General features: G+C 49.8%; 1 protein-coding gene and 1 long non-coding RNA gene across 3 annotated transcripts; both read right to left on the bottom strand.

Moving 5' to 3' along the window:
- Positions 1-34,219: 34,219 nt before the first annotated feature.
- LOC116939532 (uncharacterized) lies at positions 34,220-42,063 on the bottom strand. Its single transcript, XR_004402423.2, has 3 exons — positions 41,807-42,063; positions 37,713-37,873; positions 34,220-34,557 (listed from the first exon to the last, which is right to left on the bottom strand). It is a non-coding gene; the product is annotated as an uncharacterized LOC116939532 (long non-coding RNA).
- A 5,577-nt stretch (positions 42,064-47,640) lies between these two features.
- Positions 47,641-54,819, bottom strand: SIX3 (SIX homeobox 3). 2 transcript variants are annotated; one of them, XM_032948046.2, is made up of 2 exons: positions 53,903-54,819; positions 47,641-50,471 (listed from the first exon to the last, which is right to left on the bottom strand). In XM_032948046.2, the coding sequence occupies exons 1-2, from the start codon at positions 54,472-54,474 to the stop codon at positions 50,258-50,260; spliced, it is 786 nt and encodes a 261-aa protein (XP_032803937.1). In that variant the 5' UTR covers positions 54,475-54,819; the 3' UTR covers positions 47,641-50,257. The 2 variants fall into 2 exon arrangements, with proteins under 2 accessions (XP_032803937.1, XP_075921143.1); XM_076065028.1 differs by having other exon boundaries at positions 50,350-50,464.
- Positions 54,820-72,089: the final 17,270 nt, after the last annotated feature.

Below are 72,089 nucleotides of genomic sequence, written 5' to 3'. Positions count from 1 at the left end.
TTTCACTTTTCCGCGGCGCTTTTCAGGAATGCATCATACGCGTTAAACCAGGATTTACAGTATATCTATATATTCCATTTGGGGCCATAGTGTTTGACGAATGTGTTCTTTTTTTTGTTATATCTGCTTGTGAACCGCTGCAAACTCAGTGTGACAAAAGCGTGTCTTTATTGTGAATGAAAGTTGATCATTCGGGATGAATGTGATTTAAAGTTAATTCGGCCGCTGCGAGCGCACCTACGATCAACGCGTGCTCACTCTTCCAACAACGCCCACGTCCATCACTCAGTCTGATAATCCAATCGCTGTCAGCAACTTGAAACCATATTTTTAATTGTGACATACACACTGAAAATGATACACCGCTATTAGCCTGCGCTGGCTTTTAGTTGTGTTTAAGGAGTGCAACATTTTCCACTGAGCCCAGTGGGCGTTGATCTGAAAATTATTAGGAAAGGAATTGAAACTGCAATTTGTAATAAAAAAAATTGATGGATACAAACAGCCTGTCGATATTTGCTTATCGCCAAGAGCTTAAACGTTCTACAAACATCGAAAGCACCAATACAGAAACGACAAGCCAAAACCAGTGACGTTTAGTAACGTTTTGTATGGAAGGTTATTCCATTTTGTATGTATCTGGTGATGCTTTTGGCACTTTCGTGAGAGATGGTGGTGGCTTTTGGAGGCCTTCATCCAGCAGTTGGCAGATCATGGCTGATAACTGACGCTTTGGGAATTGAGTAGATACCTACGTTAAATGTATCCTGTACAATGTATGGTCCTAGGTTTAAAAATATAGAATTCAGCACAAAGACAAAGATCCCCTGTATAACCTTTGTAGACTGCGAGGGCAAGTGCTGTTAGCGAGCACCTATGAACACCAGCACGGTACACGAGAGAGTGGGTGGTCAACACCACGCCCGGCCGCCTTTGTCTCCCCAGTAGCGACGTTTATACAACACACCAGGTACTAATTTGAGGCTGAGTCGACTTAGGGGAGGCCCAGGACCGGTTCAGATAATCGTCGCCGGTGATGGCCGTGAGCGAGAATCGAACTCAGGTCGCTGGGTTTTGTTGCGCAGCACGCTAAACACCACACTACCGCTCCCCAACACACACACGCACACGCTCTCACTGCGTGTCTCTCTCAACTGATATTCCCACCACTCTGAGCGAGCAATGCAATGCTGTCGGTGGGTTTGAACTGCCCCGACCCACAAACGAGAGGCCCTCTCCACACCTCCCCCACCCACCCTCATACCTCACCTCCCTCTCCTCTCCTCCTCTTAACCCCCTCAGCATCCACCTCCATCCATGTGTACACTGCATTGTAAGAATGAGCTAATTGGGGGGTGAGGAGGGGAGGGACGGAGGGAGGGAGGGGAAGAAAAGCAATCATCTATCAATTTGAATAAGTACAGGTGTGCACACAACTAATGTACCGGCCATCCATTTACAAGCTTTCCCACCTCGTGGTGACAAATGACAGTGTTCAACTGTGACATGAGCAGCGTGGATGGCTGGCAGGAGTAACAAAAATAACCCCCACGAACATTAAACCGAGATGCTTCTCTCTCTCTCTCACTCTCAATCAGGTTGTGACCATTCGCCTTGTGGCCCTGTCCCCAACACCCAGCTGATCGTCATCAGCGAACGCCGGCGAGCTGATGTTTGCACATTGTACAGCACGTTTGTCAAATCAACCGCGATTTGTTCTTTTTGCATGGAGAGTTCGTTGAGCAGTAGCTGCGAGGTTTGTGACTCCAGCTGCTGGTTGGCTGCGGAGCAACAACAACAACAACAACAAAACCCCCCCCGCGAGTGTTAACCCCAGTTGCGTCCTCGGCAGAACGCTCCAAGTGGACACGAGCTCACGTTAAATGATGCAACCTGATCCTCACGATGAGTTCTGATTTTAGCGTCATTCGTGCGAATTCCTTCTCGCAGTCGCCGAGGAAGCACAGATCAAGCTGCAGTTCCCGAAACATGAAGATGGTTTCGGCAGATCAGTGAGTTTAGGATTTGTGTTTTGTGCGTTGTCCTTCCCGCGCATCTCCGATTAGCACGGTTGGCTAAGTACGGCACGAAATAAGTGCAACGTACATACATACATGTGGGAGGAAGCCACAGCAGCCTGAGAAACCCACGCATGCAAAGGGGCAACACTCTATCCCCGTCATACAGAAGGGACAGATGATGGTATCAGCCCACACTTTTGCTGACTGAATTCTGCTGGCAAGCCAGCGGCATCGATGCCCACGGGAAGGGAGTCTCATAACATTGTCATTGTGTGATCCAACAATCCTCGTTGCCTCGACGATGATGGATTACAGGCAACCACGTGCATTGCCTCCACCATCCCAGCTCGGTGTTTTTTTTTTTCCGCACCGCAGTCGAGTGTGACCAGTTCTCAGGGCTGGAAATGGGAAGAAACGACCTGGGGTACCTCATGATTCACCCCCCACTATATCCGGACCGTACACTAGATCTGAGGAGGATGAGGAGGGCAGAGCTTCGCTCCCGTGTGTCGGTCTCTGTGCGCGTCTGTGGGTATCCGTGCGTGTCTGTGGGTCTCTGAGCGCGTCTGTGGGTATCCGTGCGTGTCTGTGGGTCTCTGAGCGTGCCTGTGGGTTTCTGTGCGTGTCTGTGGATCTCTCGGCCAGTCCAAGGGTCTATCTGTGAGTCAAGTAAAGAAACAAACGAATCCTCCCATTCCTTCCGGAGCGCAGTCGTAGGGTTCACATTTCCACTGCGACCACGGCGTTCCGGGGCGTTCCGGCCAATTTCCACCACTGGCGAGAATCTTTGAATTTCCACGGAGGATAGAGAATCCGTCGCTCTGCAACGGAGAATAAGAGACAGCTGTTGTCTTCATCCTCTTCTCACAGTCCGCCTTTTTACGTAATCAAATGCCGAGGTGATGTGTCTCGTGAGGGGTTTTTGGCTGGCACTTCTCTAGGATTGAAAGAATATTCTGGAGAAATAATGACATTGATTGGAGAGCAAATTAAAAAAAAGTTTGAGCGATTTTAAATGAAGCGTGTCAGTCTTCTGTATTTGTTACTACCACCTCTATGTTTCACTGGCGGAGCCAGTGGGAGGGGGGGTGGGTTGGTTGGGGGGTGGCACGTGCCCTCCCCAATGATCCGATCGAAATCCCTAATTTTGATCGGATCATTGGGGTTTATTAGTAATAAATCGGCATTCTGCGACCCCCACTGCCACTGTGTAGCAAATTATTATGTGTCAGTGACTCTATAAGATGATAGGACAATAGTCTGAGTCCATAATATGGCAATAAGTAACGGCGAAGCAGTTATAAGTGACTCAGAATTGTGCGCAGTTGCGTTCACAGTACACGACTTCCCTGAAGGCATCAACACCTTCAGCGAGCGCGATGCCGATCACACAACGCGGTTCGAATTCGGCCCTCGATCGATGGCTGCACCATCGCCGCACACGCGTTGAATAAAAAGCAATGGACAAGTCCTTACTTACTAATAACTCCTCTATCATTTTTCATTGCTGGAGGGGTTTCCCCCCCCACCCCTACTCTAAAATCCTGGCTCCGCCATTGTCTATGTCGGTGTCGCTATCCATTATTAAAAGTCTTCCGAACTTCTTCCGGAAAATCGCGTTTAGCCAGTTACCCAGCTAGCTTCGGTTCCTGTCATCCCATTTCTCAGTTCATTTTCCTCATTATTTTCCCTTTTTACTTCTTCTTTAATCCCTTTCCCGTTCCTTTAATTTCCTTTTCCATACATTATGTATGTTGAACTTCTTTCGCACCGTACCAAAGCCAACCGTGCGAATCGGAGGTGCAGGGGCAAGGACAACATACCCTATATAAGTTCAATCTTGATTTGAAGCTTTCGGTAAAGTCACGTGGTGTGTTATCGGTCAAAAAGATATGCGTAAAAGTTCCTTGGTAACTTTTTTTAAATCTGAAAATTACCTACAGCTTTGCAATGATTCCGCAAGTCCACAGACTGTGCTGTTGTTCCATACTGCGCTTCCAGCCTCGCTGTGATTCATTTGGCAGTTGACGACGTCCCGTACGGCGGGGGCTGTGCGCGTCCTACGAGCGTCAATCATCTGCGATTGTTCATCTCACACGCACAGACGCCCCCCCCCCCCCCCGAACTCACGCAAGTGCACAGAGGTGGTGCTGCTGTTGGCTCATAGATCGCACCCCACCCCCCACAGTACCTCCCCCGCTACGCAGAAATTATTTTAGAGCACTGCACCCCACTTTAAATTTGGAAACTCCTAGTTGAAATAACAATTGTAATAACTTATTTCTTTATTTCAATCCAGAAACGCCACACTGAGCTGCATGACTCTTTTACAGAAGGCCGCTACACTGGGGCGTTTTTAAAAAAATGTTTTCAGCCAATTCATTATGAGTGTTTATTATACATGCGGGAGGAAACCAGAGCACCCGGGGAGAAAACCCTTGCGCGCGAGGGGGCAACGCTCTATTCCCGTACATATTAAAACAGACGGCGATTAGTCCACTTGCCGTACTGCCTTCTTCTGGGGGAAGGGAGTTTCACAACATTTGTGCAGTAATTCACCAACCCTCACTGCCACCACAGTGCTGGATCACAGGCCACGTTCATAGCCACTAAATAACACAATATATAATAATTTGTAAGACGCGTTTAATCCAATGCAAATCATATGCAGATGAGAGATATAGACATACCAAAATGAGAAGATAAAGTATGTATTATGTTGAACTTCTTTCGCACCGCACGCAGCCATCCGTGCTAATCGGAGGTTACAAATACAGATGGAACAGATGTAGTGAAATTGGAGTGGTGATCAAGACGATAACAAAAAAAGGTGGAGTTAGATAAGGGACGGACAAGACAGCCAATGAGAGAAGTAAATTCGTTTGTTTACGTTTATTTGGATTTTAATTGTAGAGCTGGTACTTAGTAAACTTTCATTTTTCGTTCCATGAAGCTAGAGCCCCTTGAGCTGCTTGGGGCCCGACCGATTTGCTTCGTTTGCTTTGCCTAGCGCCTCCTCTGCGTGTGCAAGAAAAGGCTGCGAGCTATGGAACAAATTCCATTCGCCCCCCCCCCGTCCAAACACCTCATATTACTGCAGTAACTTCCCCGAGTCTCACCGGCACAAAGACAAAGATCCCCCGTATAGCCTGTAACAGACTGTTGGGGCAAGTGCTGTTAGTGAGCACCTATGAAGCCCGGCATGGCACACGAGGGGGTGGGGGGCCAGCCGCCTTTGTCTCCCCAATGTCGATATTTACACATCGCACCGGGTACGTATTTGAGTCTGAGCCGACCTAGGGGAGGCCCAGGACCGATTCAGATAATCTGTCCATAAGTCGCGTCGCTGGGTTCGTAGTGCACTGCACTACCCGTTGCACTGCCGCTCCCCATAACGCTCCCCACGCACGCAGGCCCTTTAAATGCACCGCACAATAAATCAACATTACATGGGTGAAATTAAATGTGGCCACCTAAAGCCTCACGGGGACACGGCAGCGAGACCAAACGCCGCTCGTTTAATTCAAAGAAAACATTTGTGAAAGGTGAACATGTTGCACCTTTGACTGCGGAGTCAAACCACGCATAACGTTTTTCTCGCTGTGGTGCTCCCTCCTCCCCGACTCGGACTCGGGGAGCGGGGGAAAAAAGAAAGCAAGAATCACTGCACTCATTGTGTTGCCACCGTTTCCCAATGCACGTCCCCGTCACATCCCCCCCCCCCCCATCACCACCCCCTGCCAAACGCCCACAACAACCCCAGCTGGGAATGAAGACGAAAATGGGCAAAAGTGCAACGTATCACATTACTGGGTTCACCGCGAGCGGTAACCCGAATCCAAAAAGGTGAACTTCTGTGATATTAGCTCTCTTCTTTTTTGGGGGGAGAGAAGCCTTTTAAAAGGATTATGCCCAGCCTATGCTGGAGCATCCATATTGGTCCATGTCACACGTTCACACAGTGCATCCAATGCATATCCAATGCGTTACTTTTCAGTAAATATCAGGTACGTTTGATGCTAATGGTGAACAGAATAAAAGCAAATACTGATTTAGTTGTTATTCACTTGTATTTTTATCACAATGCTGCACCGTGCACTATGTGAAAGGTCCATTGCTAGCAACGTCACCTTATTGTATTGTTGCATTATTAACGGTTTTAAAAGCATTGTGATGCTTTGAAACAATTATCAAACCCAGTCCTTATAAGCACACGGCAGTGCAATAAAACACGTTCATTTATCTAGCAAAATATGTGTGATACTGCACTGGCAGTGGTGCACAGGTACAAAGAATAATATATTAAGAAACTTCTTCCAGATTGGAGAAGGGTCATTGCCCAAAACGTCGCCCATGATATGTATTTTTCTTTGAAGAGAACGTGATTTCAGAGTGTTGTTGTTTTGATTTAAAGCTTTCGTGACTGCAGGGATTCATATTCTTGGTTCTTTCGGTAAAGTCACGTAGAAGGGAAACAATAAAATAATAAAGATATAAAACAATAAAATTATCACGACGTTTCGACTGCAACACAAGCAATCATCATCAGGTGTGAAAACCACAAATTTTTTGCTGTGGTTTTCACACCTGATGATGATTGCTTGTGTTGCAGTCGAAACGTCGTGAGAATTTTATTGTTTTATATTTGTATTATTTTATTGTTTCCCTACTACGTGACTTTACCGAAAGAACCAAGAATATATAGTGTTGTTGTTTGTGCATCACTGCCAACGCAGCATACCAAAAAACTTTAACATGACCAAAAGGACTCGTTTTATAATGTGCTCCAAGTTAATTCATTGTGATTCGTGAAATTATTGGCTTTGTTTTACTGTATTTTTTATCGGCGATTATTTTATTATCTGAACCACATTTGGTCCCAGAAACGATTAAGTCTGGGCACCAAATTGAGAATCTACCAGTGCTGTGCATTGTCAGTTTTATTGCATGGTTTCGGAGGCCTGGACATTCTTCGAGCCGATTTGGATCGGCTGCAGTCCTTCCTCATGCGATGCCAAAGGCGCCTTCTTGGCATCCGATGGCTCGACTTCGTCAGAAATGCCACCGTTGCATCTGCGACCGATTTCCGAGCGATGCCAGGGCCTAGGTTCCAGGGGGACGGCTGCCACTTCTTGGACACCATCGCCCCGGCTTGATGCGCAAACTCCAGCGGCAAAACTGCGCTCACTTCAAGTTGGCCCATTGACGTTTGGAGTGAGATCTGCGACCCTCTAAGGAATGGCGTCCCCCCCCCCCACCACCGTGGTCAGCCCCCGTGCTCTGTGGATCAAAACAAATCACTGGAGACGCCGGCGCACGGCAGCCAAGAGAGGGTTCATGCGAATGCCGTCGCACGAGGCCACACGGTGCTTCGCCGACAGCGCGCGATTAATGACTATTTGAATGAGCTCGACGATACTGCCAATGTGTTAGCGTGCAACGCAATGCACATCCACCCCCTCCCCCGCCCCCCCCCGTGTGTCCTCCCCACCACCTCGTGCGGTGCGTGTGATGTTGGCCGAACCACACCTCGCCACGTTGCTCGCTCAGTGCGCATATCGGTGAAGGCGGTACGAGCGTGGACGTGGGAGCAGAGATCCGAGTAACAGCGACTGACGACGAAGAGGGATTTTGGCAACGCTGCCACCTGCTGCCCGCATACCACGTAGCCCCAGCCCCAGCACCAGCAGCGGTCGTCTGTGACACGAAGTGTCAACTTGAGACGCAGCAGCGGTTACACCCTCTCGCATTCGAGTCCTGTGGTTGCGTGCAAGTCGAATCCAGACGGCGATTGTTGAGAAGGGGTTCCATACACCGCTCAATTCCCAGCCAGGAGGAAGAGTCTGGAACGCTGCTCCAGGGGAAATTGTTTTGGCACGTCTCGACTTACTCGGTGCTCAATGATACTGCGTGTAATATGCACGTGATATGAATCTGTTCCTACGACTATAGCAATATAGGACACACTAATATTAGGATAATTATGAACAGGTGGTAGTAGTAGTAGTAGTTTAGTACCTTATGGCACCGAGTATCCCCGTGACTACTCCGAAGCCAGCCTCGCAGCAGCGTTCCGGGAAGAAGGAAAACAAAATACATCACGTTTCTAAATGAATCCCCATCCATACGTAGTAGCCAGACACTGTACGGTGCGTATCAAATGGCAAGCAACTCATACCTTCAACGTAATCACATTAGAGGCCGAGAACACAACACTAAATACACACGGGGGCAGGGTGCTTTTAATAGCTAAGCTGCACGGCGACTCGTTTTGAATACGAGCAGCTTGGAATGCATCGCTGGGGCTGGCGCTCTTGAGCCCGGGATCAGCTTCAACAACCAAACAATCTGCCGCTGGCTTTCTTTTTTTTTCTCTCCCCGGTACGAAGCGAGATAAACTCACGCCATCGCAACGCTTTGGTGCGAGTGAGGAGGCCGACCCCCAATGCTCGCACAAGCCACCGCGCTTGGGCGCACGGCATCTTCGGAACTCACGGGCAGCTCACGAATGAAGTGTCGCGCTCAAAACACAAACAGCAGAGCGGCTAAATTCTTGGTTCTTTCGGTAAAGATCACGTAGAAGGGTAAACAATTAAATAATAATAATAATAAAAATGTATATGTAAAACAAAATACAATTATCACGACGTTTCGACTGCAACGCAAGCGATCGTCATCATCAGGTGTGCAAACCACAGCAAGAAAATTAAGCAGAGCAGCTGTTGGCAGGTGCATGATGGTGTTGTACACCGCAGTGTTCTTCACTAAAAAAAAATGTTTTAAGAGAGGGAGGGAGGGATAGGGGCACTTTCGCCGATAAGACATCATCAGTGCAGGGGCCGCAAACGCATTTTTGAATGTTTGACGGAAGCACGATGAGCGATGTTTTCACACGTGTTGTCTATTGTCGGAGGCCCGCGACAAAAGGCCGCCAGGGGCCAGCGGGCCTTGCAATGGAGAACACCACTGGCGGGTAATCGCAAATAAACAACAAACACGTTAAATTTTGATTTAAAGCTTTCGTGACTGCAGTAATTCATATTCTTAGTTTTTTCGGTAAAGTCACGTTGAAGGGAAACAACAAAATAATAAAATATATATAAAACAATAAAAAAATTCTCATGACGTTTCGACCATAACTCAAACGGTCGTCTTCAGGTGTGTTGGTGTGTTGGTTGCAAACCGACACACCTGAAGACGACCGTTTGAGTTATGGTCGAAACGTCGTGAGAATGTTTTTATTGTTTTATATATTTTATTATTTTTTTGTTTCCCTTCAACGTGACTTTACCGAAAAAACTAAGAAAACAAACACGTTAGTCAATTTAAAACTGCTAGAAAATGAAAATGTTTAATTAAGCACCATTTTGGGAAATTACTCTTCTTCATAGAAGATATCACTCTGCTCCATGTCTAGGAGGTGGTTTTATTTTATTTCTCAGAGCAGAGTACAGTAGTCTCAAGCACAGTTTGAGGGTCTCGGTATCGTTTATTGCCGTTGTTATTTCCCAGTTGATTGTTTCAGATTCCTCTGCTTTGTATTGGGAGCATCCAGATAAACCGACGACCCGCAGCATGCGATGCACGGTGAAATAAAAACAACTGGTGACGAAGACGACGACGATGATGGTTATGGTGTCGACAAGGCAAGACATGCGCTCTATGAACAGACGAGATAAACAGGGCACATCGCCGTCTAGAAATTACGAGCGCACGTGCATTGTATCCTGCAGTCTTAGATTTTAAAAAAATAGACCCCGTACAAACATTTACAGTCCCGATTACCTGCAACAGATTGCTCCGGCGTCGGAAGCATCGGTGGAAACAGGTGTGGCGAGATAAGAGAGATTAGGGTGCGTGTGTGTACGTCTGCTGGTGTTTTGAATTCACGACCTTAATGACCGTGATGGTAGTGGTAGTAGTAGTAATAATAAACCCGTGCCTTCTGCGGATCCAATAGAGTCGCGCCTGATGAGTACGGTGAACTCGCAATTGTATGCCGCACTAAGTTGTCGTACTTTTGTCAATTGGCTGGCAGGCGCATGAGTTGTAAGATTATTATTACGTTATCTGTTATTTGGGTTGACTGGTGGTGCAGGCTTCCTCTACACGTTACAACATCACCAGCGAGTGCCCACGTAAGTTGGCTAAAAGTGTCATGATCACGGGTAATTAGCGGTCTGTGACACATTTGTATATGCGCATATCAAAGTACGATACAGTCTTTACAATGTATTTAATTGTTGTCTATATCCAAGCAGAACTTTGCTGTGAATTATGGCTTTCTCTAACCCTTTCTGTGCCACGTCCTTTCTCAAAGACGTCGGTTCTCTTTTCAATTAGCTACGACCATGATATTACTCAAGAACGTTTCCTGGGATAGCGTCCAATTGTTCAAACTGCTCATGTTGCTTCGCTGGCTTCATTACAATTAATCCCAATTTAATGTTTTTTTGCTTTCATATCTTATACATAGTACTTTATGTATTTTGTATTTACATTCATTTTATAACTGCCTATATTGATCCTGCATAGTTTTATTTTGCGTTGATTAATACTGTAGGGTGCATGCTTGGCATTAGACTGGAAAACAAGAAGAGAAAAACATGGATTAGAAAAAATATGCAAGCGAGACATCACGTACATTGGCTGTATAGACACGTAGCCTTGGGCAGGACAAATCACTCGAGCAAGAATGGCGATGGCTCGTGATACAAGCGCCACATTCGGCACGTATTATATCTCCTTGAGTCACTTTCATGAACAATTCAAAGGTGAGCTGCGTAAAAAAAAAGAATCAAATATAGCCGCCGGCAAAAAAAAGGTGGCCATATGTTTCTTTTTTAATTTGGCGAACATTTTGTTTTCTGCAAATATGCACCGTTGCGAACACCATCGATTATTTTCTAACACTGTGGTGTGCGTGTGTACTTTACTGTATAGCCCCCTCTCAGTGGCATTAGCAACAACAATAAGAAAGCAGATTAGATAAAAACCACGGGATGCACAGCAAGATATGTTTCTACCCCCTTCCTCCTGTATGGAATAACAGCCCGCCTAGACCGAGTCAGGGAGGGTCCTCTGTTTGTAGGTTTGGCCAATTCCTTTTTATTATTACACGCTTTTTATTAACTCCTTCTGTCTGTCGTTGTATCCTCAAATCTTGTAACTCAATTTTAACTCACCTCCCAATGTGGTATCGACTGCAAACTTGGTAAACTTATTTCATAAAATTCATACTGATGACAATACTATATTCCATCATTAAAAATATAAATATATATTTTTTAAACATTATTTTGTATATGTTGTGTTTAGGCTTGGGTCTAAATGTCCACGGTCAACTGACGTTGGCTGCAAATCACCACGGCCCCCTTACGTTGTGGCAAGCTTCGGGGCCACTTCCTGGAGTCGTGGAGTTCTTCCATTACTAGTACGATACATCCCATTAAAGCGTGTGTTTTTTTATATTACTTATTTTAATAGAGTTTTGCGTTCATGAGGAAACTGGGGTACCTCGTGAAAATCTACTACGCATGGCAAGCGATGGCAATGTTCAAAGGTCCACACAGACAGGTTCACAAATTCACTCTTCATTCTGCCATCTAGCGGTCACCTCGAAGTCCAAATCTTCACGTGATCCTGCAACCCTTGTCTTTTCCAAATTTCTTAGGCGTGCACCACCCCCTTCCATAACTCTTCTCCCAAACCACCGTTCCTCCACTTTCCATTTGTTCATAAATGATACATATATTATGATGTCCTATATATAGGAAACTATCAAGACGCATGAGCTCTGGTAGAAATGCAGTTCCGCCAGGCGATCTAACTCCAATTTTTTTTATTTTGGATAAAATTTGTCTGCGAAAATACTAAGTGTTCAAATTATTTCACTCCTTAGCACGTGGAAATTAATGTCCCTGCAGCAGCTGCAAGCGCGTGGAGATTACAGTTACTGCGGAAGTTACACGCACGTGGAGCGAAGCGTCGGACAATCATCGCGACCAAGAAGAGCACACGGACACAAAGCTGAGATTGCTGCGACAAACTACGTGGTCGCACGTCAATTGCTGTATCTTGCTGCCATCATGTGGCTAGAATTGTCACTACATGAGCCGTGCGTGAAACGGGTCGCCATCCTTCTCACACAAGGGGGTCGGCCAACGTGCGCCGGGGCCTCTTTAAATACCGCGTCGTGACCAGTGCCGGATTAAGCTAGTGCGTGGCCCCCCAAATAAAACACATAAATATTAAAACAGAAATATTTTTTGACTTGCGTAGCGAAGTAATTTAACTTTTTTTTCATTTGCTATTACAGCCAGATAATACGCTAAATCGCTAACCTTAAACACCCAGTCGTTCGTAAAAGTTGAAGGCGGTATAGTACTATAGTAATAGAGCAAGCGCAGAATCACTGAACCGGAAATGATAGCTTGAAAGCATTTAGCGCGGGGCCCTTGAAAATGCGGGGCCCTTAGCTACATGTGTAGCTGCTACTTTTGCTCCTCGGAGAGTCCGGCACTGGTCATGACATTATTTATTTCTCATCACCGTCTCGTATTCACGTGCAGTGCGGCTCTGAAAATATTGAGGGGGGGGGGGGGGGGGGGTGGAGAGGGGTTTAGCGATTTTGAAAAAAATACTCTTGTTATCTTTGGTTGCCCAACCCCCTGGTCTAGCATTACATTTGCCTTATATAGAAACACTATGGATAATGCGTGCGTAATAATTTAAGGGGAAATTAATAATAACGGCAGCATACCTGAGACAACATTTGTTACACTATGTAACACGATTTTTGTCCCTGGGTAATAAGTGTTATATTTTTTATTGCTTATGCCTAAAAAGTATAGACAATGGCTATTGTTCCCCACAAACTTTGCTTTTGTGACCAGGCCTTTACGTGAAGGAACGACACAAATGCACAGAGCGTTTTCTCATTGAAAAGAGGTCAATTTCAAAACGTCAACTGTCCTGGTCACAAAAGCAAAGTTTGTGGGGAATAATAACCATTTTCTATACGTTTTAGGCATACGCAATTAGGTAATAACACTTACTACCAGGGAACAACTTTTTTTTTGTACACTGTTATCGTTCATGCGACGCCCTGGACGACTGTTTTCAAGAGCCACCGGGTGGATGAGTGGTTTCGGAACGTCGTCATAATTTTCATGGTCGCGGAGCAAAATGCCCCCGTTGTACAGTAGGTGCAAGCGTCCCCTGTTGCAGTTCTGAGCCAGAATCTTTATACTGCAGGAGGAATCCGATGAGCAACGAAGCTCTTTTTTGTTCACAGATGTTCCAGTCGTGGCGGGTCAGCAAGTAACACAAATTCCGTCGGACGATGCCACGTTTCCTATGCGGTGTTCTCGCATTTGTCCACGCTCCTGCGAATCGTTTCTGCTCTGGATGTGCCCATAATCCGTGATACGTCGTAAACATTTCTTCGTCAGCGAGAAGTTGCTAAAAATGAAATTGCTTTGTTCTTCAGACGAAGTGGCAGGAAAAATTGTGGGGTTATCGGCCTCTGGAGCAATTCAGTCAGGCGACGGATTGTGGGTGCCCTTTATCGAGCAGTGGATAGATCATGGACCACGATGATAATATTGACTCCAATTTGTTTGCAAAAGGAATATTCCATATATATACTGCATACCGGTATACGTAGACACAGTACTGTAGCGTATGCCTTGCCATGTCGCACGTCGGGAAAATGACTCACAAACATCAATGTTGTCCAGAAGGGGGCACAGCGGCTTCACGGGTTGTTCGATTTCCCTCGCCGAATTCCGAAGCGGACTGTCGCCGTACGCACGCTCACGTCCCGGCAACGTTGGCATTTGGTGGACGCCCGTCGGGCCAACGTAAAGCCCAGCGTTCTGTGTTTGCTACGTTTTCCAATCTTTATTTTGACATTCTAAAATTAGCTTCTTCGTTTTTTTTTTCTACAACAGCAGACAAACGAACAGAACCAGAGGCCACCGTGAATTGGACTGAGCGCTGGACAACGTGCAGAGAGAAGCAGTGTCCACCCCCCTCTAGAGGTGGCACCAGAGGGGCAGCAGCAGCAGCAGCGAGATATACGGGAGAGGGGGTGCGAGGTAGGAGAGAAGAGAGAGTGAAGAAAGGACACGAGGAAAGAGGGTGATGGAAAATACGAACGTCAAAGACGGAAGATTCCTCTCACAGCATTCGCCAATAATACTGTGGGCCGTAAAATAAAAAAAATATATAATGTACGACGTTTCAGGCAACGACACATCAATGTAGACGACAGCTTTACGGAGTGGATAATAAGAGTTGGAGACTGCACCTTGCACGACGGGGCCTGATGAGAATTAAATGTTTAGCCACGTTTCCTGATTATCAGTTTGCCTTGAGCGTATTGTTGTTGTGTGGAGTGTGCTTGTACATCACTGTCAACGCAGCAGCATCACCACCGATTAATTTGTTTAATTCGAAAGGCGGGGGACCGAAACTGCCAAGGTGGAGGGGCAGATCTTCTTAAACTCTGCAATGAGCTTCACGAGAGAGTTCCCGAGAGTTCCAGTTTGCTTTCATTTAAATCCCCACCTTCCCAAAGCCCCCACTGCTCCGTCTGTTAATATACAGCACTGCATCAACTACAAAGATCTCCCGTGTAGACAATCAGACTATTGGGGTAAGTGCTATTAGCGAGAATTTATGAACGTGGTTGCGGACAGCACCACGCCTGGTCTCCTTTGTCTCCCTAGTGCGAAATGCGTGTAGACCGCACCAGGTACTCATTCGAGGTTGAGGCGACCTAGGGGAGGCCCAGGATCGGTTCAGATATTCGTCACCGATGTTGGCTGTGAGCGGGAATCGAATTTCGGGATCGCCGGATTCGTAGCGCAGTGCGCGATCGCCACTGCACCACCGCTGCCCATCCTGGTGCACAGGAATATCGCATGGAGCTCTCTGTAACGGGTCCCAGTGCTTCGTTTAAGCCGGAACAGTCCCCAAAGGCTGTCACTCCTAATAATATCTATAAACATTCACACAGCATTCGAGCAATGTAAGGCACGATAATTGAAAGGCGTATCTTGTAGTAGTAGTAGTCATAGTGCCTACTCTGAGTCAACCTTTGCGACCGTTGCGGACATAATTGAGTGCTAAGTAACAATCCCTTGAAGATGTCCACAAGCGGCAGAACCTGCTGAAGCATTATGATGAGAGAGAGCGAGAAAGAAAAGAATGCCAAGTTGATTGCTGTAACTTAAAACATATCTACAATAAAAACAATGCTACAGTTTTTCAATTGCAGAAGACGGAGATGTGCGCTGCAGTAGTTTGTGGGCGTGAAGATGAATGTCATTCACGTGTTGCCATCAGTGACGCACAACGCAACGGTTCCATCCACGGGGACATTGAACGAGCACCCTGAGAGTGAGGGCTATCGTCGTTTACGCAGTAAGCGCGCGTGAAAAGCGTAGCACCGTATATATCCATCGCCTCCAAACACGCGTCCATACCTTGAATAATAATGATGATCAAAGTCAGCTCACGTACTCTTGGCTTATAACCGCATCACCTGGAAGGCCCCTGATCTCCGTCAGGAGCCTATAACTACCCCTTGCAAAAGCCTGCATCGTGCTTGGATGGGGTGCTGTCGCTATAGGCTACAGCACCCATCCACACGGAGCGGTCTCATTTGTTGTATTGTACTTCTATTATCCCGCAACTATTGATCCCCGACCGCAACACCCTCCCCCCTCTCCCCCCCACCGGACGGACTAAATTGGTGAAGTATGGTCAAATCACCCCCACGTACAGAGGTCATGTATGCATGTGCGGTACAAAGGGCCCTTTCATATGTTACATGAAATATCGGTGTCAATTTAACATTGATATATGTGAATTCTAGTTTATTTTAAATCATTATTTCGGTATTTTAGTAAAGTTCTCGTGCTATTGGTTACCGCGACGAGTGCTCGTTTTAAATAACGGCGCAGATAAACAAAAAATCAATCGCCCAATTCATCATTTAGAGCCGCGCTCACAAAAGTCTGATCTGACGCGTTGAATAATGCAACTTTTTACCTGGGAAATGTATTTGCGTTCAAGACTTAATCATTGAAGCTTCTTAACTTTTTTTTCTCTCAAAGGTGGATTGAGCAACTTCCATATTCAAATACACCTTTGAAGTGCGCTCCTTCCATCAGACGTTCAAAACGACGGGGAAATTTCGACGACAGGAAGCATTTATTTTCCCCAAAAAGCCATCAACGCGTGTCAACCAAGACGTGCAATTTTACAGAAATATAAATCAATGCCTGCGGATGAATATAAACACAGGCGCTGTCAAAGCGGCTCCGCGACGTTGCGTGAACGTTGCGTGGACGTTGCGTGTCTGTGTGTGCTGGGTCGGTCCGCAAACAGCGGCTGATTTCACTTGACGTATTGCTCGTCTTTCTCCCATAACCAGTTCATCAATTCTCATTTACCAATTACCGTTGTTTCTCCTCTCCGGGAAGGCAAACACGGCACCTTCACGCTCGTGGTGACGCGCGGAGTCAATCAAGTTGTACACATCTGGTCACAAAGATAAAGATTCCATGTACAGTATAGCCTCCATCAGACTGTTGGGGCAAGTGCTGTTAGCGAGTAAACAACAGCTCCTACGAAGGCCGAAACGGCGCACGAGTCCGGCCAGCGCCACGCCCGGCCGCCTTTGTCTCCCCAGTGGCGATGTTTAAACAATACACCAGGTATTAATTCGAGACTGAGTCGACCTGGGGGAGGCCCAGGGCCGCTTCCTATTAAAATCATCACCGCTGTTGTCCGCGAGCTGAAAATCAAACTCGCGTCGCCGGGTTTGTAACCACTCCCAAATCACACGCACGTGTCGGATTATAAGACGCGTCGGTAAGGAGGCTGTGGTGGGGTGTGGAGTGCGTCTTAAAATCCGAATAACAGCGCACACATGAGCAGACGTCTGTAATGTCCGCGTTATTGTGGTGCTGAGATAGCGTGTGACACCCAGGGCTACACGTATCGCGCTCGTGCGGTAAGAAGATCATCAGATGGTGATACAACTATGGGTATGACGAGGAGCGCCGAGTTGAGTGGGAGATCAAATTGATACGCGGGGCTTTCTCCGTCGAATATTTCACGAGCGAACAAAGACAGCACGCGCGTGTTTGACGGCAAACTCCAATTGGGGGCAGAACTTTGAATGCAAATTGGTTTTGTACGTTGCCATAATAGGCTGGCAGCCAGGAACATCGTATCTAACATCATGACCATGAGCCATCATCAATCCACTGCTGGATGAAATCATCCCCCCCCCCCTAGCCGGTTCCACCTCTCACGATCCTGCGATTGCTAGAATCCGCATGAATTGTGCGTGTGTGTGTGTATGGGTGTGTGTCTGTGTGTGTATGGGTGTGTGTATGGGTGTGTGTCTGTGTGTGTGTATTGGTGTGTGTCTGTGTGTGTGTATGGGTGTGTGTGTGTGTATGGGTGTGTGTGTATGGGTGTGTGTCTGTGTGTGTATGAGTGTGTGTGTAGGGGTGTGTGTGTGTATGGATGTGTGTCTGTGTGTGTATGGGTGTGTGTCTGTGTGCGTGTATGGGTGTGTGTCTGTGTGTGTGTATGGATGTGTGTCTGTGTGTGTATGGGTGTGTGTGTGTGTCTGTGTGTGTGTATGGGTGTGTGTCTGTGTGTGTGTATGGGTGTGTGTGTGTGTGTATGGGTGTGTGTCTGTGTGTGTGTATGGGTGTGTGTGTAGGGGTGTGTGTGTATGGGTGTGTGTCTGTGTGTATGGGTGTGTATCTGTATGTGTGTGTCTGTGTGTGTGTATGGGTGTGTATGCGTGTGTGTCCGGCAAAACAACCTCCTACCTCCTTGCGGTGCCGGACGGGCAACTCTGTCGTGGACAGTGCTGTGGGGGCGGGCCAATTCCGATTGGCTCCTCCCCTCATGGCGTCTGTGTCCACCACAGTGGCTAAACGGGGGCTCTGGACGGGTGCGAGGGGCTGGTAACCCCTCCACCTTCAATAAATTACCACTAAACCACGAGTTAAACTGAAATATGTAACTAATAAGCTTGTGCCGGGGCTCCTCCAGAAACAACGAAAAGCCACTACGGATGGCCATGTGGAATGTTCGAACACTCACTGCGGAGGAGAGGCTGCCACTCCTCTGTCGGGAGCTGGACCGGTACCGCCTGGATCTCTGTGGCATTCAGGAGGTCCGGTGGACCGGTTCTGGCTCCTGCCACCATGAGAGGTGGACAGTCCTCTACTCGGGGCAGCAGACTGCCAAACAACAGGGTGTGGCTCTTCTTTTGAACAAAATAATGAAGGGGGCGTGGGAGCGTGGCGGTGAGGTGTGGGAAGCTATAAGCCCCAGGCCACTTTGGGCTCGCCTTCCCATCAACCGGAGGCGAGGAGTGATGGTCGTGGTTACTTATGCCCCCACCGAAGACGAACATCCGTGGAGGGATGCAGGCAAAGCCAATGAGTCAGATGCCTTCTATGACCTCCTGTCACAGGTGCTGGCTAAAGTGGCACCTCGGGATAGAGTCATCATGTTGGGTGACTTCAATGCCCGAGTTGGTCATGATGCTGGCACCTGGTCTGGAGTGATTGGAGGGCATGGGCCAGATCAGCTCAATAACAACGGTAGGAGGCTGCTAGATTTTTGTGCAGCCCATGGGCTTGTAATTACCAACACGCTGTTCCGGCATCAGCGCATCCACACAACATCATGGATGCATGCCGGGTCCAAGCAAGAACATCTGCTGGACTACATAGTGACGGACCAGCAGATTCGAGCCCATGTCCTTGACACCAGGACCTACCGTGGAGCTGATCTGCCCTCTGACCATCGACTAGTCATCTGTAAGATGTGCCTGCCATTCCTCCACTCTGGTGGTGGGTGTACACCCAGGACCCCATTCCAACCTAAAGTGGCCTGGTCTCAGTTATCTGATGAAAGTTGCAGGCGAGTATTTCATCATCGCTTGTGGCTGGGATAGGCATCGTCCCCGACTCCTCCTGATGTCGAGGATAAATGGGCGAGGTTTAGGACTGTGACTCATGCAGCTGCAATGGCTGCTTTGGGTACGTGGTCCAGACCTCCCCAGAGACCCTGGCTGACAGAGGAGGTGTTCAGGATGGTTGAGAAAAAGCGACAGGCCCACTGTCATCGGCTACAGAATCCCACATCAGAGAATGAGGAGGCTTACCGCAGCCTTCGCTCGGAGGTTCGGAGAGCCGTGAGGCGCTGCAAGGATGGGTGGTGGTCGCGGGTTGCTGAGGAGATGGAGTCTGCCTCAGTGGCCCGCGATCACAAATCTCTATTTAACTCCATCAAAAAGTAACCTGCAGCGCCACACTTATTACCATCATTAGGGGAAAAAACGGCGATCCAAACTCCGACCCCCAGGAACAGGTTTGCAGATTTGCTGAGCATTTCTGTGAGGTCCTGGGGGAAGGAAAATCCCTCAGCCAGGAAAACATCGTGGCACAAAGTTAGGATGACCCTGCTGAGGCTGCGGTGCCTCAAATATTGGAAAAAGTCACCCCCTGTGAGTGGCTGGGTGAGGTGCCATCTGTTGAGGAAGTACTGAAGGCGATCCGGAGTCTGAGACCAGGAAAGGCAGCGGGCAGAGATGATCTCCCAAGCGAAATGCTGAGGGAGGGTGGCGTTTGTGCACAGACTGCCATATATGACATCATAACAACAGTCTGGACCACTGGACGGGTTCCGCAGGATTGGAAGGGTGCCCTGGTGGTCCCTCTCTTTAAGAAGGGGGACCGCACAGACTGTAACAACTACAGGGGCATCTCACTCCTCAGTGTGCCAGGAAAGGTCCTGGCAAGGATTATTCAATATCGCCTTGCCAGGCACGCTGAGGATAGGCTTGCGGAGCCCCAATGCGGTTTCAGGAAAGGGCGGTCCTGCACAGATGCCATATTTTCTGTCCGTCTACTACAGCAGAGGTGTAGGGAATTCCAGCAAGACCTACATCTCTGCTTTATTGACCTTGTCAAGGCCTATGATGCTAGCAGTAGGCCAGGGCTCTGGGTTGTTCTTCGTGCTTTTGGAGTACCTGACCCTCCGCTCACGATCATTAAGCACCTTCATGATGGTGAGCGGGCCCGGGTAAAACTACGTGGCCGGGAGTCAGAGCCATTCCCTGTACACCTTGGGGTGCGACAGGGATGTCCTCTGGCTCCCACATTATTTAACATCTATTTTGACCACGTAGTTCGTGAAGCCTTCAATAGCTGTATTGGGGGAATCTCCATTTGGTACAGATATTATGGGAGGCTGATCGATGCCCGGGTGCGGTCAAGGAATGGCTCCCTATTGCTCAACCACGTTATGTATGCCGATGATTTGGTAATAGCTGCTCATTCAGAGGAGGAGTTGGAGACGCTGCTGCTGAGACTGGAGCGTGCCACTAAGAGATGGGGCCTTACCATCAGCCCCACCAAAATTAAGCACCTGCCTGGGTATTTTGTACCATCGGACACTCCACCCTCACAACTCCCAATCGGTGATGGGGCAGTTGTGGAGAGAGTGGAGAGTTTCCCATACCTGGGCAGTGTGCTTATGACCGGCTCCAGTTTAACAGCAGAGGTCTCACTCTGAATCAGTCGAGCAGCAATATCTTTTCATCTGTTGCGTAATGCTGTGTGGAAGCTACCTGGTCTGTCGCTCCGCACTAAGCTTCAAGTCTTCTCGGCCACGGTCGTTCCGTCCCTTCTCTACGCTTGCGAAACGTGGACCCACTTAATGGAGCATCTTCGCCGGTTAGAAACTTTTAGACTGGCCTGCCTACGATCCATCCTGGGTTTAACCAGGCTGGATTGTGTGAGGAGCTCACAAATCCTTGAAAGATCTGGGCAAGGTCCCATCGGTGAGCTCCTCCGGCAGGCAAGGCTGCGTTGGCTGGGTCATGTAGCCCGCATGCCCAGCCACCGCATGCCGAAACAGCTTTTGTTCGGCCGGATCGAGGGGGCTAAACGGGCGCGGCACGGGCTAGAGAAGAGATGGAGTGATGTGGTATAGGAGGACGTGGAGCTGAGTGGACTTGCCGATGACTGGTACCAGCGGTGTCAAGATCGGCCTCTGTGGAGGAGGCTTGTGAAGGACGCTATTGGGCAGTTGGAGGCAGTCGCCCTCCAAGAACAACGGAGGGCGGAGGAGCGACGCTCACAACAACAAGCGGAGCGCCGGGTGGCTAAAGCACAGCAGATTGGCACAGTAGGGGGCACAGGTGGTGCACCAGCCAGTCATCTCAGTCAGTCGACCCGTGGCACCTGGGTCTGCCCCGTGACCTCCTGCCCGCGGGCGTTCGACACTTCACGTGGCCTCAAGGTGCACATGGCCTGGCACAAGCGTCGTGGTGACGTCACCGCCACTTAGTGGCGAATGGCGGTTGTTGTTGTATGGTTGTGTGTCGGTGTGTGTGTATGGGTGTGTATGCGTGTGTGTGTCTGTGTGTGTGTATGGGTGTGTGTCTGTGCGTGTTTATGGGTGTGTCTGTGTGTGTATGGGTGTGTGTCTGTGCGTGTTTATGGGTGTGTCTGTGTGTGTGTGTATGGGTGTGTGTCTGTGTGTGTGTATGGGTGTGTGTCTGTGTGAGTGTATGGGTGTGTGTCTGTGTGTGTGTATGGGTGTGTGTCTGTGTGTATGGGTGTGTGTCTGTGTGTGTCTGTGTGTGTGTGTATGGGTGTGTGTCTGTGTGTGTGTATGGGTGTGTGTCTGTGTGTGTCTGTGTGTGTATGGGTGTGTGTCTGTGTGTGTCTGTGTGTGTATGGGTGTGTGTCTGTGCGTGTTTATGGGTGTGTCTGTGTGTGTGTATGGGTGTGTGTCTGTGCGTGTTTATGGGTGTGTCTGTGTGTGTATGGGTGTGTGTCTGTGTGTGTGCATGGGTGTGTGTCTGTGTGTGTGTATGGGTGTGTGTATGTGTGTCTATGGGGAGCGGTAGTGTAGCGGTGAGCGCACTGCCCTACGAGCCTGGCGGCCAACACCAGTGACGATTATCTGAACCGGTCCTGGGCCTCCCCTAGGTCGACTCAGCCAAAAATGAGTAGATGGTACGGTGTGTAAACATCGCCACTAGGGAGACAAAGGCGGCCGGGCCTTTGTCTTCCCACCCCTTCGTGCGCCGTGCCGGTGCCCCGACAGTCTAAGGCTATACGGGGGATCTTTGTCTTTGTATGGTGCATATAATAAACCATACGCGCCCTCGACATTAGTACACGAAGCATCATCAACGTCAGCCATCATCATCAATCCACTGCTGGATGAAGATATCTCATCCAAGCTGTCGCCATCTCCCGCAGTCCTGCGATGATGCATCCATCCGTCCGGCTCCTGCACGTGAGTCCGTTTCGTCGCGGGGGATGTCCGCCTCTCGGGAACGTTTCCCCCTTTCGGTCACACCGCCGCCTCGTTCGTCTCCGTTCGCGACGTGTCCTGCCCAAGCCCACGTCTCGACACTCCACGTGTACACACCTCGTCGTGTGAACACTCATCTTGCTCGCTCGTATCGAGTACATCGACAGATCCGACGGAGTCGTCACAATTTCGGCTCGCGATACGAATGAAGAACCGACCCTATTTGTTCTGGATTTTTGTTTTTTTTTTGCTTTACCATCACCTTATTTTAATAATAAACCATCGTGTCTTCGCTCCGCCACCCCTACACAAAGTGTCAAAGATCGTTGTGCTGTTACCTGCCGCGACTCGTTCGTGATCGATGGACACGTGCGGACGACGTAACGACGGCTCCGTAACGCGACGTCACGAAACCCATCGGTAGCCACGCCTGGAGCCGGGACATGTGGCCGTGCACGATGCGTGTGAATGAGGAGACTTGGAATCATCGAACTCGGAGAATAGGCGGGGTTACGTCGCAGTGCGCTAACCACTGCACCACCGCTCCCCCACCACCCCACCTCCAACACACCCAATATTAACTGAGGTCAACGTCCTCCCCGGCGCTAAGCGCAGGTGACACTAGCAATCGGCCAGCACGCTGACCCCCTGAACCTCCCGCCTTGACGCCCTTTCGCCACTTTCTCTTCACATTAAACTCAAACTCGACTAGGAACCCATAAACACAATAAAAACTCCGCTTGTGGCGCACCACGGGAAACTCAAACTCGACTAGGAACCCATGAACACAATAAAAACTCCGCTTGTGGCGCACCACGGGAAACTCAAACTCGACTAGGAACCCATGAACACAATAAAAACTCCGCTTGTGGCGCACCACGGGAAACTCAAACTCGACTAGGAACCCATGAACACAATAAAAACTCCGCTTGTGGCGCTCCACGGGAAACTCAAACTCGACTAGGAACCCATGAACACAATAAAAACTCCGCTTGTGGCGCACCACGGGAAACTCAAACTCGACTAGGAACCCATGAACACAATAAAAACTCTGCTTGTGGCGCACCACGGGAAACTCAAACTCGACTAGGAACCCATGAACACAATAAAATCTCCGCTTGTGGCGCACCACGGGAAACTCAAACTCGACTAGGAACCCATGAACACAATAAAAACTCCGCTTGTGGCGCACCACGGGAAACTCAAACTCGACTAGGAACCCATGAACACAATAAAAACTCCGCTTGTGGCGCACCACGGGAAACTCAAACTCGACTAGGAACCCATGAACACAATAAAAACTCCGCTTGTGGCGCACCACGGGAAACTCAAACTCGACTAGGAACCCATGAACACAATAAAAACTCCGCTTGTGGCGCACCACGGGAAACTCAAACTCGACTAGGAACCCATGAACACAATAAAAACTCCGCTTGTGGCGCACCACGGGAAACTCAAACTCGACTAGGAACCCATGAACACAATAAAAACTCCGCTTGTGGCGCTCCACGGGAAACTCAAACTCGACTAGGAACCCATGAACACAATAAAAACTCCGCTTGTGGCGCACCACGGGAAACTCAAACTCGACTAGGAACCCATGAACACAATAAAATCTCCGCTTGTGGCGCACCACGGGAAACTCAAACTCGACTAGGAACCCATGAACACAATAAAAACTCCGCTTGTGGCGCACCACGGGAAACTCAAACTCGACTAGGAACCCATGAACACAATAAAAACTCCGCTTGTGGCGCACCACGGGAAACTCAAACTCGACTAGGAACCCATGAACACAATAAAAACTCCGCTTGTGGCGCACCACGGGCAGGGGGGGGGGAGGGATGCAACGCTCGGGTAAGGCCAGAGGAACGGGAAGGAAGGGATGTCGGAACGGAAGTCCACAAAGGTGGCCAAAGAGGTGAAGGGCACGGCTCGAGCAGGAGGAAAGACGGAGCGACGGACATGAAGCGGGGGAGGCAGAAGGAATGACCGGGCCAAGATGAGAGAGAAGAGAGGGAAGCTCCAAGCAGGAGTGAGCTGCACGGAGTAGCGTCTGTTTTCACAGGGGGCGGGTTGAGAGGAGAAATTCAGAGTGAGAGTGTCCACACAGAAGTCACGTGGTTTACGGAAGGCTGGAGCTGGTCTCTAGATGTACAGAATTATAGAAATGCTCGTTGCCTGTAAACATATGGCAGTTCTCCAGCATTGGGTGAAGCAAGCATGACTGTTGATAAGACAATAAACGTCGAAACCGGTCCAAGAATTTGCTTAAATTATTTAACCAAATGCCGCTGACAATATGACCTCCCAGAAACCTGTGCGTCCGATGGGTTTGTTAAAGAAAATGATATTATTATATTTTTGTTCAGGTGGAGAGAGACAAATACGGGAAGGAGTCGTTGTTTATTTTGCTATCCGTGCAGTCCTGGCACGGGTCGCGCCCGACCAAGCCTAGCAACTGTTAGCCAATCATCGAGCGTGCCAAGAGCAACGCATGCCATCATAGCGACGGTCCGGCCAATTATAACCACGGAATTGAAGTGTAGTTTGCATTTGGGAAGACACTTGTTGGCTTTGTAATTACTCTATTGGCAAGATACAAAATCCTGGAAGACCGTGATGTTCAGTCTCAGAAGGCCCGTGCCGCAAATGGGATGTATAAAAAATATAAATATACTCCTGATGTAAAGAGACAAGCGTAATGTCTGCCTATTGGTGTGGTTACTTGCATTCTCGACATCCACGCTCAATGATTGCTAATGCGGTAAATATTACTATGCGGTTTATATTATAATATTCATCCGGTCGATAAATTGACTGCCGCCGTTGCGGGAAGGTCAACAGCGGTTGTCCTATGGATGGATAGACTCGCCTCCGCCATAGTAATGTGGAATTTCCCACCGTCGTTTGAGTGCTGTAAACATCACATGAGTGTGGTCCCGATGCTCATTAGAGCAGGACATCGCTTTGCCTTCCTGCCCGTGCGAAAGTTAGTTCAACATTCGTCCGCAACATATTGGCGCTTGCTGGGTGGCTTTGGCCGTTCCGGGGTTGCTGCAAATGCCGTCGCTTGATGCACGTTTGAAACATCGCTTTCCTCTCTCCACTTGAGATGAGGCCAAGAGGTGAGTCCGCTCAAGGGCAGCTTTCACGCAACATTTGCTCGAGGACAGCTGTACGCCACAGATATGGGTCAGAGTCGAGGGGCGAGGCGGACGCACGCCTGCATTGCCTCGTCTCGGTGCGCCGTACGATGGGTGCGCGGAGGTGGGGGGGGGGGGGGGTCGAGTTGATGGAGGCTTTTCACGCGACGGTTATATATTGGCACGCATTTAATTTGTAAACGTGCATCCCGTCGTATGGTCGTGATATTTTAATATAGTGTCTGCTGTTCAAAAGTCGAATGTAGCGAGGCATATATTCGCACACATTTGTGTCATTTACGATGGCCTAGTTTCAGATGGAACTGTAACGGGGCTGAGCTCCAGAAAATATACCACCTCCCCCCCCCCCCCCGCTGCAAAATAAGCAATGACACATGAAGCCCTTCTATTTACGAACACGATGTAGACACGAATGCAACATGTAATATACACTGACCAACGTGCTTAATTGTTGTCGAACAACCCCCTTGGGGTACATGGTTGGAAGAGACGTTCATCCAGCAGTGGATTGGCAAAGGGCTGTAGATTGTTGTTTATTATCATTCATTACATTGTATTCCATCACACCTCGGCGAGTAGTCTCAGTGGTTTTCTCCTGCCGTATGAACCCAGCAAACCTGAGTTGGATGCCGGACCACGGCTAACGTCAGTGGCGAGTGGCATCTGACCCGGCACCTGGGCACTCTTCATCAAGCCGCGGGACACACATTGGTGAAGTATGGTCCAAAGGAACTCGCACGACCCATACGGCGTGAGGGAGGCCTTCATCCAGCAGTGGATTGACAATGGGCTGTAAATTAAAATGCGTTGCAGGTGGCACGCAGTTGAGACTATTGTTTGATTGACCAGCTCAATAAATGTATGTTGAATTTAATTTGCACCTTACGTAGCCAACCGTGATAATCGGAGGTTCGGGGAAAGGACAACAAATTAAATGCAAAAAGCTGTTTTAATGAAATTTGTTTTCAATTTGGATTTGAAAGTGCATCGCTCCAGTGGCTTCCTAATATCGGAAGGAAGAGCGTTCCAGACGGCCGCAGAAGCGCATCTGATGGCCAGCCAAAAGCAAAAAAGTGAGGTAGATCTACAACGCACTGTGCAAGTTTGTGTTTGATTGACTTGCTTCACATGAGTTCGAATCCGAGCCACGGCTGACATCAGCGGCGAGCGATATATGAATAGGTCCTGGGCCCCCTAATCACTATCCACTAATCCCGCACCAACAACTGCAGTCACGTATGGTCGGACATCGACTGGAGGCTTTCATCCAGCAGTGGATATGCGCAACGCCTGAACATCATTGTGTACCCTCGTGGTAAGGAGTCAGTGTTTTATTTGCATGTTTTGCTGTAAGAATTACCAGCTGAACAATTCACCAATCTAGTATATTTTTTGTAACTCGTCAAAACATATTTCAGGTTTTTATCTTTTTTTTTACATAAATACCCGTACACACATTGACTGTCATCGTGTGTACGTTAATGTGCACGCACATCTTATCACCACATTTAACGTTGACATTTCTGATGTTGGTGAATTACGTTCATATTTCGCTTTCGACACTCTTCCACCAAACACACGACGATCCGCGTGAACACAAAGACAAAGATCCCCCGCATAGCCTCAGCAGACTGTTGGGGCAAGTGCTGTTAGCGAACACCTATGAAGCCCGGCACGGTACTCGAGGAGGTGGGTGGCCAGCACCACGCCCGACCGCTTTTATCTCCCCAACAGCGATGTTTACACACCGCACCAGGTACTCATTTGAGGCTGAGCCGACCTAGGGGAGGCCCAGCACAAATGTTGGTCATGAGCGGGAATCGAACTCGGATCGCCGGGTTTGCAGCTCCACGACCGCGCATACACACGGACATTAACGCACGAAGCTGCTACAACAATCTATGTATTGCATGTGATTTTGCGATCGTTTTAAATCACAGGCCGTGAATAGCACAGTGGTATCATTTGCATTGGACTGGGATTGCTTTATTTTGTCCTCTTACATTTCATGCTATCACCCGCAATAAAGGTTGATTCTGACTTTCTCCGGTAAGACACTGTGTCAGTGATGAGGCGTAGACAATATAGCACTGCGTGCCCAGCAATTAGCATATGTTTCTCTCACTTTATGCGGTAGATGCGTTCCGAAAAAGTGCGCACAAAGCGAAGTCGCACGAGACAGTTGCCTGCCGAGTGGCGCAGACAGTACACACACAAAGTTGTCCCAGGTCCGACGGCATGGTGAATTCAAACCGCACATAGTGAATTTTGGGCAGAAATAGGTTAACCTCACAAACCGGGCCCGCATAAAGCGAGGGAATCCTGTACCACCGGTCGTATGCAATACAATATCCTACCCGCCAACAACGCGCTTTCTATCTGCTTTAGCGTCACGCTCGGCGGGAGAGGCAAATTACTCGGTTAACTTGCGATGATGGTGATGATGGGTGAGAGGACCGTGTACGGTGTTCAAGTGCCGAGCACGAGACTGAGAGCAGCGATGTGGAAGTTTAGGCTGAGTGGGGTTCAATCAACCTCCGCGCTGTAAGCTTTTGGGGGCGGGGAGTCGAATTCACATCTAAATAAACATTGTTATACATAAATAAAGTTGCGCATCGACACGACTATAACTGTGTATAAATGTTCGCTTTCTAGCCGTTCTAGAACATTGCGATAGTTTATCTCGGGCGCTCGTTCAATACGTCGATTCTTACACCACGCATCGCTGCCTTCACGAGACAGAGACAAAGATCCCCCGTATAGCCTGAGACAGACTTCGAGGGCAAGTGCTGCTAGCGAGCACCTATGAAGGCCAGCACGGCACACGAGGGCACTGTTCTTCATTGTAAGGCCCGCTAGGCCATTTGCGGCCCCTGGTGTCCTGTAGGGGTGGCCGCTGACCATCGATCCCCGACAATACACAACATGTGACCCCCCCCCACTCCCCCCCATCGTGCTGTCAAACCCCAATAGGTTCAAATGTGTAGTCGCCCTCACACTGATGTCTTATCGGCGAAAGTGCCCCCCCCCCCGCCCCCCGCTCTGAAAATTAGTGAAGAACACTACACTAGGGAGTGGATGGCCAGTACCACGCCCGACCGCCTTTGTCTCCGCAGCGACGATAGTGCACGTGCACGCGCGCCTTCCATGGGCAACGTGCACGCGCGCCTTCCCGGGCAACGTGCACGCGCGCCTTCCATGGGCAACGTGCACGCGGCGTTCGCGTCACCGTCAGCGCCGATTCATCGCCAAGTCGCCGAGCGCATCCACACAGGCGACGTGAAGACAAAACAAATATAGAAACTCGTGAGTTGGTGATGCTGCTGCTACTGCTGCGTTGGCAGTGATGCACAAGTTACAACAACAACAACAACCATCCGACAAACTCGTTAGCAATACTGTGGACTTCATGGATTATTGGTGACGCTTTGGGCATGGAGAAGGATCAGCATGCAACTTGAAAGAGGGGCCATTGCACGAAACGTCGCCGATTGTACATTTTCTTATAAATAAAAATTGAATGTTCCTAGAACCCTTAGATTCTGAGATTTTTTTGAAGCGCCGTCACCTATGTCTTTAACCCATGACAGAGTGTTGTCGTATTCTCCGAATTATAAGACGCTCCCGAAGGTATGGGACGCACCCGAAAACATTTCTCACCGGTGTCAATAAAGTTATACAAATCTGTCCTTGAGCGGGAATCCAACTCGGGCTCCGGGTTCGTGGTGCAGTGGCACATACCGCTCCACGACCGCACACACAGACACAACACGTACGAAGCTGATAATCGCCACCTACCCGATGATAAGACGCGCACTCACAGTTTGCTTTCAACTACAGTTAGGCTAAACGCACGCTATTTGCGTTGATGCTAGTGGGTTAATGGTCCAACTTTTAGTAGTAGTAGTAATCATAATAAACACTTAGCGTGAAGGTTTCTAATTCCCGGTTCTCCAAATGTGTTGACAGCCCGGGGAGTCCCCGACATATCGACTGCGACACAGAGGGAGCGTTTGCGGAGAGCAGCCGTGACCCTAATTGAGGCCGTGTCTTTAGAATTCAATCAAATAAAACAGCACAGGTAGTTTACCAACGTGAAATGTCGATGACTGTGGACTTATCGCTTTCCTAACATGTGCAAGTCTACAACTATATGACTCTTAACCATGCAGGCCTGAGCAATATTTTTGTTGGAAGTCAATTGGCCGATGGGGCAGTACAAAGTCATTGTACTGATATGTACAAACACAGCGCTTGATTTCTCAATACAGTGAGGGAAAAAAAGTATTTGATCCCCTGCTGATTGTGTACGTTTGCCCACTGACGAAGAAATGATCAGTCTATAATTTTAATGGTAGGTTTATTTGAACAGTGAGAGACAAAATAACAACAACAAAATCCAGAAAAACGCATGTCAAAAATGTTATAAATTGATCTGCATTTTAATGAGGGAAATAAATATTTTACCCCCTCTCAATCAAAAAGATTTCTGGCTCCCAGGTGTCTTTTATACAGGTAATGAGCTGAGATTAGGAGCACACTCTTAAAGGGAGTGCTTCTAATCTCAGCTTGTTACCCGTATAAAAGACACCTGTCCACAGAAGCAATCCATCAATCAGATTCCAAACTCTCCACCATGGCCAAGACCAAAAACCTCTCCAAGGATGTCAGGGACAAGATTCTAGACCTACACAAGGCTGGAATGGGCTACAAGACCATTGCCAAGCAGCTTGGTGAGAAGGTGACAACAGTTCGTGCGATTATTCGCAAATGGAAGAAACACAAAAGAACTGTCAATCTCCCTCGGCCTGGGGCTCCATGCTAGATCTCACCTCGTGGAGTTGCAATGATCATGAGAACGGTGAGGAATCAGCCCAGAACTACAGGGAGGATCTTGTCAATGATCTCAAGGCAGCTGGGACCATAGTCACCAAGAAAACAATTGGTAACACACTACGCCGTGAAGGATTGAAATACTGCAGCGCCCGCAAGGTCCCCTTGCTCAAGAAAGCACATATACATGCCCGTCTGAAGTTTGCCAATGAACATCTGGATGATTCAGAGGACAACTGGGTGAAAGTGTTGTGGTCAGATGAGACCAAAATGGAGCTCTTTGGCATCAACTCAACTCGCCGTGTTTGGAGGAGGAGGAATGCTGCCTATGACCCCAAGAACACCATCCTCACCGTCAAACATGGAGGTGGAAACATTATGCTTTGGGGGTGTTTTTCTGCCAAGGGGACAGGACAACTTCACCGCATCAAAGGGACGATGGACCGGGCCATGTACCGTCAAATCTTGGGTGAGAACCTCCTTCCCTCAGCCAGGACATTGAAAATGGGTCGTGGATGGGTATTCCAGCATGACAATGACCCAAAACACATGGCCAAGGCAACAAAGGAGTGGCTCAAGAAGAAGCACATGAAGGTCCTGGAGTGGCCTAGCCAGTCTCCAGACCTTAATCCCATAGAAAATCTGTGGAGGGAGCTGAAGGTTCGAGTTGCCAAACGTCAGCCTCGAAACCTTAATGACTTGGAGAAGATCTGCAAAGAGGAGTGGGACAACATCCCTCCTGAGATGTGTGCAAACCTGGTGGCCAACTACAAGAAACGTCTGACCTCTGTGATTGCCAACAAGGGTTTTGCCACCAAGTACTAAGTCATGTTTTGCAGAGGGGTCAAATACTTATTTCCCTCATTAAAATGCAAATCAATTTATGACATTTTGACATGCGTTTATCTGCATTTTGTTGTTGTTATTCTGTCTCTCACTGTTCAAATAAACCTACCATTAAAATTATAGACTGATCATTTCTTTGTCAGTGGGCAAACGTACAAAATCAGCAGGGGATCAAATGCTTTTTTCCCTCACTGTAAATATTTTGAAAAACGCTGCAAGGCTGACTTGGAGTAGATATTAGCAGCAAGAGTACAAAGTACACCTATCCATAACATTGTTGTATTGTTGTGACCTATATTCCTATAATCCTGTGAACGGGCTTAGGACAAAATAAGGCGAGATGGATGTGGCGTGCCAACCGTAATCCCTGAAATAGCGATCCGGACTGTTCCAAGTTGGAATTAAGCACTGCCTCTACCCATAGTGACCCACACACACACACATATGACACTTTCGCTTCCAATGAGTCTTTACAATCTCACTTTGGCCTAGGTGCGGCCAACATGAATGCAACACTCCCCAGGGATCCGCGTCACCCACAAGGTCGCACCTCGAGTAACCTTCTACAAATCACGACAAATTGACCTCAACAATTGCGCCGCGCCGCTTGAAGCAAGGAGCCTCCGCTGCGTTGCACTCGTTTGTTTATGCGCGTGTGACCTGTGTGTGCCTTGCTTACTGTGATGAGGTCATGTTGCGGTAAATTCACCTCGATGTATACTATATATATACAGTATACAGGGCACCGCGGTGGCGAGATGTCAACTACCTCGCCTGGTATACAGGAGGTTGTGGGTTCGACCCCCGACCCTGACGACTGTACATTTGGCGCTTGCATGTTCCCGTGGTCGCGTGGATTTTTCTCCCCCGCTTTTTCCCTCCACATTTAGAAACACGCGTTTAGAGTATTTGGCTGCTATCCATGTCCTCGTGATAAGCCACTTCGTTGGGCTATAATTTGTGGCCAGGTCGCTTCTGAAAAAGAGCTATATAGCTCAGTGGGCTTTACCTTGTAAAATAAAATGAAAATGTTCAGTTTAAGAGTTTGAATGCCTCACACGTTGCTGACTCGGTCGGTACCTATTTATGCGCTATCATTATCACCATCATCATCAGTCAAAGTCGATCCACTGCTGAATGACGGCCTTCCCAAGCGGCCGTCACCCTCAACGATTCTGCGATGTAACAATGCGAGTTATGAATTGCACATGAATTGACCACTGTGGTTGTGTATGTATAAAGGCACTGTACACGAAAAAAATCACAAGCTTGAGTGACGGGAAGGCTTCTCGCATTTCCAGCCAATCTGGATGGCCACTGTCTGCAGTGTAAGACATTCGGGAATAAATAATACATTCAGGGCGACTCGAGAAATGTCCAGGCGGTCTGTCTGATTTTTGAAGGGGTTTGCTGGCCATCTCCCGAAGCATTGCGTTTGATTTGTCTGAACATCGTTTTTAAATATATATATGGTTTACAGTTCCGGCAACTGGAGGCAAGCGCATAGCAGTTTTACGTACGAATATACGTGTGTGTATATACAGTATATACACAACTAAAATAAGTCAATAATTATACAACTCCATGACTGTACTTATTTGGTGATGCTGGGTTGGCAGTGCTAAACAGTCATCAACAACACTCAACACATACGTCAATAACATTCGTGGGCCGATGAGAATAAAACAAATAATTGGCGACGTGTTGGAACAATGGCCCTTTCTTCACAGCGCATACAACAACTGCTATGAAGAACAACCCTTAAAGATGGGCCATTGCACACGAAACGCCACCTATTACATCTATGCATATGTCCTCTTTTAAGGCCACAGCGGCGCTACTTACGCATGTGTTGTGGTCCCCCACCACCACCACCACTCCACGGCTGTATGAAACTAAAAGCGACCAAAACTATCTCAATCCTCATCGAGGCGCACGCCTGTGACTCGCGAGCCCCACGCTGATCTGCTGCGCTAAGGCGCAGCACGTACACCGGGGCCCATTGAGGTGGCGGATCGCGTGGAATGCCACCGGGAGTGGTGATGTGACGCTGACCTCATTAGCGCAAGGATTATAGCGGCAGCGGCGGCCACGTTTATTGTGAAATATATAGGTCACCGGTTTCACTGCGGCGGCGCTGGCTAAGAATGCTGCTCGCTTTTCACGTTGCGCATGCTACGTGCAAGCACCGCGTGTACAATAACGCCAGTGAACAAAACATCGCTCGCTCGCAGGCACGCATACACACACGCACACACACCGCAATAGTGTGAGGGACAGCGTCGCGGTCATAATGAAAGAGCTTAAATGAAGAAGACAAGCTAAAACGATTCAGAGGTTTTTTTTTATTTTCGAGTGATGCTGTTACTACACCACGCTGCGTTCAGATGGAGCCCTGTCATAGACTGCAATGCCCGTCGCTTTAGAAACCTGACGATGGTGGTAACGGTGCAATGCTTCCACCACGCGAGCTACAATCAAATGTGGGTGCGCAGTGCGCGCGTCGCGGGCTGCAATATACGTTAGTGTAGTCGTAGTTCTGTGTTTGGAATATTCAATACAAAACAGCGTAACTTCCCTCCCCCGTTACCCTGCATATCCGCCGCCCCCCCCCCCCCAAATAAAGACCCCCCCCCCCCAAATAAAGACCCCCCCCCCATTCTTCATCTCCCCACTCGCAGCTAAACTGTTTCATTTGCTCCGCCCTCGCTCCCATTGTGCCGACCGCGCCGCTCGCTGCAGCTCGTCGCTCGCGGCCACACAAAGACGGCGGAGGCTAAAAGTTTTCGCTTTTCAGTGGCCCTCCTCCAAAGCTCTCTGGACCCTCCTCCCGCGAGTCGTTAGCGGGGGCCTCGCCGCGAGGAGCAATACAAGCGTTGTGTAATTAGAGAGGTTATTTTGTTTTGTGTCTTGTAGTTCCACCACCACCACCACCACCACCCCCCCCCCCCTTTTTTGTCGTCCCCCCCCCACCCTTTCGAAGTCTCCGCCCCATCAGGCGCAGACAAAGACGGTGCGGCCATACGGGGTCCTCCGAGTGCCCCCCCCCCCCTCCACCCCCTACATTGAAGAGGCGAAACGGGGGTAGCGAACGAGCAAAGAAAGGACAACATGACAGCCGTTATAATGGCTCCGTGCTAATAAGCTCTCCACAAACAGCGCTTTGTTGCGCTGTCTAAGAGTATTTACAGAATCACCTCCGCTCCTAATCGCTTCCTGATTTTGCCCCCTGCGTCTCTCCATAGGTGGCGGAGAGAGGCGTCGAGGGAGGCGAAAGCTGGCGACCGAGGAGGGCTCCGCTGGCGTGAAACCTGCAGCACAAAGAGAGAAAGAGAGAGAGAGAGAGACAGAAAAAGAGGGGGGATATTTTATAAAAACACACATTTAGCGCCCGCGTTAATTATGCACCAGATCTCTTGTCTCTGAGCGTGTCGGCGCGTTGGATTTTCTGCAAAACGAAGTTGATGCTGCAAGCGAAATCGATGTACATGCTGGTGGTCAGGATGTCCTGTGAACCTCATTTAATTCTCTAAAGCGTAATATATATATTTTTTGTAGCTGAGGTTTGTTTAAAACAGAAACGAATATACAAAGGAACAAACACATGCTAGGGGTTAATTAATTGGGGTTACAAGACATCTGGACCACCCCTCTACATTGCCATGATAACCTTCACAGATGCTCGCTAACATTCTGGTTAGGATTTGTCTTTGTGTGTGGTTGGGTGATTCATATAGCGGGGGTGCAGCAGGGGTCAGCGCTACGCTGCGCTACGAACCCGGCGAGCCGAGTTCGATTCCCGCTCACGGCCAACACCAGTGACAATTAGTTGAACCGGTTGATCTAGGCCTCCCCTAGATCGACTCAGCCTCAAATGAGTACCTGGTGCGATGTGTTAAACACCGCTACTCGGGAGACAAAGGCGGGCGTGGTGCTGGCCACCCACTCCCCCGTATGCCGTTCCAGCCTTCACAGGTGCTCGCTAACGGCACACTTGTTCTAACAGTCTGTAAAGGCTATACGAGGGGATCTTTGTGTTTTAGTGTTTCATATTTAAGCGTTGTACATGTACGTATGAATAGCGATAGATTATTTAATATACGCAAAGCATTGATATGAAACACAAATCAATCCGTCTGCTTCATCCGACGATTAAATGCAGGACACAACGAGGACGAGAAGAGATGATGATGCTGGTGGTGATGATGATGATGCTGGTGATGATGATGCTGGTGATGATGATGATGATGATACTGGTGATGATGATGATGGTGGTGGTGATGATGACGATGGTGATGATCATGATAATGGTGGTGATCATAATAATAACGATGGTGATTATAATGGTGGTGACGATGATGTCGATGGGCGAGGTTGGAGACGGAATGGCAGCCACAGAGAAGGGAGAGGGAACGCGCCACAAGGGAAACCACAACGGAGGAAGCGGAGCTGTAACGAGGCCGACTCACGGCGCGCGGCGTGGGGAGGCATTCATCCAGCAGTAGGTAGACAATGGACGATACTGACAACGACGACGATGATCGTGTTGGTGACTGCATAAACATAACGCTGGTGTGCGTGTTCAGAGTGCGCGTGCCAGTCGCGACGATGGTAACGACGATGCTCGCGCGCGCGCGGTTCTCGGAGGCTATGGCGACGACGATGATGGTGGCGGTGATGATGGTGGTGAATAACCCCCGTGGTGTCAGCCATGGGTGTTGCGCAAACAAGGGCTCGCCTTGTGTTGCCAACACGCGTCAACGAGAGGGCATCTCCTCCTCCTCCTCCTCCTCGCATCCACCGACTCGGCGTCCTTGGCCGCACAATGCATCCAAAGGTCGCTCGCTTGCACGACGCAGTAACGCCGCCGGAGACCCCGGGTCTAACGTAGTAGGCGTTTATCTTTCTGAAGTCGATACGTTTTTATTTTTCGTCCATTTCTGTACAAACGCCCCCTTTCCCTCCACCTCGCGTCGGTTTAGGGGTGTGTGTGTTTTGTTGATTCGCCATACTTCACCACGCTTTGTCAGTGCGGGTTGGGGGTCTCGATGGGGGGGGGGGGGGCCTGGGCCAGCGGGGAGAGAGGGACAGGGCCGATTGAGATGTCACTCATCATGGAATGGGGTTTTTTGTGTGTGTGCGTTTAAACCGTGGCCGGGAGTCCAACTCGTATCAGCTGAGGTCACAGGCGCAATGTGCTAACCACTGTGCCACCACCGCTAAACGTGGGTATATATTTGATGTGTGCGTATACATATATACTGTAGAAACAATGTTTTATTAGGCATGCGGCTATATATGTATGTGTATATATAATTGCCTCTTTTATGCGAATATCCTCGGTTTGTCTATATCACTAAATGTTCAGGCTAGTACTATTGACATTCAGCACTAAGGTAGTAACGTGCACGCATTGTGTGCAATTGACCTGCTTCAACAGCACTGCATATATGTGTACACAAAACAATGTAAATTCAGTGTTGATTGTAAAATAGAACAATCCAAGAAAATGTAAAACATCAAATCCGATAACAAATGTTTCGTTTACAAGGAAACGCGTTGGATAACGACATTTAGTCGCATCAGTGTTCGATATCGACCTCTGTTGCACTGTAAATAATTAACATTTACTATATTTTATCCCTAAATACCACTATGCGTAATATGTTTGGTTTTATTTGACCAAAAGCGGCAGCGTTATACAGCATTCTTACTAGATAATTAACCACAGACAAAGACTAAGATCCCCCACATAGCCTTCACATACTCTTGGGGCAAGTGCAATCACAGACACACTCATCACGCGCGTGTGTTGCTGATAATATGACCATATCGTTTATATTATTATTAGTACGTACCATATATGTGTTGATTTTATTTAAAACACTTAACACACCCAAATATATCTATTTTCATAACGAAAACGCACGTGTTTAACAGCTGATGTCTTTCTTACGTTCAAACTAATTATTTTAACATACGTAGATACTGTACATATGTGCCATATTAAATCGTGTACACAATGCAGTCGATATATTTCGAACTGGCATCGTCAATAGATATACGAAGAGCGTGCACGTCTTCATGCGTGTACACGAAAATGTGCTGTGAGAAGGTGAATACGAGTCAGTATATCTAAATAATTATTCCAACTCATGAGCTCGAAAAATAGTAAATATTTTCAACGTAAAAATGCGTTTTGTGGGTTCATGTGGTTACAATGACATAGGGTTAATCCGTGTCAGCATATATACATTTTAATATATACACGAGCGCGTATGCGTGATGCATATTGTGCGTGATTATTTAAACGCCGCGTGTGTGTGTGTGATTTAGTTTAGCGTACGTCCACTGCTGGGCGAGGGTCATGCGGGTTGTTTGGCCATATTTCACCACGCTAGTGAGTGCGGATTGGTGCAGGGGATGGTGGTGGTGGGTGGGTGGATCGGAATCATATATCACTTACCACTGATGTTAGCCGTAGACGGGAATCGAACGAACTATTCATAGCAGGCGGAGTGCGCCAACCACTATGCCACCGCTCCCCGGCCAGGTGGCTCAACCAGTAGGGTCAGCAACTCGAATCGGAAGATTGTAAGGTAAAGAAGTTGACTCAGCCCACAATCCCTGCGGGGATAGATACAATTAGTAGCACTCCGTGTGGAAGTCAACAGCGATTGTCTTATGAATTTGACTCTCTTCCGCCATAGGAATGTGGAATTTCCACCACTGATGCAGGGCTGTATACGGGAGCCGGGCACCGCCTCGATGCTCACTTGAGCAAGAACTATGTTTGACCTCTCCCATTGGTGTGTGTGTGTCTGTGGAAAGAGAAGAAGCCGAGTGCTGGTGCACCTACTACCCACGCGCTGCAGACAAGCGGTGCGCGGCTCTCTCCTTCCTGGACCCTGGCCTCGGCGGTTCCTCTATAGAGCCGAGAGAGGAAATAAAATATCGCATGGCCGAATGAAAAAGAGCAAGGCCTTTTAGAGAGGTGGAGGAGGGAGAGGTCTGAGAGGGGAGGGGCAGGGGGAACCCTCGCTGATGGAGCTGTGCTTGCGAGTGTAACACTGCGCCGTAGCCACGGGCGCCTGGGTTCCTGTACCCATCAGCGACTCCTTCGGCATCAAAACAGCGTCCCGCTTTGTAGCGACCCCGGGATGTGAAGCTCTCCGTCGGCCGCTCGCGAGGGCATTGCGCCTTAGCGAATCGTGCGCGCGCGTGTGCTCGTCGCCAGCATCCGCAGCATCCGCAGCAGCAGCATCTGCAGCAGCAGCAGCATCCGCAGCAGCAGCATCTGCAGCAGCAGCAGCAGCATCAGCAGCAGCATCTGCAGCAGCAGCAAATCACCTGCTGGGTGGCCGGATGAACAAAGGACTCTCAAAAAAGCGGTCACAGTTTCTCACGATTTTCGCGGTGTAACAGTTTACCAGGCACCTACCTTGATTTCATCGTTCCATCTCCTTCCTCGGTTGTGAAAAAAAAACTCTTTCGGACGCGTACCTCTCCCTTAATTGTCTGCCACTCACTCCGTCACGTGTGCATGCACACACACACGTGTACATGCTTACACACGTGTACAAAAGATCCCCCGTGTAGCCTGAACAGACTGTAGGGGCAAGTGCTGTTAGCGAGCACCTATGAAGGCCGGAACGGTACACGAGGGGGTGGGTGGCCAGCAACACGCCCGACCGTCTTTGTCTCCCCAGTGGCGATGTTTACACACCGCACCAGGTAATCATTTTAGGCTGAGTCGACCTAGGGGAGGCCCGGGACCGGTTCAGATAATCGTCACTGGTGTTGGCCGTGAGCGGGAATCGAACTCGGGTCGCCAGGTTCATAGCGCAGCGCGCTAAACACTACACCACCGCTCCCCACTCGTGTCCATGCACACACACGTGTATACACACACACGTGTACACACACACACACGTGTATACACACACGTGTACACATGCACTTGCAAACACTCGTGTACTTGCACACGCACGTATACACACACTCGTGTTCATGCACACACACGTGTCCATGCACACACGTGTACACACACACTCGTGTACATGCACACACTCGTGTACATGCACACTCTCGTGTTCATCCACACACTCGTGTACATGCACACACTCGTGTACATGCACACACGTGTACACACACACGTGTACATGCACACACTCGTGTTCATCCACACACGTGTACACACACTCGTGTACATGCACACACTCGTGTACATGCACACACGTGTACACACACACATGTACTTGCAACACTCGTGTACATGCACACGCACGTATACACACACTCCTGTTCATGCACACACTCGTGTTCATCCACACACTCGTGTACATGCACACACACACACGTGTCCATGCACACACTCGTGTACATGCACACACTCGTGTACATGCACACACACGTGTCCATCCACACACGTGTACATGCACACACTCGTGTACATCCACACACGTGTACATGCACACACACGTGTGCATGCACACACACGTGTACATCCACACACGTGTACATGCACACACTCGTGTACATGCACACACGTGTACACACACGTGTACATGCACACACTCGTGTTCATCCACACACGTGTACACACACTCGTGTACATGCACACACTCGTGTACATGCACACACGTGTACACACACACATGTACTTGCAACACTCGTGTACATGCACACGCACGTATACACACACTCTTGTTCATGCACACACTCGTGTTCATCCACACACTCGTGTACATGCACACACACACGTGTCCATGCACACACTCGTGTACATGCACACACTCGTGTACATGCACACACACGTGTCCATCCACACACGTGTACATGCACACACTCGTGTACATCCACACACGTGTACATGCACACACACGTGTACATGCACACACACGTGTACATCCACACACGTGTACATGCACACACACGTGTACATGCACACACGTGTACATGCACGCAGACACACGTGTACATGCACACACACGTGTACATGCACGCACACACACGTGTACATGCACACACACGTGTACATGCCCATGCGCGCACGCGCGCGCGAAAACGCGTTCAACAACAATCGGCAATGTTTCGACTCGTCTTTCATGTGAAGAAGAATAGTCGACGCGCAATGCATTATCATCATCATCGTCGTCCGAGCCGCTGGCCATGACGATCGATGGTCAAGAACACGAATAATAACCGAGTTGGGTATGCCAGTGCATAGGACGCGATAGCAACTACGCCCGCCGAGGAGATGGAGCGATGATGACATCGGTTCCGTATCGCTGGAGCTTAGGCGGATGGCGACATCACGGCATCGCGAGAGGCGGATTGCGGGTCGAGGAGAGGGAGGGCCTTCATCCAGCAGTGGATTGACCGCGGCTCACGAACGAAGACACAGAACACACAACAAAGCCTCGGCCTCGCAGCGGTGCAGATTTGTGTTTTCTTCTGAAAGTCATCGGATGTGTCCCCAACGTGATGTATCATCCGAACCGTAGCCACAGGGCGGGTTCTGTCGGAGTATCAGGAGAACCGGAATGTAGCCCGCTTCACTCAAGGTAGGCTGACACACACAATCAGTAATCAACCGCTAATACAATGTGTGTGTGTGTAAAGTACAGTGAGAACACAACACAATATGCGATACTGCTCCGGTGTGAATGGTTAGCGGCGCGCTGGACAATGAATCCAGAGGTCGTCGGATCGATTGGATCTCCCGTTTGAAGCAATGGTGCAAGTTTTTGAAAGCCTCCCGCCTCTGTCCAGCGGGAAGTATAGATGGGAAGGCAATTCGTCGTCGTTAGTATTTCATAATAATAGTAACGGTGGCATGTGGCGTAAGTACTGTAGAAACAATGTCTGTGTCTGGGACCAAGGTTCGTGAATCACGCTCTCGCCCAGAAATACCACTTCCTTACTCTATCGGGACCCCTTGTACACTTCTGGGAAATATTGCAAGGATATTTATACGATTTTCTTTTAAATTATGGCCACGGTTGGCTATGTTTAAAAATGTCTTGCACGAACGTTTGTAAAACGATTGCTATTGAATATGTCTGTGTATGCAAAGGTGCACTCCCGTAGCAATCACTCTATGCACCATGAGCCAAGAAGATTAATAAACATGGACAATAAAGTGCGTGCTGAAAAACATCAGTTGTATCCGAACCTGACAATCTTATCACAATAAATCTACGAGAGAAAAAAAGCATCTGCAATACAGCAAACATCACCTGGACTCGGCATCCCATGCAAGTTAATGTGCTTTTTTGTAATACAGTATATGTGTGTTGAACTTCTTTCGCACCGTAGGTAGCCACTCTTGCTTAATCGCAGGTGCATGTGGACAGGGCAAACAAGGTAGGTTATGAATGCCGCATTTATCCATCAATATATAGAACGCACAACCCTAAACATTTATCCATCAATCTATAGAACGCACAACCCTAAAAATGTGCTACGCTGTGCATTACAAGAACGTTGAGCGGCCACGCACAGAACGTTAGGCCCACGGCTGGAATGTCACCGCGAGATGCGTGCGTGAGATTCTACCTGGATCCTTCCGTGATGCCAGATGACACCACCGCGTGCGGGACTGTCTGCCGTGGTCCTTGCGAGAGCGCCGAATGAGCGGCGGCGAGAGGACACGGAGCGGACCGGTCGGTTTTTTTTATTTTTTTTATGATTATTATTTTTTTGCGCCGTTAGTGGGGAAGAACTTGTCAGGATTAATAAAGTGTCGAGGCCGGTTCACCGCCATCTGCCCGGCTCGCTCCGATATCGCGAGAGCGCAGCCGCCGCTACGAGCAAGCTTCAGATGCCGCTACGAGATTAGAGCCGGCGGAATGGGGGGGCAAGGCGAGCGGACGCCGGCCCGCTCGAATTATGAGCCAACACCGGCGCCTTATCTGTCCGAGAGCAACTGTATTGTCCAATGTTAAGGGGATTAACTGCTTATCTTGCGCGCAATCAAATTTGTCGCGTGTACGCCGGCGCTAATTTGCGGAGTCATTATCATGCCTCTCCCACCCCGCCGTTCGCCGCTGTCTCTTCTCTGCGAGGGGAAAGTATTCTGGCTGGCGGTTAAACGAGGGCTCAGGCTGAAAGGCATGAAATTTGCTTTTCAATCTGCCCCGTGTAATGTTAGAAAACAGTGTGTTAATCGTCTTAGAACTCGCGGGGCGATGTACTAATTTGTTATGGATTAAGCGGCCCATGGCGCAGGCGCACACGCTCAGTGCGCTCAAAGCTCCGTGACCACGCGCTCACTGACTCACACACACAAGAAGACAAAGATCCCCCGTATAGCCTTGACAGACTTTTGGGGCAAGTGCTGTTAGCGAGTACCTATGAAGGCCCGCACGGCACCACGAGGTGAGTGGATGGGTGGCCAGCACCGCGCCCGGTCGCCTTTGTCTCCCTAAGTGGCGACGTTCCTACAACGCACCTGGTCGTCATTTGAGGCTGAGTCGACCTAGGGGAGGCCCGGGACCGGTTCAGATAATCGTCACTGGTGTTGGTGGTTGACCGTGAGCGGGAATCGAACCCGAGTTTGTGCCGTGTCCGGAGCGCGGCGCGCTCACCGCTGCACCACCGCTCCCCACACGCGCTCACCGCTGCACACCATTCCCTACACCCGCTCACCGCTGCACCACCGCTCCCTACACGCGCTCACCGCTGCACCACCGCTCCCCACACGCGCTCACCGCTGCACCACCGCTCCCCACACGCGCACGCCGGGCGCGATGCACGGCAGCTCCATCGCGGCGCATTCCGCCAGATTTATTCCAGGCAACGGGGGCCAGTGGTGCTTGAGCTCTGATTCTTATTATTATTTGACAGCGGTGCAGCAGTGCAAGTAGGACACGATGTGCCGCCGGTGAGCGTTCACCCACCACGATGCCAAGAGACACATGGTGGAGTTTGCGACGCTGTGCGGAAGTCTGGGAAACGAGAAGAAATTCTCACAATTCGCGTGCTCTGGTCCGAGTACTAACCAACGCTATGCTGATTTTTCTTCCCCTTCTTTTCTCGCCCGCCCCCCTCTCCCCTTGCCCCCCTCCCCCCCCACCCGCCTGATCGGCCCCTCTCTTCTCCTCTTGTTTGTTTTTTTGTTTGGCCCATTTGCCACACCGCTCGTCCCAGCGTGCAGAGCCACGATGCAATCCGCCGCGAAGTCAAAGCACTTCGGCTGCTGTCGCGAGCAATGGTGGCGTCATTGGGCTCGCAGCTTGCTCAATTAAATTTGGGGTAAAATCAAGGACGAAACAACCCGGACCATGTGCGTGCGTGTTTTTAGGCGGAGCGGTGGCGCTACGAACTCGGCGACCCGACTTCGAGTCTCGCTCACAGCCAACATCAGTGAATGTCTGAACCGGTCCTGGGCCTCCACATGGTCGAATCGGCCTCAAATGAGTACCTGGTGCGGTGTGCATCAAACATCGGCGGTGTGGAGACGAAGGAGGCCGGGCGTGGTCCTCGCCACCAACACCCCCCCCCCCCACACCGCGTGCCGTGTCGGCCTTCATAGGTGCTCGCCAACAGCACTTGCCCCAAGAGTCTGTCAAAGGCTATATGGGGAACCTTTGTCTTTGCGTGGATAAAATACGATAAGGTGTTTGGTTTTTTTTTTGGACATGAGTAAATGCATGTACCTGACGAGCTGCGAATGACGAGATTAAATTAGGCGACCGAGTTCACAAAGGTTATATTTTACATCTTCTTACATTTCCACATTCATCACCCACGCGTTATTTGTAACGCTGCTCAGCGACTATGGCGGCGATCGATCGCCCTGCCCTCCGCCAACAACCCTCACGGATTGCGATTCGTACAGAATAGAACGTTCAATATACCTACGCATTCCAGATGAAGTTCCGTAGACGTAACGTGATTACGTGAATACATAAATGAAACTGGCAGCAAATGGTTCAATTAGTCTTATTACGTAAGTCGCACGTTTCCAATTTGGCGACAGTTGCTGTTGGAGGACAGCTCTTCCCGTCCACGGCGTTCCACGTCTCATCGCAGGCATCCCGATCCGTCCAGAGTGCGGGCATTATTCACGGAGGGACGTGGGGGAGATCTATAACAGTTGATTATGTGCCCTCCTTTAGCGTGCATATATGTTTACTGTGACTGTATGGTTTTTTTTTTTACACATTCGGCTTAAATTGTACATGTTCAATTTAGGGAATTTAGTTGTAATTTTTTTTTTTAAGTGTTTTTATTTTCATTTAAAATCTTAGCTAGATCAACTCGGGGGGGGGGGGGGGAGCAAACTAGTTGCATTTCATTGTCTGTGAAATTTTAATAGAACTTACATAAAATATGCGGTACTGTGCATACAACAGCAGCTGGAGCGGCGGTCAGGATGAATCCACAGCTGGATGAAGAACCTCCCCCCCCTCCTCCTCCTAAACCCACCACCAGCCTCCGTGCACGATCGCGCGCTATAATATCCCACCTCCAGCCCATGAGCTGATGCCAGCGTCGCTCCAGCACGGCACCGATCTCACATCTCGAACTATGATAGGACAGCAGCAGCAACAACAACAACAAGACGATCATCAGATGAGATAATAACCACGGGATACAAAGCCAGAATGCCCCCGCCTTTCCCTCCAAAGCCTAGATGCAAGTGTAGATCCTTGTGAATGGAATCTCACCCCCCCCCCCGCGCCCCCCCCCCCTTGCCCTGTTCCTTGGCCCACGGTTCCGGGCCATGCGAGCCGCACGTGGCGACCCCTTCCCCTATGCGCACTCACACAGTCCCTTTGTGCCCCAGTCCATTGTGTGAGTCAGGCCCTGTTCACTACCGCCATCTAGTAACATTATTGTAACTTGGAACGCTCAGTGGCATACAGAGGCTCCGACGCTACGCGTTCCATTCATGTGTGTGTGTATTGAATAGTATGACAATTAAAACCGTTGCAATTATTTGTTTTGTTAAAATACTTTCGACGCCTTTGTTAAGGTCCTACCCACCCACGCCGTGTCGGTTTACAAGAGTGTGGTGGGTGGGGTGTGACTCTTCTTCACCAAGTTGGTCTCGTCGGTGCAGGGCGGTGTTGGTTGAGGTGTGGGCATGACCTGTTCGGACATGTGTACCATTTCAAGGCACTGGGTGGGTAACCGCTCCTTGTTTTTTTTTTAGTTACAACGATGAGAATCATTCTAATAAACTGTCCTCGTTGGGGAGAGTTTCTGTGTGTGCGTGGTGTGCCGCGCGAACAGCACTTGCCCCAACAGTCTGTTAAGGCTATAACGGGGGGGGGGGACAATTGACAAAGAAAGGGAGCCCCAAGTTTATGGGGAGAAATGGTCTCCGTGAACTTTGGCCACCGTGTATGTTTGTGTTCGTTCTCTACCTCTCATTCTCTACCTTTCATTCTCTACTTATCATTCTCCCCTGGTCGTTCTCTGTCGCTCGTTCTCTACCTCTCATTCTCTACCTCTCATTCTCTACCTCTCATTCTCTACCTCTCATTCTCTACCTCTCATTCTCTACCTCTCATTCTCTACCTCTCATTCTCTACCTCTCATTCTCTACCTCTCATTCTCTACCTCTCATTCTCTACCTCTCATTCTCTACCTCTCGTTCTCTACCTCTCATTCTCTACCTCTCATTCTCTACCTCTCATTCTCTACCTCTCATTCTCTACCTCTCATTCTCTACCTCTCGTTCTCTACCTCTCATTCTCTACCTCTCATTCTCTACCTCTCATTCTCTACCTCTCGTTCTCTACCTCTCATTCTCTTCCGCTCATTCTCTACCTCTCATTCTCTACCTCTCATTCTCTACCTCTCATTCTCTACCTCTCATTCTCTACCTCTCAATCTCTACCTCTCATTCTCCACCTCTCATTTTCTACCTCTCGTTCTCTACCTCTCATTCTCTACCTCTCATTCTCTACCTCCATTCTCTACCTCTCATTCTCTACCTCTCGTTCTCTACCTCTCATTCTCTACCTCTCATTCTCTACCTCTCATTCTCTACCTCTCATTCTCTACCTCTCATTCTCTACCTCTCGTTCTCTACCTCTCATTCTCTACCTCTCGTTCTCTACCTCTCGTTCTCTACCTCTCATTCTCTACCTCTCATTTTCTACCTCTCATTCTCTACCTCTCATTCTCTACCTCTCATTCTCTACCTCTCATTCTCTACCTCTCGTTCTCTACCTCTCATTCTCTACCTCTCATTCTCTACTTCTCATTCTCTACCTCTCATTCTCTACCTCTCATTCTCTACCTCTCATTCTCTACCTCTCATTCTCTACCTCTCGTTCTCTACCTCTCATTCTCTACCTCTCATTCTCTACTTCTCATTCTCTACCTCTCATTCTCTACCTCTCATTCTCTACTTCTCATTCTCTACCTCTCATTCTCTACCTCTCATTCTCTACCTCTCGTTCTCTACCTCTCATTCTCTACCTCTCATTCTCTACCTCTCATTCTCTACCTCTCATTCTCTACCTCTCATTCTCTACCTCTCATTCTCTACCTCTCGTTCTCTACCTCTCATTCTCTACCTCTCATTCTCTACTTCTCATTCTCTACCTCTCATTCTCTACCTCTCATTCTCTACCTCTCATTCTCTACCTCTCATTCTCTACCTCTCGTTCTCTACCTCTCATTCTCTACCTCTCATTCTCTACTTCTCATTCTCTACCTCTCATTCTCTACCTCTCATTCTCTACTTCTCATTCTCTACCTCTCATTCTCTACCTCTCATTCTCTACCTCTCGTTCTCTACCTCTCATTCTCTACCTCTCATTCTCTACCTCTCATTCTCTACCTCTCATTCTCTACCTCTCATTCTCTACCTCTCATTCTCTACCTCTCATTCTCTACCTCTCATTCTCTACCTCTCATTCTCTACCTCTCATTCTCTACCTCTCGTTCTCTACCTCTCATTCTCTACCTCTCATTCTCTACTTCTCATTCTCTACCTCTCATTCTCTACCTCTCATTCTCTACCTCTCATTCTCTACCTCTCATTCTCTACCTCTCGTTCTCTACCTCTCATTCTCTACCTCTCATTCTCTACTTCTCATTCTCTACCTCTCATTCTCTACCTCTCATTCTCTACTTCTCATTCTCTACCTCTCATTCTCTACTTCTCATTCTCTACCTCTCATTCTCTACCTCTCATTCTCTACCGCTCATTCTCTACCTCTCATTCTCTACCTCTCATTCTCTACCTCTCATTCTCTACCTCTCATTCTCTACCTCTCATTCTCTACCTCTCGTTCTCCACCTCTCGTTCTCTACCTCTCATTCTCTACCTCTCATTCTCTACTTCTCATTCTCTACCTCTCGTTCTCTACCTCTCATTCTCTACCTCTCATTCTCTACCTCTCATTCTCTACCTCTCATTCTCTACCTCTCATTCTCTACCTCTCATTCTCTGCCTCTCATTCTCTACCTCTCGTTCTCTACCGCTCGTTCTCGACTGCTCGTCACCCTTTGCGCCCGGGTTCCACGTGAAGCACCGACCAACGCTCTGTCCAGTTACCGTGCACACAGCGAGCGATGCTACCTTTTGTATGCGCAAACACGTGCTGGCAACAGGAGTTGCGGCTGCCTCCAATTGCCTCGCTGAGAACGGACTTTACACATTTACAAAGATCCCCCGTATAGCCTGAACAGATTGTCGGGGCAAGTGCTGTTAGCGAGCACCTTTTGAACGCCGGCGCGGCGCACGAGTTCGGTGGGTGGCCAGCGCCACGCCCAGCCGCCTTTGTCTCCCCAGTGGCGATGTTTACACACCGCACCAGGTACTCATTGGAAGCTGAGTCGACCTAGGGGAGGCGCAGAACCGGTTCATATAATTGTCGTCACTGGGTGTTGGCCGTGATCGGGAATAGAACCCGGGTGGCCAGGTTTCGTAGTGCAGCGTGTTAATCACTGCACTGCCGCTCCCTACACATCTATATACACACACACACATGCATAATGTTCATACAGCCATGGTCAATCCACTGATGAATGACGGCGACTCTCCAAGCTGCCATCGCGGCCGCCACCTCCAGCGAATTACCTTTCGATGTTCTTGAAGGTAAGACAAAGATCAGGCGTGTTCGGAGTGTATCCACCCTTACACGTCACCTTCGATATGGAATTGCAGCAACCGTAGTGCACACATCAATCGAACTAACATTTATCATTTAAAACAAACGTATTTTACGTAATACAATGTATATACGATATCGACAAAGTAGTGTTTTAACGATGATACGCATACCAATTGAATCTAAGCATTTTTACTTATATATGACCATTCATTCATGCATGCATCGGCGTGGTAAAGTATGACCACATACCCTCGCCCATCAACGGACGACCCCGTACGGCATAGATGATGGGAGGCCCATCATCCAGCAGTGGATAAACATAACTGGTGATGTATAATGTACATACCACAGCGCATACACAGTGTATTTGTAAAACGCATTTAGTATCGATGCGCGTCTTGAATGACCAATAATTCGTACATATTTTTACATACGACACACAAAGACAAAGATCCACGCTATAGCCTTAATAGACTATTGGGGCAAGTGCTATCCATATATATATACACACACACAGTGTGAATGAGCCATTGTAAAACGTATGTTAGTATTTATACGTCTTAAATGGCCCAGTATTTGCACGCCAGACAGACACGTGCGATGTAAATGGGCTGCCGTAGGACATATCACTGCAGCGTACGAAGAACGTCCACTGAACGTCACGTTGATGGGGCATTCACTCGCGGTCTGGATCTCTCGCGTCCCCTCTTCTCCGTTGTCGCGCTCGCAGTGATCACCACTAACACCGACGACGAAATCCCGACCCTAAATCAGGCGGCCTAGGCGTGCGTGAGTGCAGAGCGCGCAAACATCACACGGCCACTTCCACAGAGGAGACATTTTATAGCAAATTTATTCGCATGATTGTCCAATCCCCCCACCCACCCACCCCAGCGGTTTCGATGGCATTGTTTTTGTTCATGTTATTTTATGTACAACACAGAGACACAAACTTCGTGCACGGACAATGAACGTAATTCCTTATCTCGTTACTGGGGTTTTTTTTGTTTGTTTGTAGATTTTGTTTTTTAACAAAAATGAAATATAATGTAGATAAACATCTTTTTTTTTGTATATTTACAATTACAACATTGAGACCTCATTGGCTAATGGGCGATTAGCGACAATATATATAGCATAGAGAAGAAACAGGCGTGCATTGGTGATTGTCAACATATGGATGATGTAATTATCGTAAATACAGCTTTAGTCACACGATGTGTGGTATTGGGGCGAAGACGCGGTATATTTATAAGCACACCAACATGACATGATGAATACAAGTCCTCGATTGTTTTTTTTACAGATAAAAGTTATATTTTCCAGTGCTATCGACTGTTTCAAGTTGGTATGTATTGTTGTTTGTGTGTGTGTGTTTGTTTTGCTCCGTATGTTTGTTTTTTTAAAGATATTTCTTTAAAAAAATGTGTATACGCGTGCTGTCGCGTGGATACATCCATGAATTGCACCGCGTGCAAAACAAGATGTAGGGTAGCCAAGTCCATGGAAACGAAAGAAAATAGGCGACTAAAGATACCGAGATGAAGACGGGACACGAGAGAAAGACAGGGTGGGACAGTGCAGCTGTCGAGAAAACGCTCATGACAAAAAAGAGAGCAAAAAAAACAAAAAAGAAGAAGACCGAGCGACTCTGAATCGTGATAAATAACCCCCCCCCCCCCGCACAAAAAAATATAAAAACAACACTGTCCGTCATCTCTCATAGCACGCTCTGCACGATGACCGCCGTCTCACTTGCACCGTGGAGCAGTTAGCGCAAAGAGGAACAGATGATACAGGCGGTAGAAGGAGAAGGAAGAAGATGATGACGAGGATGGGCCATGGACGTGGCGCGGCAAAAAGACGAGAAGGTTTCCTCCGCCACGGGAACGCGTCTGGAGACGGCGTTGGGTGGTGGCGAGGAGCGTCAAGCCTCGCAGTCGCTCTCGCTGCACGCGGGCGACGTGGTGCAGGCCGTAGCGGCCGGCCGGTCGCTCAGGCTGGAGAGGCTCGTGGCGCCGGGGCTGGCGACGGCGCCGGGCGATTCGCTGAGCTGACGACCCTCGCCGCCCGCGCCGTAGCCGCGCGAGTCCGGGTGCGCGGCGCGCTCCGACGAGCAGAGGGCTATGGGCACCTGCAGCCTGACAGCGAAACGCACAACACAGCGGCAGCGGCAAAAGTAGCAGCAGCGGCGGCAGCGGCGGCGGCGGCAGCGTGCAGTACACGCACGCACACACACACACCTCAGGTCATGCGACGTCCTGCATCACCTCCTGCGGGGAAAAAAATAAAGCAGAACGCAAAGCCTGCCGCTGAGCGGCCGGTGGCCTGCAGCAGCAACAACATCTGCACCCTACATGCAGGTGCTGCAATCAGCGACCGACAACGGGTCCCTCTACAGTCTACACCCCGCAAGCTACATCCTGCGTCGTTGTCATCTACCGCACCCTGCAAACCAGCAACCTACAAAGTACACCCTGCAAATACACCCTGCATCGATGTCCTCTGACTCCTGCAACCAGCAACCGACAACGTGTCCCTTCGCAGTGTACACCCTGCATGGCTGCAACCTTTCCCTTCTGCAACCTGGAAGCAGCCTGTAACCTGAGACCGGAACGCCGCGTTCTCGTGCACCTTGGGGCAGGCAATGCGCGCGCGTTGCTGACGAAGCACGAACCCAACTCACGCCGCCCTGGAGACGAGCGCACGAGTTCGGATGGACAATAACTTCCGTCAAGAACAACAAGAGCGGCAACAATAGCATCAACGAGCACGTGATCTAGGCCACGAAGTGTGCCAACAATTCACCTGGGGAGCTTTTGGCTCGGCTTGCATTCACAGCCACTGCACCTGGCCTGTATTTTAGCCAGAGAGCAGGGTACGCGTGTGACCTGGCGGTGGTCAATAGAAGCTACCGCTCGTGACAGATGCCCTCTGCTTGTTAAGCTCGTTGGGGTCACGAGTCTGGGCTGTTGTTGTTTAGATGTAGACCCGGGTAGAGTTATTGTGTGTGTTCTTCGGCCGTGTGTAGTCAACAAAGGCGGAAATGTATGGATTTTAAATGAGGATGTTATAGGAATATAACTTTGTTTTTAAGGTGAGGACACATTTTAAATCGGAACTCTGGGGTTTCAGTGACAATTTTGCTTTGTTTCCATGTTACTGAAACGTGAAAGCAATGCACGTTATATATATTTATCCTATGCATCATATAAAACGTACCATTTTAATTCAAGTGCAATGTCGGTTGTAATATGTTTACTCGAGAGAGAGATATATATATACACACACACACATATTACATATATATTTGTTCCAAGTGGCATTACTTGTGAAATCAAATGATCGCCGCGCCCCACTTGTCGCACGAGTCGGGGGGGGGGGGGGATGTCACCCGCGCTCGCCCCACGGGGCTCGCGCCTGGAACGGGGAGCCCGAGAGGGGAGGGCCCACGCCGTGCCTCCTCGTGTCGTCCTCCTCGTGTCGTCCTCCGCGTGTCGTCCTCACGACCCTCGCTCGCCCCGCGGGGGCTCCAGTAGCAATAACGCCGCGCAACCATCGCTCGCTTCGCGCATGGCAATGCCAACGAGAGTGACCGCGGTTCGGCAATATTTTCTTTAATTGGGCCAATACGTTGCCATAACATCGGGGTAAGGCTTATTTTCTTAGAGCTTCGCGCCCGTTCTGCTGTTTGTACGTTCGGTGACGTCCAGACGCGTGGGTGGAGGAAATGTACAAATACATGAGAGTGTGTATGTATATGTGTGTGTGTTTGTTTATGTTCGCTAACAGCGCATGCACCAAACGTCTGTTAAGGCTCTACGGGGCGGTCTTTGTCTTTGTTAAGGCTTTAGCCATTGCGTTACAATTTGTATTTCATTCGGACAAATCCTCGTGTCGTTCTCCCACGGCCGATGGCATTCTCACATAAACAGCATTAAAACACCGTGATTATTCATAACCCCACGTAGTGACGTTATAATCATCTGTAATTCCATCGTTAATTACATTTCTGCATTTGACTCAAGTCTAGGAAAAAAAATGCGATTCCGTTAATCGGTGCTGTGCGTGTGCTCGTAGATCTACGCGTTTGTGTATACACATATACGCACACACGCACTATATATATGAATGACAACGCTCACGACGTGGTGATACATTCCATACAAAACCATTCATTTGTCATGGACAATCGCCACGGACCATGACGACCCGCAAGTGCCGAACGTCGAGAGGATGAAGTTTTGACAGCTGACGTTGCGCTTTTCTCGACAACGCATCTTGACGGCCCTCTGGCAAACGCGACCTTTTTTTTGTTTCCTCTATCTAAGGGGTACATTTCAGAGTCGCGAGAACGCACGTTTGGATGGGAAATGTTGCAGATATTGCCGGCAACATCTGCTCACTGCCCCAGCCGAGAATGCCGAGGCGCTGCCCGATCTATTTATCACGACACAATGCCCCGCGTGGGCAGGCGATGCAGACGCCCGATGCCCTCCCCGTATGGCATGGAAATTAGGAACCTTGCCAATTGAAAACGAATCAGCGACGCATCGCACAGTCCACGACGCTGCGACCGAAATCACTCGAGGTATTTATATGTATATTATATATATGTGTGTGTATTTCTAAGTGACGGCCTACATTCATATATATATACACACACACAACTTTATTTCCCTACGTACCACGTTGAAAATTATATTTTGACAATACAACAGTAATAATACCAACACTAGGGTTTATAATGTTCGTTTTAGATATTTAATATTGTAAGCAATTATAGCGGATTATGCCCAACAGTGCCCTTGTTGTTACGCGTTCCAGATAATCGTGCACATTTTACTAGAAACCAAAGCCGCTACTTACTCTGTAAAACATTTTAATTCTTAAAGCAAATAAATAAATGTTGGACCCCACGCAAATGTTGGGCCCCACGTCAAGGTGTACTTTGAGTTGTGCACGACGGTCTCTCGCATCCAATTCGACGCTCGCTGCCATGACCTTCGTCGCATTGCAAAGCGACAACAACAACAACAATGACAACAACGACAAAAACAGCAACAACAACAACGACAACAACGGCCTTGATATCGCGACGGGAGACGCGCCTGATATTTTGTTTTTCTCTGCCGAATTAACTCGCAAGCATTCATTACGACGCAGCGTCAACAGCCCACTCGCGTTGCCTAAATATCCCAACGCATCTACAGTACACTTTGATGCATCACACTCGCATCATCATCATCATCTCTCGTCGTCGTTTATTAACACGTATTATTCGTATTGCTGCTGCTGCTACCACTACCACGAGACCGGTCGGCTCTGAATGTGAACGAACACCGAGAGAGAGAGAGAGAGTGAGAGAGAGACGGCGAGTATCGTTGCAATAAATCGGGACGCGCCGTACCAAGTAGCCGCTTGACTCGTGCGGATTGAAGCCCCCTCACATTACGGGCGATGACAATGACGCGGCTTTCTCGAGTTTCCCCTTCGCTTCGCACGACGCAAAACAGCAGCAGCAGCACCACCACCACCAACGCCACCACCACCACCACCACTCATCACCCACCTATTTTTGGCCGCCGCAGCTCTGTCTCTTTGCCTCCGATTCTTGAACCAGTTGCCCACTTGCGTGGGCGTGAGGCCAGTCGCCTGGGCAAGCTCCCGCTTCTTGGACGGATTCGGGTACGGGTCCTGCAGGTACCACTCCCGCAGCAGATTGCGCGTCCGCTCCTTGAAGCAGTGCGTCTTCTGCTCGCCGTCCCAGATCGTCTTGGGCAGCGGGAACTTCTTGCGTACGCGGTACTTGTCCACGGGACCCAGCGGACGGCCGCGCGACTTCTCTGCCTCCTGGTAGTGCGCCTCCAGCCACATGGCCTGCAGCTTGGCGTGCGACTCCTTGGTGAACTTGTGGTTCTCCAGGATGTGGTAGAGGTCTCTGAAGTTGCCCGCGTGGAATGCCACGACGGCGCGCGCGCGGAGCACCGACTCGTGCTTGTTGAGGGCCTCCCAGGCGCTCGGCGCCACGGGCAGCGACCAGAGGAAGCGGCCGAGCCGTTCGATGTCGCCGCTCTCCTCCAAGGTCTCGCACACGCTCGCCACTTGCTGCGGGGAGAAGCTGAGGATCGGCAAGTGAAACATTGATGCCTCGGGTACCGGGGGCTCGACCCGCTGTCTCCTCCGAGCGATTTTGCGGCCACGCACCGCGACTATGATTTAAACAACCGCTTATCCCGAGCCTCGGAGGATATGCACAGCGGCGCTTTCTTAAACCCCCCGGGAGAAAAAATAAAAAAGCTTGCGCTTAGCGTTTTATGTTGCAAAGCGGGCCTCCCCAGCCTTATTTATTCGGGGAACGAGGCCCGGTCTCCAGCTAGGAGGGCTGCGAAGCCCCAGCTCTTCGGTGGCAAAGAGGGTAGAGTTCTGATTGGTCCTCCATGGCTTGTCTGGCCCCGGTTTCCATGGCTTCTCTCCCCATCACTGTCAAACTCCCTCCCACCCACTCACTCTGTATACCTACCCCGACCTCCTTCCCACCCCTCTTCTCTCTCTACCCCCCTCCTCCCCGTTACCCCCCCCCCCCCCACAAACTCCCCTTTCCCTGCCCGCCACAACCCCTCAACTGCCCCCCCTCCTCCTCCCTTCCACGGCTCCCTTTAGGCGCACACGGCAGCTCCGGCCAGCCTTGCCAATCAGCCGCCTCCGCTGAGCCGCGCACGCATATCGCGGGGTGCCAAGCACGCAAGCACAGGGGGAGCGGTCCCGGTTGCTTGCCCGTCGACGGAATGAGCCCGACAGGACGCGCGCGCTCAGTGCGCCGTGGTTGGTGCGCCCGGTCCTGGAGGGAGCGCAGAGCGCCGCTCTGCGCGTGTCATCTGCGCGCGGCTGCTGCAACAGCGTGTGTGAAGTGTGTGTGTGTGTGAAGTGTGTGTGTGTGTGAAGTGTGTGTGTGTGTGAAGTGTGTGTGTGTGTGAAGTGTGTGTGTGTGTGAAGTGTGTGTGTGTGTGAAGTGTGTGTGTGTGAAGTGTGTGTGTGTGTGTGTGAAGTGTGTGTGTGTGAAGTGTGTGTGTGTGAAGTGTGTGTGTGTGAAGTGTGTGTGTGTGAAGTGTGTGTGTGTGAAGTGTGTGTGTGTGTGAAGTGTGTGTGTGTGTGTGAAGTGTGTGTGTGTGAAGTGTGTGTGTGTGAAGTGTGTGTGTGTGAAGTGTGTGTGTGTGAAGTGTGTGTGTGTGAAGTGTGTGTGTGTGTGAAGTGTGTGTGTGTGAAATGTGTGTGTGTGTGCGTCTTTGTGTGTGTGTGTGCGCGTGTGTGTGTGCCGCGTGCACCGAGCAATGCAGTGCGCGCCTTAAATAATGCATTTGCGTCCACGCCGACCGCCAATTAAATCGATTTGAGCGCACCGGGAGGGAGAATTGTCTCTTCGCATTTCCTCCGTGTCCTCGCACCCAGCGAGAGAGCGCCGCGGAGAGGAGGCGATGTGGGGAAAATACGTAGGCAGAGGCGGCACGTCCGTCTCAGACGTCTGGGAGCGCACACGAGCGAGTGAGTGGGTTAGTGTGTGGGCGAGTGGGTGGGTTAGTGTGTGGGCGAGTGGGTGAGTAAGTGGGTTAGTGTGTGGGCGAGTGGGTGGGTTAGTGTGTGGGCGTGGGAGTGGGTTAGTGTGTGGGCGAGTGAGTGGGTTAGTGTGTGGGCGAGGGAGTGGATTAGTGTGTGGGCGAGTGGGTGGGTTAGTGTGTGGGCGAGTGGGTGGGTTAGTGTGTGTGGCGAGTGAGTGGGTTAGTGTGTGGGCGAGGGAGTGGGTTAGTGTGTGGGCGAGGGAGTGGGTTAGTGTGTGGGCGAGTGGGTGGGTTAGTGTGTGAGCGAGTGAGTGGGTTAGTGTGTGGGCGAGTGGGTGGGTTAGTGTGTGGGCGAGTGAGTGGGTTAGTGTGTGGGCGAGTGGGTGAGTAAGTGGGTTAGTGTGTGGGCGAGTGGGTGGGTTAGTGTGTGGGCGTGGGAGTGGGTTAGTGTATGGGCGAGTGGGTGGGTTAGTGTGTGGGCGAGTGGGTGGGTTAGTGTGTGGGCGAGTGGGTGGGTTAGTGTGTGGGCGAGTGAGTGGGTTAGTGTGTGGGCGAGTGGGTGGGTTAGTGTGTGGGCGAGTGGGTGGGTTAGTGTGTGGGCGAGTGGGTGAGTAAGTGGGTTAGTGTGTGGGCGAGTGGGTGGGTTAGTGTGTGGGCGTGGGAGTGGGTTAGTGTGTGGGCGAGTGGGTGGGTTAGTGTGTGGGCGAGTGGGTGGGTTAGTGTGTGGACGAGGGAGTGGGTTAGTGTGTGGGCGAGTGGGTGGGTTAGTGTGTGGGCGAGGGAGTGGGTTAGTGTGTGGGCGAGTGGGTGGTTTAGTGTGTGGGCGAGTGGGTGGGTTAGTGTGTGGGCGAGTGGGTGGGTTAGTGTGTGGGCGAGTGGGTGGGTTAGTGTGTGGGCGAGGGAGTGGGTTAGTGTGTGGGCGAGTGGGTGGGTTAGTGTGTGGGCGAGGGAGTGGGTTAGTGTGTGGGCGAGTGGGTGGGTTAGTGTGTGGGCGAGTGGGTGAGTGAGTGTGTGGGCGAGTGAGTGGGTTAGTGTGTGGGCGAGTGAGTGGGTTAGTGTGTGGGCGAGTGGGTGAATGAATGGGTTAGTGTGTGGGCGAGTGAGTGGGTTAGTGTGTGGGCGAGTGGGTGAGTGAGTGGGTTAGTGTGTGGGCGAGTGGGTGGGTTAGTGTGTGGGCGAGTGAGTGGGTTAGTGTGTGGGCGAGTGGGTGAGTGGGTGGGTTAGTGTGTGGGGGAGTGGGTGGGTTAGTGTGTGGGCGAGTGGGTGAGTGAGTGGGTTAGTGTATGGGCGACTGGGTGAGTGAGTGGGTTAGTGTGTAGGCGAGTGGGTGAGTGAGTGGGTTAGTGTGTGGACGAGTGGGTGAGTAAGTGGGTTAGTGTGTGGGCGAGTGAGTGAGTGGGTTAGTGTGTGGACGAGTGGGTGAGTGAGTGGGTGAGTGGTTGAGGTTACAGTCGGGACGCTGCCTCCTCCTCCTTCACCTCCATAAAGCCCCCCGCGCCTCCCCCCCCCCCCACCCCTGGGGGCGGACGCAGTCCCTGACCGGAGCGACCCGCTCTCTCTCGCTTGATGTATCGCTCTCTCGCATCAGGTATCACTCGAGTACGTGTAATAGGCAGCCTCCGAGCGCACGCGTGCCAACAGCGGTGCCACGCGTACGTTGCGCGAGTTGCTTCTAAAGTCAGCGACGAACACGCAGACAGACGCACTGACGGAAAGGAACCGACGGATGACGGACGAACGGAGGGTCACGCAGACAGTCGGCCGGACGATCAGACTGACAGAACTACAGACGGGTGGACGTGACGTTCAGACGGAGGACACGCAGACAGACGGGCAGACAGCCAGAGGGACGTTCCACTGGAATACGATAAGTCAAGCGCTTTGGAGTGAAGTGCAAAACCCTCTCGGTGCCAGACGACTCAGTTGCGTCAAAACGCAGAGGCGTTCGTGCCATACGTGGAGAGGAGACGCAGCATGTCGACTCTTCTCTTCGACGCATGTAGAGAGGGGGGGGGGGGACACGCACACATGCACAAAGACAAAGATCCCCCAATGTAGCCTTAACAGACTGTTGGGGCAAATGCTGTTATCGAGCATCTATGAAGGCCGAGACAACAAACGCCGGACCGCCTTTGTCTCCCTAGTGGCACTGTTTTTACACAGCGCACGAGGTACTCAATTGAGGCTGAGTCGACCTCGTGGGAAGCCCAGGACCGGTTCAGTCACCGGTGTTGGCCGTGAGCGGGAATTGAACTCGGTCGAAGGGTTCGTAGCACAGCGTCGCGCTAACCACCACACCACCGTTCCCCACGCTAACGCACGCAAAAGACAGACACACAAACGCACCACGGCACAGACACACAAATGCATCTACAAAGAGACACACCAAGCGTACATACATACGCACAAACATAATAACGCACACAAAGAAACATTAATGCACATGCATATACCCACACAAACGTCGAAAACGTGCTTACACGCGTAGACACAAACGCACACCTACGCACAGACACACACGAACGCAAACATTGATGCACATTCGCACACACATGCACACGCATAAACGCACACAATTGCACGAAAAAAAGCTACCCCGCTATAGCCCTAACAAACTGTAGGGGCAAGTGCTGTTAGCGACGAACCTATAAAGGCCGGCACGGTACACGAGGGTGGGTGGCCAGCACTACGCCCGACCGCCTTTGTCTCCCCAGTGGCGATGTTTACACACCGCGCCAGATACTCATTTTGAAGCTGAGTCGACCTAGGTGAGGCCAAGGACCGGTTCATAATAAAAAAAATCCTCACCGGTGTTTGCGTGCTCACCGCTCCGCAAAGAAAAAGGCCCCCCGTATAGCCTGGAACAGACTGTTGCGGCAAATGCTGTTGGCGAGCACCTATGAAGGCCAGCACACACACACACACGCGCATACATACACACAGACACGCAAACGCTCACACACACACAGACGTTTAGGCGGAGAGCCCTGCAGACATACGAGCACGCGTTGTGTGCGTGTGACAGCAGCTGCGCTACGAACCCGGTCACCCGAGTTCGATTCCCGCTAACGGCCAACACCAGTGACGATTATTTGAACCGGTCCTGGACCTCTTCCCTGAGGTCGACTCCGCCTGAGATGAGTGCCTGGTGAGGTGTGTAAACATCGCCACTTGGGAGACAAAAGCGGTCGGGCGTGGTGCTGGCCACCCATCCCCTCGTGTGCCGTGTCGGCCTTCACAGGTGCTCGCTAACAGCACTTGCCCCAATAATCTGTCACGGTTATCTGGGCGGTCTTTGTCTTTGTAACGGACTCAAGCACCGATGGCCTTAAGTCGCCATCGGAGCTGACTTCTCGACAATTAATTAATTTGCCATGAAGGCGATAACTATAATACTATAATAACTATAATACCATCGCCATAGATCACAGCCCCCTGTTGCCCTCCATTGTATCTTCATTAGCAGTGGAAATTAATGTAAGGCGGCCAAGGCTAAATGTTTCAATGGGAGCATAAAACAACGAGCTCGACTGCGTTTAATGCATAATTGTCGAATGAATAACTTTTTTTATGTATACATGATGAAATGGTGAATGTGGACTTGTACGGCTGTGCTCGGCTGATGTGTTCATCAATGCGCGCGCAAGCTGTAGGGGAACAAAGGCGAACTTTTTAAAACTAACAACGCATTGGTTGTTATGAAAGCCACCACACACAGCGGTGCATAGGGTTAGCATGTTTGCAGCATCCCATCAACACGTATCATCATCATCAGCAGCAGCAGCACCAGCAGGCCAATTCCAATCAACTACCATCTCGCAAGATCATGCGACGGAACGATTGATGGAACTCGTGTGTAAAAAATTGTGCTGGGTGGATTATTATACCATCGCAAGATCGTGAGAGGTGACTGTGGCTTGAGGAGACCTTCATCCAGCAGTGGATTGACCATGGCTGATGATGATACACTCTGCTGGAGGAGGTTGCGCCGCTTTCTAACGCGCTTGGCCATGTGAGCTTTTACAATCCCTTTCGCGGCAGATTCGCACAATGCACCGGAATAATGGCATCGCCTCTTGCGTTGAACGGAGTCCCTTTCGTTTGTACGGAGTGATCTTAGCAATATCATCTTGAAAAACCCAGCGGCTTTTTTTTTTTTTTACAAAGCCTGACTATGCTGATGAAAGCCGGAAGGTCGAAACCAAGCCCGTTGCAGAGTTTTTTCTTGCTTAAACAAATGTTGTTTGAAAAAGTATTCGTCTAAAAATACAATTGGGCAGATCTTTTTGTTAGCTTGTGGGGAACACGCGCACGTGGCGCGACTTTTATTGTTGGCATCCACTTGACTCACGGCCGGTGTCATGCAGTGCGGCTTACGTCCCATGTGCGATAGCATGCATGCGATAAGGACACCTATGTTGTTTTCATGCGCGGTAATTTAAAATATATCATAATAGACACTTACAGATGACGACCGCCAAAGGCCGCGTTGGTCCATGTGGGTTGTCTGTTTGAACCATACTTCACCACGCTGGTCAATGCGAGTTAGTGAAGACACGAGGGAGTGTGGGGGAGGGGGTTGGCGCAGCAGCCGTTCGGATATCGCTCGGGTTCTAACTCGGGTTTCTGGGTTGCATGGCGCAGTGCGATAACCACTGGCACCACCGCTCCGACACGTCGAGTTTGTGTTTAGCAGACGCGTAAACCTCGGTTCGTTTCAGCATCACTTGCACTACACCAACACACACACACACACAAGGTCGCGCCGCGTTGCATATTGTGCATGCTGTGTTGGCTAGCACCACGCGCACAAAACACAAAGACGAAAAGCGTGAATCCATATTCGTCTTCATGAAGCTTTCGGGGCAAGCGCTGTCAGTGAGCACCTATTGCACGAGTGAAGTGGAATACTCGTATGATACTGAGTCGACCTTTTTTGTAAGGGGGGGGGGGGGTGGGGGTGGTGAGTCCCCGCAGAACAGTTCAGATATTCGTCACTGATCTTGACGTAAAGTTTCCGTGACTGCAGGAATTCATATTCATAACGTTTCGATCGCAACACAAGCGGTCCTGATGACGACCGCTTGCGTTGCGATCGCAACGTCGTGAGATTTTTTTTTCAATTTTCTTTGCACCTATCTGCGTGACTTTAACCTAAAAGACCCAAAGAATGCTCGTCACTGATGTTGGCCGCGAGCGCAGCTGCTGTCACGCGCACACAACGCGTGCTCGTATGTCTGCAGGGCTCTGCGCCTTAAACGTCTCTGTGTGTGTGAGCGTTTGCGTGTCTGTGTGTATGTATGCGCGCGTGTGTGTGTGTGCTGGTCTTCATAGGTGCTCGCCAACAGCAACTCGTCCTCGCCGGGTTCGTAGAGAGCGCAGTCGCCGCTGACCACTGCGCCACCGCTCCGCGCCACGCATTTTTGCGATCTCACTCCGCGCAGTCCACGTTGCGCGATCGATTCAATGAGCGGCACCGCGAACGCTCTGTAGCACGGTTCACTCGTACGCACGTGCCTGTACGCACACACACACACACATTTCATTTCATATATATATTCCATAGAGAAGCTCGCGGTGGGTGGAGCGGTGGGCGCAACGGTTAGGTTAGCGCACTGTGCTACTACGAACCCGGTGATTTGAGTTCGATTCCTGGACACGGCTAACATCGGTGGCGAGTTATATCTGAGCCGGTCTTGGGAAACCCCTCCCTTCACAACCGCACGCTGAACAGCGTGATGAAGTATGGTCAGGCACCATATCGTACGTAGCACGGTTGGCTACGTACGGTGCGAAAAAAGTCCAACGTACATACAAGCAGACAATTCTCACGGCTATCACGGCGTGGGGTCGTGTTCATTCAAACAGTGGATTTACAAAGGAACGTGAATTATATTGTTAGACAGTGGTGTTGTTATTATTATCATAGTCACGGGCAGCCTCGTCTAAACACCACCCCGCGACATCATCCCCGCTCTGCAAGTGGTGACGTGCGCTGTTTGACTCCGTATATCGCACCGCGGTTAACGAGTACAGGCCCAACATAACAACACGCCAAGCGGCCAGCAACTCACAGCACGATTAAAGTTTCCCAGTTAACAGTTATTGCGTTTATTGAATGCAGAAGCAACGGTTCTGCTCAGAGTTTGGGATGAGAGACGATGCGAGGGAATTCTATCGTCGAGCAGTGCGGGGAGAGTGAACCAGAACGAGAAGCGTTGGAACCTGCAGTATGGTGAGTGGGTGGGTGAGTGAGTGGGTGGGTGAGTTAATGGGTGAGTGGGTGGGTGAGTGGGTGAGAGGGTGAGTGAGTGAGTGGGTGAGTGGGTGGATGGGTGAGTGAATGGGTGAGCGGGTGGGTGAGTGGGTGGCTAAGTGGGTGGGTGAGTGAGTGAATGGGTGGGTGAGAGGGTGTTTGAGTGGGTGGGTGGGTGAGTGATTGAGTGGGTGAGTGAGTGAATGGGTGAGTGGGTGAGTGAGTGTGTGGTTGGGCAAGTGAGTGAGTGATTGCCAGGGTGAGTGAGCTCATGGACGCATGGATGGTTGAGCGTGTTGTTGAAACCTGCAGTGGGGTGGCGCGATTCAACACAGTGCGAAATAGACGAAACAGTCTTGTCTGGTAAGACCGCGCCCTCGACATGGAAAGAGGAATAAAACTCCAGCAGCAAAGTTCACGATAGTAGTAAAGTCCATGATAGCAGTAGTAGCAGCAGCAGCAGCGGTATACGAGTGATACGGAGGCGACTGGCCGCCGATTGAAGCACGTGACTGGGGTGAATTAGAGGCGGCTCAGGAAGCTGCCGAGTGATGCGCTGCGAGTCTGCGACCCGTGCCGCCTCCCTCTGTGACCTCAACTGTTCGACGAACAACCGACAGACATCGCCACATCACCGCTTCGGAGGGGGACTACGAGCGGACACCTTGGACGAAGGCGAGATCCCCTTGCGCATCAGCCGCTGCGCGAGACCCCGCAAACAACCCGCAACGGGGGCACGAGGCTACGATGTACGGACGTCTTCATGACCGCAATGTACGCACAATCACGTACGCGACGCCATCCTTGCAAACGCAGCGTGCACTGCAGTTGTCGGGGAGTTCTCCGAAACGCGTCCCTGAGCTAAAAAAAAAAAATGTTCACCACCACCATCATCATAATCACGATGGCGATCATCAAAAGTGGCATTTAAATGTTACTTTGTCCAAAACCCACGCTGTACTGTGTGCAGAATCCCCAAAGCGGGTAATTAACGAGCAATATCAAACACTAATTGCTTTACTCGCAAGTATGGACACGTGCCTGGAGCATTCGCATTTTTTTTTCAAAGATAGTGCCACTATCAGTGAACTCTGGACAAGGTTTCGGCATCCAGCGATGGATTGTTTAATCGTGAGATGATGAACCATTAACTCCGGTTGCACGAAGGGCAATTTTTTTTTTAAACGTAAAATGAAACGAGATCAACGAGGGAGTGCACGTGGAGCGGCGTTCGCTAGGCACTCGTAGTTGGCAGTGCTCAGTTAACCACCGGGCGTCATGACCAGCGTGGCGAAGTATGGTCCAAAATATCTCGCGAATCGAAAATGCGGTGGGGTGGCAACCTTCATCCGACGACAAAGGGATGAAGGTGATTACGGTATTAGGGTTTAAGGGCTATGGACTTAGCAATAGGTGTGAGTCAGGGTTCGGACGAATGTCACATCGATTATTATAATCGACGAGTGAGAAGGAGGAGGGCCAGGTCACGTGGCTCAGCGGTGGAGCAAGTGGCTCGCAATCTGAAGGTTGTGAGTTCACGTCCTGGCTGTGGGTTGACTCGGCCCATCATCTCTCCTTGGGTCGATACAATTGAGTACCGACTTTGAGCGGAAGTCAACAGGAGTCATCTTATTGGTATTCTCGTCCCCCGTCAAATGAATGTGGAATTTCCACCACTGGCTCAGGGCTGCATACGGGAGTTGAGAGCATCGTCCCAATGTTCATTTGAGCAGGACACCACTACACGGGGCGCCTCGCTTTTCCCTCTGCGCACAGAGAGACCACGAGCATCCTTTCCAGTGACCAATTCCATTCATAATAAAGATCTCCCTCCCCCATAGCCTCAAACAGACTGTGGAGGGCAGGGTCAGCACCACACCCGGCCGCCTTTGTATCCCCAACGGTGATACTTACACACCGCGCCAGGTTACTCGTTTAAGGCTGAATCGGCCTAGGGAAGGACCAGGACCGGCTCAGATATTCGCCATCCTTTTCGGTCGCGAGCGGGAGTCGTACGTAAAACGCTGCGCGGCCACACCCTGCCTTACGCGAGTCCCAGGCACAGCTGGCCCGGCTGTCAGTACCTGGTAAGGGCCCCTCCCAGGGTTACGCGGTTTTCTCACTGCCTTGTGAGTGTCTCGGGAGAGTCAATGGCTAAGGGGGTAAACCCCGACAGAAACTCAGGAGTGGGGCCCCTGTGACGCACTGCGGCACATTCCCGGCAGCCCCTGCAGCCAAACTGGTGCCAAACGTCGTGCGTGGCACTCCTTTGGACATCACCAGCAAGGCCGAGAGGGGGGGGGATCCTGACGCATGGGCAACCCGGGATTTCCAGAATAACCTGGCCGTTCTTTGCGCCAACAAGAGGTGCAAAAATGGGGAGAGGACACTCTTCCTCGGCAACCTACTCGTGGCCAAGAAACACGGATGGCTGCAGTCACGGGTTATAAGCTCATTTTAGATTGGCGTAAAAAAAATGGGCGCCACGGGTTGCCATCTCCGGTGGGAGGGGTCATTGCACCCCAATGGATAGCTGCCGCCACCCGCCTCAAGCTGGGCAGCCCCCGGCCAATAAGGTGCTTACCCGTCACGGCTCACCTGCTCCAATGGGTGCTTGCAGCTTGTGGTTCATCACCAGACAAGTGGGCTGCAACACCTGCACCGGGCAATCGCAAAACAAAACAAAAGAAGCTTCCAGCCCTTCATTTTGCAAGCTGGAATGTACGTACAATGTGTTCTGGACTCTCCGAAGATCTATTGCAGATTGAGGACATCCGCAAGACTGCAGTTATCGACAGGGAGTTGGCGAGACTCCATGTCGATATTGCAGCACTGCAGGAGACCCGGCTTGCTGGCAGTGGCTCACTACGAGAGAGTGACTACACTTTCTACTGCCAAGGAACACAGCAGAACGAACCAAGGCAACACGGTGTTGGGTTCGCCGTCAAAAACACACTCCTTGGCATGATAGAACCACCAACTGCAGGCTCCGAGCGGATTCTGCTCATGAGACTGCTCACTGCTTCTGGCCATGTAACCATCCTGAGTGTCTACGCCCCAACACTCTACTCACCTCCAGAGATTCATGACCAGTTCTATGAAGAGCTTCACAATATAATTCGCAAAAATCCCCAGCTCTGAGCACAAGTTTCTGTTGGGAGACTTCAATGCAAGGGTTGGGGCTGACCACGACGCGTGGCCCGCATGCCTTGGCTATCATGGCATTGGAAACATGAATGCCAGTGGCCAAAGACTACTGGAGCTTTGTTCAAACCACAATCTCTGTATCACAAACTCATTCTTTCTCACAAAGCCATGCCATAAAGTATCATGGAGACATCCAAGGTCTCTTAATTGGCACAAACTGGACCCCGTCATCACCCGCCGAGCCCTCCTCAACTCAGTACTCATCACACGCAGCTACCACAGTGCAGTCTGTGACACCGATCACTCGCTGGTATCCAGCAAGGTCAGACTACGCCCAAAAAGGATACATCACCTCAAACAAAAGCGCTACCTACGCATCAACTCTGCCAAGACGTCCCTCCCAGAGCTCACTCAATTATGCCAACACAGCCTTGAGCAGTCCCTACACGACACACCAGATGGAAGCGTGGAGACAAAGTGGGCATACATCAGAGACGCCATCTTCAATGCAGCCATCAATACCTTCGGCAAGCAGACACAGTGGAACACAAACTGGTTTGAAGAACACCTGGCTATATTGGAACCCATCCTCCAAGCCAAGCGCACGGCGCTCCTGAAGTACAAGCTTGTCCCGAGTACAGGATCGTCAAGGGCTCTGAAAGCTGCTCACAGTGCAGCTCAAACGACCGCCAGACGCTGTGCCAACAACTACTGGCTGAACCTGAGGAGTAGGATCCAACTCGCCTCTGACACTGGCAATATCCGTGCCATGTATGAAGGCATCAAGACAGCCTTTGGTCCAAACATCAGGAGGACTTGCCCCCCTTAAAACCAGCACAGGAGCCATCATCACTGATAAACAAGAGCAAATGGACAGGTGGTTAGAACACTACTCAGAGCTCTACTCACGAGACCAAGGTGTGTCAGAAGCTGCCCTTGCTGCTGTAAAGCCCCTACCAACGATACACGAACTGGACAATGTTCCAACCTTGAAGGAACTTGACAAAGCCATCAACTCACCAGCCAGCGGCAAGTCCCCGAGACAGAACGGCATCACACCTGAGGTACTGAAATGTGCGAAACCCGCCGTCCTCACAAAACTCCATGAACTTCTCTGCCAGTGCTGGGAAGAAGGAGCAATGCCTCAAGACATGAGAGACTCCAACATCATCACCCTTTATAAAAAAGCCGTAGGGACTGCAATAACTACCGTGGCATCTCCGTGCTGAGCATCGTGGGGAAAACCTTTGCCCGTGTGGTTCTCAGCAGGTTACAGATACTAGCTGAGAGGACGTATCCTGAGGCTCAGTGTGGCTTCAGAGCAAGAAGGTCCACAATTAACATGCTCTTCTCCTTGCGTCAGCTACAGGAGAAATGTCGAGAACAGAGAATGCCCCCTTGTACTTGGCATTCATTGATCTTACAAAAGCCTTTGACCTCATCAGTAGGGGAGGCCTCTTCAAACTCCTCAAAGTGATCGGCTGCCCACCGAAGCTGCTGGCAATCATCTCCTCTTTCCATGACAACATGAAAGGAACAATACAGCACAGCGCCACCACCTCAGAGGAATTTCCCATACTCAGCGGTGTAAAGCAGGGGTGCGTGCTTGCCCCAACACTGTTTGGCATCTTTCTCTCACTTATGCTCACACATGCCTTTGGGACAGCAGAAAAGGGAGTCTTTCTCCATACAAGATCTGATGGCAAACCGTTCAATCTTGGCCGTCTCAGATCCAAAACCAAAGCCCGCAAAGTCCTCATCAGAGAACTCCTATTCGCTGATGATGCTGCGCTGACAGCTCACATGGAACAAGGTCTGCAGACACTCAACGACCACCTTGCCAACGCCTGCAACAACTTTGGCCTGACAATCAGTCTGAAAAAGACTAATGTCATGGGCCAGGATGTCAGAGACACCCCTTCCATAAACATTGGCAGCTACACCCAGGAAGTCGTTCAGGACTTCACCTACTTGGGTTCCACCATCACCTGCAATTTGTCCCTTGTCACAGAGATTGATGAGCGCATTGGGAAGGCGTCTACGGCTATGTTCAGGTTGACTAAAAGAGTCTGGGAGAACAAATCTTTAACGTATTCTTAGCTCTTTCGGTAAAGTCACGTCGAAGGGAAACAATAAAATAATAAAATATATATAAAACAATAAAAATTCTCACGGCGTTTCGACCATAACACAAACGGTCGTCATCAGGTGTGAAAAACCAACGGCAAGAAACATTTGAAAGAAGTGTTGGTTTGCATTAATTTATTTATTTTTGAACGGTGTATTTACGTATTTATAAAAAAACGTCAGCACCACGCTGACGTTGGTTTTTCACACCTGATGACGACCGTTTGTGTTATGGTCGAAACGTCGTGAGAATTTTTATTGTTTTATATATATTTTATTATTTTATTGTTTCCCTTCAAGGTGACTTTACCGAAAGAGCTAAGAATATGAATTACTGCAGTCACGAAAGCTTTAAATCAAAATCTCTAACGCTCAACACCAAAGTACAGTACAGGTGTATCGGGCCTCTGTCCTTGGCACCCTCCTCTATGGGTCTGAGCCCTGGACAACATACGCCCATCAAGAACCTCGACTAAACACATTCCACCTCCGATGTCTCAGGCGCATCCTCGGTATCAGAGGGCAAGATCACATTCCCAACACCCCTCAGTCCTCAACTTGGCCAACATTCCCAGCATGTACTCTCTACTCAGTCATAGGCGCCTGAGATGGCTTGGACACGTGCACCGCGTGCAGGATGGCAGAATACCCAAGGATGTCGTGTACGGCGAGCTGGCATCAGGCACACGGGTCACCGGTCGCCCAGTCTTGCGCTTCAAAGATGTCTGTAAATGGGACATGAAGAGCTGCGACATCAACCCCAATGACTGGGAGAAACCTGCCGGCGACCGACTCAGCTGGCAGCAGGCTGTGAAAACAGACCGCTTGGCACACCAAGAGCGAGCGACGTAAAGAAAAAGCAACAAACACCTCTGGAGCTGCCACCGCATTCACTTGAAATTGCCGTGGCAAGGATTGTCACTCAAGGATTGGCCTACGAAGTTATTATAGGCGCTGCAAAACCTACAGCTGACCTCGCAAGGCGCAAAAGAATTGTCTCTCGAGACACAAAGGCCTATGATGATGATGGACCAAGTGCTGTTGGCGAGCACCTATGAAGGCCGACACAGCACACGAGGGGGTGGGTGGACAGGACCACGCCCGGCCGCCTTTGTCTCCCCAGTGGCGATGTTTATTACACGCCGACGCCAGGTACCTAGTTGAGGCTGGGCCGACCTCGGAGTCGTTGTTGGTCTCCCTCCCCCAATTTCACGAGGCCGCACTGACCAGCCTGGTGAAGTATGGTCTGACAGCCACGTGACCGATACGGCCTTCATCCAGGGCGAGATTGCCAGAGGGCTGTAACGTGACCCAAATGAGTAGAGAGGTAAATAGCGACGTGTTGGTGTGTGTACACACGCATTGCACACTTGAATGGGCAATGTTGCACGTCCGAGTTCCACGGTGATGAGAATGAAATGGGTTCATCTTGTGAGCGAACGTCTCGTTCGCTCGTGTGCTCGGGTGAGAAGAATCGAACGCGCCGCGTGATTGCACAAGCATTCGAGACGACGTCTGCGGCAAACGATGGATTGTTTTGAAACAAACAAAATGGTAGTAACAATAATGCGCCCTTTCATTGTCAAGTTGTGAACACACATACCGAATCAGGGGGTGTTCCACGTGACAAAGTGGTATGTGACGTGAGCCATACCTTGAAAGACACCGCAACAACGTGCGACTCAGAGCAGATTCTTGCGAGGGTGAATTAGGGGTCAAATAATGAACAGAATTCTTGGCTGAGTTTAGGGGGCCGTCCATAAATGACGTCACGCACCTAGTGTGGGGGGGGGGTCAGACATTTGTGACAATGTGTGACGAGGGGGGGGGGTTGAGAAATGTGACGTCACATCAAAATGCGCAACACGTTCTACTTAATTAAATAGACCTTTTTTTATAAATGTTTTCTCCAACAACATCAGAGTGCAACGCCACATTAAATACACACTACAATGACAATAGGTTTAAGCAATTTGAAGCATTTTTGATAAGGATTTGATAAACCATTTCGGGTCTTAATTGATTGTTCACGCTTACGGTGGCTTTCAGACCGCATCCATTATTTTCGTCTCCCCCCTCCTCTTTTCCGAACATAGATGGACTCGTCCATCTGAATAACTGCCAAATCGCTCTCCGTGGTGCTAACGTTAAAAATAACCGCCACTTTTTAAAAATTTCTTGCTGTGGTTTTCACACCTGATGATGATTGCTTGTGTTGCAGTCAAAACGTCGTGAGAATTTTATTGTTTTATATTTTTATTATTTTATTGTTTCCCTTCTACGTGACTTTACCGAAAGAACCAAGAATATCGATTTTTTTTGGGGGGGGGGGGAAGGCTTTGTGACGTCATTTTTCAGGGGCAGCTGACTTTTTGCGACGCCGTTGACGAAGGGGGAAGGGGGGGGGTCAAAAATCGTCCAAAATCGCGTGACGTCATTTATGGACGGCCCCTTACGAGTTATTAGGCCGACCCGAAGACAATTCAAAGTAAATGAGCCCCTTCAAGGCAACGGCGATATTTATCCAGTTCTGAGAATTCTACCGTGAATTGGATGGTCACATGTTGAGTTTCGTTCGCATAGTATGTAGCCAACCGTGCTCATCGACCGCATTGTGACTTCCTGACGCAGTGGTCGTATGTGTTGGTGTGTGGTGGTGTGCGGATTCCATTCCCGCTTAACGGCCAACAACAGTGGCGATTATCTGAACCGGTCATCGGTCTCCCCTAGGTCTACTCAGCGTCAAATTAGTACCTGGTTCGAGGTGTAAACATCGCCACTGGGGCGACAAAGGCGGCCGGGCGTGGTGCTGGCCACCCACCGTTCGTGTGTTCCGTGCCGGCCTTCATTGGTGCTCGCTAACAGCACTTGCCCCCAACAGTCTGTTAAGGCCACACGGGTGATCTTTGTCTTTGTAGAAGGGTAAATTGCTCTGCCACAGGGGGTGTTACAATTCCAGCAAACTTCAAGATCCAGGGAATGCACATCAGAGGTCGGGCCAGGTGTGTGCTGACTAACTAAGGCGTCTCCACGTCTCTCCCTCGAGGCCGTGGCCACGTGCCACTCAAATGGGAATGGGCCACGAATGCCCAACATTATTCGCAATAAAGGATTTTTTTGGGTTAGAAATAAATGTGCCGTAACCCTCCACCACCCGATACAGGCAGTGAGGTTTGTCACGTAAACAACGCGCCAATTTAGTTTACTACTTCAGCCCACCCGGTGTGTTGGAGAGTAAATCCACAACATTTACAATTTGAGTAGATGTTGTTTATTTACTCTCCAAGACACCGGTTGGGCTGAAGTGGTAACTAAGTGAAAAAGTAGTAATTCATTAGCGAGTATTGTTTACGTGACAACCCTTACTGGCTGTGTCCGGTGGTGGAGGGTTACGACACATTTACACTTACGCGATCTAACCCAAAAATCTTTATTTTGGATATAATTTTGTTTACGAAGTCAAATGTACGGCTAAATCGTCACTCGTGTTATTTTTTTCTCGATAAGTACTCACGATATTATTATTTACAATAATGCTGTACTGTACTTAATAAAGGTTTCCAAGTCTGGTCCAGGATGAAGGTGAGTAGCCTGATGGTCAAGCGGACAGCGGAATATGTGTACCTAAGGAGGTTTGTTCTGATATGCCTGTAAGATGTGTATGTTCCCATACCATTGCAGTGGTCCATGTATCATGAGCAGCGTGCATTGAAAGACATGCCACCCAAACGTTCCGTGTTCTTCGTGAAACACTCAACGTCTTGGGGAATCGCAATTGTCTTCGAAAAATTCCTCCGTGCAAGATTAAATGTTGAAATGTCAAGGTCTGTCTACATATTTACTCGAACAGAAGAACCGCACACACATTTCGGCCATAAAGAGCCTCCCCACTGCAGAGAAACGCCGCTCTATAAAATGCGTCGCTATGCAATCGAAAGCGCGCTGACACTCGTCCTTGATGATAGTGTACAAAAACAAACACTTGCCATTTTAATGAGCCGTCATCTCGTCGAAGCCTCGAGTTTAAACGCGGGATTATTTATCGCATGGACATGTATCCGTGTTTTAAAAATGCACAAATGCCACTCAAGGGCACCGCAGAAACAAAACAACAACATAAAAGGTCGCGCATCTAAAATGAAAGCCTGCAAAATATGTACCGGCTTTGGCATACTTGAACAGAAAACATAAAGAACTATTTTACTGCAATGTGAACACTCGAGCGTGTGCCCCTTGTCCATCCTTCACTGTTCCCCTTCGTGGCTCGAAATGCATTATCGCCAGCGATGTTGAAACTATATTCACACATTCTCACGGCGCGCATTGTGAGGCTAAATGAAGTTGCTTTTCATTTGAGAGATTGGCAACCTGGCGATAAGCAAGGCCATAAAATCACCGCCATTATGTTGCAAATTCCATTCTTGAAAAAAAAATACTGGAATTAGAACATCCTCAGAAATGCGTTGTTTGTTTTCCTTTCTAAAGCCCCGTCTATTTTATTTTATAAAGCCCCGTCTATTTTATTTTATAAAGCCCCGTCTATTTTATTTTATAAAGCCCTGGCTTGTGGCAACAGCAACCGAAGTGCACAGTAATAATATTAATAAAGAAATTTAAAAAAACATGAAGCCTCACTGTGATCCAACTCTGTCTTTAAGTGGCTGGATATCCTA

This window comes from Petromyzon marinus, chromosome 6, assembly GCF_048934315.1.
Source record: "Petromyzon marinus isolate PM22_M1 ecotype Great Lakes invasive population chromosome 6, UKy_Petmar_22M1.pri1.0, whole genome shotgun sequence".
NCBI lineage: Eukaryota > Metazoa > Chordata > Hyperoartia > Petromyzontiformes > Petromyzontidae > Petromyzon > Petromyzon marinus.
The sequence above is the reverse complement of the archived record's forward strand: the minus strand, read 5'-3'. Positions and strand labels throughout refer to the sequence as shown.

Bases quoted from the DNA above. Each gene is read 5' to 3' on its own strand.
- SIX3 (XM_032948046.2), bottom strand. From the start codon at position 54,474: ATGTTTCACTTGCCGATCCTCAGCTTCTCCCCGCAGCAAGTGGCGAGC. The intron at 50,472-53,902 runs GTGGGTGATGAG...TTTCGCTGTCAG, and splicing joins GCTGCGGCGGCCAAAAATAG to GCTGCAGGTGCCCATAGCCC.